Source organism: Sceloporus occidentalis, unplaced genomic scaffold (assembly GCF_023333645.1).
Source record: "Sceloporus occidentalis isolate IW3139 unplaced genomic scaffold, rSceOcc1.0.p SCAF_49, whole genome shotgun sequence".
In the NCBI taxonomy this organism is placed as follows: Eukaryota; Metazoa; Chordata; class Lepidosauria; order Squamata; family Phrynosomatidae; genus Sceloporus; species Sceloporus occidentalis.
In genome coordinates this window covers 5,937,319-6,009,407 of record NW_028317029.1, presented here as the reverse complement: position 1 = coordinate 6,009,407, position 72,089 = coordinate 5,937,319, and the positions used below count along the sequence as shown (strand labels likewise).

Below are 72,089 nucleotides of genomic sequence, written 5' to 3'. Positions count from 1 at the left end.
AGTGTGTTTACTAGTAACACATAGTTTATTATGGTATCAGCATGTGAACATAACGCTAACAAAGCACCTCTGTTAAACATCCATCCACTATCTGAATACCCATAACACACACCAGGCCAAGGTGAATAAAGATCATTGTTTCTTTAGAGTTTCATGAATGGTCTCGCTACTGGCTGCCCAACTCTGAAAAAGGACACGTCCCAATTAATCATTCATCTAACCGAGACACAACCTCCAAGTTCACCATTTGTAGTTGAAAACACACAAAAAACCCCACTAGATCAATTTTTTAATATCAGTGGTGAACTTTTTTAATAATAGTATATAAATGTGTACATAAGAAACCAGCACAGTGTAAGGTACATATGTGTAATATGTAATATGTAATATGTAAAAATATCTCCTTTACGGAACAATGGTAATGCCAGAACTATGCAGGATGTTTGGTGACCGTATATTGGACAGGACTGCATATTTTCTTCCAGGACTGCCCTGCGGAGCCTGGAGCAAGAAGAATTTGTAAGGCCACTTTTTTATTTTTCTTAGGAAGAGGCAAATGGGGGTCCTGCACTCCCTTGTGCTTATGGTCTCTGCATTGCTGAGAAAGCAGAGTGCTGGGATATGATGTCATACCTTAGAGCTCCACTTCACTCAGTGATGCAGAGACCATGAGTGTGTGAGGGAGAGGTGCGGTAGACAGCAGCACTGCGGGTCCTCTTAAGTGCGAGGCCTGGGGCATGAGGTTTTTTACTTATAAAAACGTGAATATTTCTAAAGATCCGAAGTTTTTTTAATGCTTTTGCTGTGTTACCCAGCAGTATGGGTGATGTATAGCTGAGTAACTCCATTTTGAGTGTCTTTTTCAGTGCAGGCAACAGAAACTAAAAGGAGATTTTGATTTATTACACGCTGATCCCAAAGCATAACATTTTCAGATTGAAATCTCCATTTATGTGATAGCCTTGACCTTTCCTATATGAAGGGTAAAAACTTTTAGCAGAAATGGAATTACATCCTCATGTTTGTTTTGTCCAAGTTTTGACCTATAATTGTGCACTTTAATTTAATATTTCGATCAATTAAGAAATGCTAAAGCTCATTTTCTAAAGTAATAGACTTTAAATGTAATTTTGTGTTCTTAAATAATACATTGTAGTTCAAAGAGCCGGAAATGCTTTTATTGAACTGGGACAAAAAGTCTTTCATATCTTGATTAGAGAAACATGCGAGGGGCTTTAGAACCGAAAACATATTTGATGATCAAAGCCTAAACACAAAGGGTTTATACACTGTAGGTCTGTTTTAAGGTTATAGAGTGATTGAAGAGGAATATCAAGCCCCCAACCCCCTGAAAACATCATACTCCAATCCTTAACGTCCCAGGACTGATCTCAGTAGGTATCTAAACATCTGATTCTCAGGTTATTTGAACATCTCAACTGACTGGCTTTGCTATCTGTTATAAAGGGTCAATCTTGCCAACCTTCTCTTGAAAGAACTACTTTGTCGAGTCGGTGAGACAATTTCCCCAAAAATTACCCACACTAAGTACACGCTATGTACTCAGATCCCAGCTCAACTCAGCCCTTCTTGCAAAATAGCCCTTCACTAAACATAGGGAGGTTGGTGAGTTAAAGGCTTCAATTTGCCTTAATCCATCTTCTAGTTTATAACAACAAACAAAAAAAAAACAAGAAAAATAATCTCCTAAGTATAATGTACAAATATAACTAGTACAAATATATGTACAAAATGTCTATCACCATCAGCTTGATCAAAAAATGGTAGGAATTGATGTCTCCTCAGAAACCAGGGTGCATATATGTAGGAAGAAATGTATCTGGTAGAGCAGTGATGTAACATATGCTTTCTTCCTTCCTTCATATGCGCACCCGCATCTCCTCGTTCAGCCATCAAGAATAGGCTGTTGTGCTGAGAGTTGTGGGGCAACCACACCAGGAATTATTTTCAGGACACATGTACATTTCATATGCCGCGGACACTCGTACAGAGATGCAAGGCTACATAGATAAAGACGGCAGGAAAAAACATCTTTGGCCATCTAGTCTTGGCTTTCTAAATAGGTTTTTGGTTATTAATATTTAAGGATAGCTTTCTGTAGTTCTGATTTTATGTACTTAGTAAATAAACCTTAATATCTTCTGTAAGAACAGAATCCCACATTTGCCTGTCTAACCAGCTGCAATGCCACGTGTATCCTGTTAATCACTGTATTAACCCCTAAATAGGTCATGCCTGTCTATATTGTCATAACAAAAGGGGTCATACACACTGTATTCCAGTGCCATCTTCAATGCCCAGCTTGTCACGGTGATAGAGAACATTAAGATGAGTTTAATCTAGAAATAGTTTTACACATTTCAGTGTACATTTACATCTCCTATAATCATCAGATCCTTGCCTGAAGATCCATGCCATGCTTACTATTTTCTTTGTGCATAGAACACTGTTGACAGCAGATCTTGCCCTCTCACCCAGCTATGTATTCTCACATAGACATCTAGGACTAGAGTGCCAGGTCTAGGGGGACAACAGTGCGATCAGGCCCCCTGTTGTGTCTCAAAGGGGCTTAAAGGGGTGGATACATGGCAGATCTTCCCATCTGGTCCATTAACATAATGGAGCAGCCCCCACAGGATACTTTAAAAGGTGCCTTTACAAAGCATTGGGATATGATGTCATATCATGGCACTCCACAATTAGGACTGTGGCCTTGTTGGGGCAGCTGGGGCCTAGGACAGTGCCTAAAGTACAAAGTACGTAATACGCTTTCTTCATTGGTAGGCCTGCATGGAGCACTAGGGTGTCCCTTTAATAAACCCCTGATCCATTCCTCATTTACTTACATTCTATATTTTATAGACATTTATGTGGAGGTTACATGTTATAATTATATATTCAAGCAAAGAAAGTCATAAGGTAAGAAGTACCTTTTTCTTAAATACTTTTTATTCCCTTGAAGCCCGAGGTACTTCCCTTGTCAATTAAGAAGTGAACTAGTTCAACTAGTGAACTAGCTCCAAAGTGATAAGGCCACAGTAGAGACCAGGATCCCAATCCTCTCTCTTCTGGGGCATCGCCTTTAAGCACTTTCTTATTTTTGTTATTTTCAAAGCTCAAGGCACTGGCGCTTCTGATATGAAGAAGCAGGTAATCCACAAGTGCTCAGCAGGAGCCACAATGGGAACCAAACCCATCTTCTGAGGCAGCACTCCCCAAAGGGAAATGTTACCCCTTGCTGCAGGGGTCTGGATCTTCTTAGCCCCCTTCAAGAGTGCTATGAAGGGAAACAACGAAAGTCTTCAAGGAGAGAAACAGCACTGCCGCCTCTCCCACCAAAAAGATCTAGGATCTGACTCCACTGTGGCATTTTCAGGGACAAAAATCACAGATGTTTTTTCTGACATGGTTTTTTTTTGTAAAAAAAAAACCACACACACACAAAAAGAAGTATATACAAAATTAAATTGGCAGACTTCCACAAAACAAAAGGTTTCTTTAATATTTAAATAAGAATCTATTTAGAAGAGGTTGAGGCAATAATATGTCTAATATTGGGCAACTGTTTCATGAAGCCTCCATTATTTTTTCTATGGTATGTTTATTTTGGCTTCTTTCCAACTTTGATTCATGTTGTTGTCACAACTAAGAATAGTTTAATGATGGAATGAGTTGGGGGTCTATACATCTATATATAAGTTTCCAAGGACTGGTTGAAAATACAACCTTGTCAGGCAAGTTCCATGCTAAAACCTAGTCCTTTTTCGGAGACATCATCAGACACCAGCCCAGGTTTCATCAGTGGTCAGTCCAGGCTTCATTGTAACAATATTTTGTGCCAAACAGTAAATCAGTTGGTTAATTTCCTTGGAAAATAGAGATTTCAATTGTTGTGCATTACTTAGCAAGGCTTAATTACATCGCACCTTCGAATCACAATCTGTGAACCAAATGTTAATTATGTCATCCCTTCCAAACTCTATTAATTAAACATGTATTCATATCTCTCCAAATGTTCTGTAATCTAGCTGTGATTCACTAGCGCATCTCTGGCACATTTAGTTTTACACAGACAGCTGCATAATCTGAACCGGAATGGTGGTCTCCTAGTCATCATCTAAACAGTTAGGGGATTTGGGGGAGGGAGAAATCGTAAAAAAAAGAATCAGGATTCCTTGTTAGCGTCACATAGCTCTATGGTTATTAATGTTATGTTTGGACTGTGTTTGTACAAGTTTGCATTCCTTTCACATCCCAATAGACTTTGAACGTCATTACATTAATTTGTTTGAGCCTCCTACATACTCAGTACAAATTAATATAGCAGCCAGGTCCGCATATCTAAAAAACATTAAATCTCTGTAGGCAGCTGTCAGGAGCATGTCTGCCATGTTTTCAGTGTTACAGAGAAAGTGTCGGGACCAGTGACCTACCTGCCTTAGTGGTGGGTGCTATGTACCTGTTGGGCAAGTTGGGTCGGATATTCCGTCATCTGATTCCTGGGCGGTAGCAAGTGGCGAGTCTTTGGCTACTAGTAGCCTGGCTTTTCTGTGCATGTGCAGTTGGAGCCGCTCTTAAAGTCTTTGGACACATTTCCTGCTAGGGATTTAGAGGTGTTGGGGTATGGCTTTAACACATGTGATCGGATATTTAAAAGGAGAAAGTAGACTAGTTAAAGTATAGATTCTGCCCCCCAATGTGAATGCTGCCAGACAGCATGTTAAGATGGCTGATACAATGGTATACATAGACATAAAGCGCTTACTTTACTCTGAAAACATTGGGGTTTTGTTATATCCTATTTAGAAACATAGTATTTGTGACCCATTCGGCTGTCTAGTCTGCCCATTTTCCCAGTTTTAGAGACTTAGACCTCAATCAGTCCTTGGTCTTGATTCGGAATAGCTTTATGCCCATCCCATGCATGTTTAAATTCCCTCCTTGAATTAGCCTCTACCTTTTCTGCTTGTATTGTGTTACTTGTATTGTAGCCACAAATGTGTTGAACACCATGACTGAAGGCCCCTCGATCTCCGGGCCAGGCCCCAATAACCCCCGTTAACCCAATAACGACAGACACTTGGGCCCGACACCTTGTTGCATTAACAGGGCAAAGACTACCAAACGGAACACATAAATATAATAAATAACATCAATAAACATAAATAATTAACAAAAACCATAAAGCTTAGTAGGCAAACTAGGAACCACCACACAGGGAAGGACACACGAAGATGCCCAAACCTGAGACTCCCAGCACCACCTACCGGGAACCTCGCATCAAGGTTTCTGGTATGCTACTGCCCCTGCTGTGACAGCATAAATACCCCAACATAACACAACAAACAGGGAGAGAGGATGGGACAAACAACACAGGGTAAGGTGACTACAAAAAATGTCCCTCAACATTGTGTCATAACCCTTTAAATTACTACCCCCTAAACCCCACCCCCAACTTACCAAAAATTGGCGCCAAAGCCTAGCCCTACTCAGGATCCCAGTCAGGGCCCACGCTGGACCCCACCAGCATCATTACATACTGTTTTACATATTGTATTATTGCCTGTTCTGTTCAGTTGCGCTTCACAACCAAATGATGGTGAAATCCACAGAGATTAGCCTGGTGGATTTGTTACATTTTGTAAAATAAGCTCCATATCCTTCTATCCTACTCGAAGCTTGTAATTTGAGATTTACAGCCTGTGTGCACTAATGGCTTGTCATTACACGTTTAATACATGTTTAATACAGTAACAATATCTGACATCCTTAACGAATGTCAGCTATCAATGTGTATCTTTAAATACTTATTTAATCATCAGCCAAAACAAAAAATTCACAAGCCCAATGGGTTTGCATTGTTCCATTGAATATTATTTATCTGCAGGTCGTCATCGTCAGCAGTCATGTGAAATTTCAGCTATATTCCTGACTCAAACTGAGCTGATGGTCTATGGCTATGCTGATAAAGTCCTGTTTATGACCATAGACCGTAACTTTGCAGAGGATCCATCTGGATAAATAAGACTAAGCCGTTGTATTGCTCACCAGAATTAAGAACTTAGTGTTTTATTATTGGTATTTGTTTTTATAGCACCATCATATTCTGTAGCGGTGTTAAATGGGTAAACAAGACATAACAAGTAGTGTTTAGAATAACATATGGCTAAAGAAAAAGTGCCTGCGCAGGTGTGACATACAATTTATTTTGTAAAAACTAGTTTTGAAAGAGTAAATAACTATATCTAAAATATAGTTGGTATGGTAGGCGGTCCCCTTTATTTTTTTATTTGTTTATTTATTTATTTATATGTATAATTCTTTGGAGGGTCATATAAAAACAGCATTTTTTCAAAGGCCTGGACTGCTCATACATCTCACAGAGTAAATGCTCAGTAGGCAACTGGTCTTGGACCTTTTCTGTATTTGTAGAACGGTATGCTGTGATTCAGCGTGTGGACTTCTATAGCTAAAATGCTTAGTCTGACCTTGGTTTCAATCCTGTAGAAGAATCAACCAGCGATGTGATTACAAACACTTTGCTCATTCCTAGTGATAAAGAATTTCAAATGTCATTGCTAACAGATGCCATTAGTGTCAGTTTCAAACATGCCCTTTGGGCACCAAGAAGCCATGGGGTCCCTTGGCACCTGAACAGTAGACTATATTCCATCTCTACCCTACTTATGTTGTCAGTGGAGGGGTGGTTACAATCACCCTAGCCAGGTAGCGCCGAAATAAAAAGCCGAAAAGACATTTCTCAGATGTCACACTCAGTCCACACTATTCAGTCCTGTCCAAGGCACATTAATCGAAAAGGATCTGCATCGAAAACCCATAAAGGAGCATACTAAGGATCCAGTCAGTGTGCAAATGCTACCTACGGTCCTCATTACTATAGATACTCCAGTGGTTACATGTGGAATTGGAGTAAAACAAACAAAAAGGTTGTGGACCTGGACAAAAAATCTATCAATGAGACCACCCAGGATGCAGATGGCTCCCTACCACTCCCTAGCCAGTTCTCAAAGAAATGAGTGGAGGGAGTGCCATACATTGGTGCTACAAGGGACAAAACCTACCAAATCCATTTAATTGGAGTATAACTAATTCATCAATATGCAACTTAAAGAATAGGGGCTTACTCTATTTAGTATTCTGCCTCTTTTGTCTGTTAAACAGATTATTGGCGATTTGATATGCAATAATGTAGACAATGTCTCTGGAGGTTATTTTTAAACGTAGGCAGCTATGTTTCCCTTGGTTTGTTTCCCTGGCATCCAATTAAGCCATCAACACGTCAACAGTATACAGAGCTGTATCTTAGCTACAGAATGCTGGCACTGCCAATGTGACCACTCATAAGGTCAAAACCCCATGTACTGCGGCACTTCGGAAGCCCTTTGATTGCCTTCATCTCGAAAACCGCATTTTAAAACTCTCATGTTTCTGCCTCTGCATTGGCCAGTATTGTGAAATCAATATTGCAAGTGCTCCTTTCTTACTATTACCCCACACAGCAATGTTATTATATGTTTTATTTGAAAGATTTAAATGTTATTTTAGCATTTAGATGAATGTAGGTGGGAAGAGGGAATGTTCTCCCTGCTTGTGATCCAAATGGACGACAAGCTGTTATTACGTTACATTGTAAAAATGAAAATGGTGAAGCTGTCATAGACAAGTAGCCAGCCGTTTGTGCTGTCAGCATAGATAAGTGTTACAATAATTGGAGATACAGAAAGCCTGTATGGAAATTAGAGCTTAATTAACACTCCATGGAGCCTTAGGCAAGAAATTTGGGGCTCATGGGGCCCTAGGCAAGATATTTGGGGCCGTAGGCAAGTTATTTGGGGTTTTTGCCCCTATCACTTTAAATAGGGGCATTTAATCCCTAGGGTACAATACGCCAGCCTTGTGTGGCATCTGCTTTCCAGCTCTGGTACAAAAAAGCCCCTTTGGGTTTGAAAGCGGCTTAAACCGTATAACAGGTTGGATCCAAAAGCTCCACAAACAAGGGACATGTACTTTAAATGTAGTTTTTTTAACTTTTAATTTTTTTGTATCTTTTCCAATAAAGAAGGACAAAATAACATCTAACTGGGTGTAAAGTACCCATTACACATTAGGGGTTGAAATTAGCCCATTACATATAATCCATCAATAAAATTCTGTTATTACAAAAACTCAAGCTTATAGACCGTTTTATTTATTGCTAGGGGTGAGACAAAAACTGATCCAAAACATACATATGAAAAAAATAAACAAAATTACACAGTTGGCCAGAGTCTAAATAAAAAAAATATCAAAATATTCACTCATATGAAAATGTATTTTAAATTTGATCACATGATTTATTATATAAATGCATGAATAATTCTAAACACTTCAAAACATTTAAACAGCCCCCACACAAGACATTTTTCCTTATCATGCGTACATGCCATGGAAAATTAGAATAGTATTATAACAAGACTTTTTTATCTTGCGTTCTCGATTACAAAAAAAAAAAAATTGGACCAATACCAGGAGTGAATTCAATGAATGGGATAATGTCACTGAAACCAAAGAGATTGTTTTAGATGACTAATATGCTGTTATGGTTTCGAAAGGAGTTGAATTAGTAACTAGTCAGGTAATCTGTTACCATACCGTATTTTCATTCAGTAGAGATTGAAAGTAATATTACTGTTTGAAAATCAGAAAAATCATTGTGAGACAATGTTTTTTGTTAATAAAACTGTATTTCTCTAATCTCTGGAATGTTTTTTTCCCTTTTTTATATTATTTTGCATATTTTTCTTTGATTCTCTTGCCTCTGTTTTCAGGACATTAACCCCTTGACTGCTAACGACGGCATGGTGCCGTCGCTAGCAGTCCCAGTCAGGTGCCAACGACGGCACCATGCCGTCGCTAGCACTATCTTACCTTTATGGAGGTCTGTGGACCCCCATCACCACCTACCCCAGTGATCTGCCCCTCACACTGAAGGGCCACCCGATCCGGCCAGTGACGGCACGCGCAATGACGCGATGACATCACCGCGTAACTTTATTAATAACTGACAATTGTCAGTTAAAGTGGTATGGGGGCATGCTGCTTAGATGCCTGTATATTAAGTAAAAAAAATAAAAATGTACAAAAAAAGTAAAAAAAAATGGTTTGGGGGTCTCTAAAGGCAGATAAATAAAGATCAAAATTGCCTAGAGACCCCCTAATTAAATTATCTAAACATAAACTAGTTTAACGTTAAAAAAAAATAAAAGGTTTAAGTATTCTAGCTAAATAATCACTGTGGTAGCCAATGTTACCACGGTGATCATATAGCTATGAAAAGTCACATTCCCTTTTTAAAAATGGCCGATACTAAATTTTAACCCCATGATCCCTTTGATCATGGGGTTAAATTTAGCCAATGGTAGAGGGAGACAATTTTTGAAATCCTGATGAACTGCAAATATTATTAAAAAAAGCCATTTAGCCTGTGCGGTACGTGAGTAACCATCTCATCCCTGGAGCGCCTTGCATTTTTACTGCAAAACTTATTTTTGCTGTAAAAGTGATTTTTTTTTCTCCCTTTACCATCATTTCTTTAGGATTGTAAGGGGAAAGAATGGTGTGTGCTTCTGTGAGTGAATGTATGGAAAGTATGGTGTGTGCTTCTGCGAGTGAATGGAGATATGAAAGGTGTGTGAATGGTCAGTAATTAGGGTTGAAGCCTTCACGTGGCATTACTGCTCACGTAAGAAGTTAAATTATGGCACAAAAAGTACATATTTTCAAAAACTACACCCCTTGGCGCATCAAATGAGGGGCTGCATGTGTTTCTAGTACAAACCTGGAGTGCGCAAGACACAAATGAACATGTCGCTATGGTTAGAAAAAAACATATTTTCTAGCCAAAGCGACACATTCCATCATTATTTGTGCACTCAACTTTTGTCCTAGAAATACATGTAGCCCCTCATTTGAACCGCCAAGGGGTGTAGTTTCTTGAAATTTTAACTGATTTAACTTCTCAGATGTCTAAACCACTTTAACTTCAGATATGGCAGATTGGAGAATCTTGTCAAAAATTGTCTTAAAACATTTAGGGGTGATGTCTGCAATTAGACAGCTCTAGACAGCTGGAAAGTTAAATTATGGTACATAAAGTATACATTTTAAGAAACTACACCCCTTGGCGCATCAAATGAGGGGCTGCATGTATTTGTAGCACAAGACTGGAGTGCGCAAGACATAAATGAACTTGGCGCTTTTAACTTAATTTTTTTTTTATTTTTATAAGTGTGATATTCATTTATTTGTTGTGCACGTCAGATTTGTGATACAAATACAAATAAGACCTCATTTGCTGCGGCTGGGGGTGTAGTTTCTAAAAATATATAGTTTTGTTGGCATATTTTAACATCCCAGGCAGCTAGAGCTGTTTAATTGACGCCAACCATGCATTAAATGTAAAGATGTCTTTTGTGATAGTCTAATAAATGTAACTTTTAGCAATAAAATATTAGAAAAACACAGTCTACTGTTCTCAATTTCTGTTTATTTTAGACCGGTTACCTACTACAAAGTTTTAGCAGCACAGCTTTTGATATTAGAGTTTAGAAAAATAAAATTACAAACTAGTTTTTATTGAGTCGGAAGTGAAAAATTACACTTTTTTCCCATTTTTGGCTATATTTTTCAAACCTAATGAGACATACACATATAAAAATGGTATATTTGGAATCTGCTGGGTGTGTTGAAAAAAACAATATATGGTTTGTATAGTTTATTCCCAAGAAATGTACTTCTAAATGCGTTTAAACGAGAGATGCACCAAAATGCCAAAAACCAGCTTAGCACCAGGGTGGGAAATGGTTTAGCAGCCAAGGGGTTAAAGTAGTAAAGGCTTGGTGTTTCCTTGGTTACGGTTCTGCTTCACAGATCTGGAGGATTACATCCATATACCCTCCATATATAGGTGTGTACCCACTCTTAATGTTACAAAATGATGGTATGCCTTGAGGGTCAGAACTACATAGGTTCTGCTCAATTGAACAGGTCCATAACCATCACTCTTGTCCGAGGCGGGGGGGACCTGGGCACATTTAAACAATCAAGCCCAAGACTTTTGCATCTCTCCTCTTCTTTCCTTCTAGCTGTACATATTACAATCCTTTAACCTTTCCTGATAATTTCTGTCCTGCAAACCACTTACTATTTGTGTAGCTCTTCTCTGAACTCCCTCCAATATTTCAATATCTTTCTGGAGATGGGGGTCTCCAGAACTGTACGTAATACTCTAGGTGACGCCTGACCTCGCTATACAACTCAGCACCCTGCTTGCTTTTCCGATGCTTTATTGCATTGCCTGCTTACCTTTAAGTCATCAGAAATTATTACTACGTTGCTCTCTTTTGTTGTCACTGACTGTAATCTGTTTTGGGATTTTTACATTCCTCTGTATATATACCATTAACTACAACCTTCTGCCTCCTATCACTGAACCCAACACATTAATAAGGTTTTGGTAGCCGTATAAACTGCTTTGTGTGCCCACTATGTAGGAGGTGAGAGTAGGTTCTCACCCTGTTGAGAGTGTGCCTTGACATGGCGGGTGAGCTTAATTATGCTTTGGCCAATTCATATAACCAAAACCTCTCATTTATATTATGTTTATATATTTGTTGCCAACTTTATTAAGGTGAGAAGCGCAGACAGTTTTTGTTTTTGTATACACTGTACAGCAAATACATTGTATTTGCAGCACGCTCACACTGTTTTGGTAGGCCTCATTTTACGCCGACATTTTTTCTTATCACTCAACCATTGCCTTATCCATTCAACAATTCTGGCATCCATACCCAAAGACTGCAATTCATGTATAAGTGGGGGAGAATGTAAAATGCCATTATTATTATTTATTGATTTATGAAGAACCATCATATTGTGCAGTGCTGTACAGTGGGGTAAACGGGACATAACAATTTGGACTTGGAGAAACAAAATGTTTTACTGTAACTGTTGAAAGATACAACTCATGCCTTTTGATAAATTCATGATGCGTGCCATAGTTTTTTCTGATACCGACGGTCTTACTAAACTCAACTAATTCAATTTCATATGGAGTTGAACGATATGCTGAGTTTGGTGTATGAACATTCACATTAGCTCAGCATTTAGGAATGAGCAAAGGTTATGTAAAAAGAATCTTTTTTTTGTGTGCAAAAGAACCTTTTTTGTTAGACCCGCTCTCTGACATTTAAGGGGTTACAAGCAATACAAATGAATTAAGATGACAAACCTATTCCTGTAAATATTCATCATTACTTGTGTTGGGGGAGATTCCATAGGAACAAAAAGAAAGATTGTTTTCAGTGCTCTTTTCCACTTTACCCAAGCAGCTTAGAAGACCTCCCACTGGACTGCTATATGAGACTTGGGCTTTCCACCGGCAGGGACATTTCCCTACCAGTACACAGGAGATCAGGGTGCCATAAGACGAGAACCCATAATCCCTGTCTCATTGTGGGTTAAGCGCAATGGAGGACGGAATGAGCACCACTTATACTTACAGGAACGGTGTCATGTACCTGACCCCCTCGACTATATAAGTATGCATATTAAAATAAAATACTTACCTGAAGTTAGAGCCATGGTGAAAAATCTTTCTCAATCTGAAATTCCTTGCCATTGTATGGCTGTCAAATAGGAAGACTTTACACATGCGCACTGAGATCTGAACTAACCCTTGTGTATACATCTAGTTTTTTCAGTTGATTTAATTACATTATCATGACATCACTATTCTTAATCTGACTAACGTGAAAGCGAGACCCTCGGATTTTTTGCTTTTAAAAGATAAATATTTACATGAACTATCGGCTGTTTAGGAATTCCTTAGCATATTAGGGTTTACAAATGGGGATTTTATCCAAAGAAATCACAAGATGAGAATCTGGTGTCTTGTGCCTACTTAAAGGAAAAGAAAGCAGATACGCATTAAATGACATGACTTTTTTTGTCCTAAATGCTAACGTTGCTCCAGGCTCCCCATGCTCTAAAGTGCATTTCTGATGGGACATAAGTCTATTTATTAGGCTAATGTGCCAATGGAATGATGGGTTGCAGGAAATTCAGTCCCTAAACTTCAACTGAGGGGAAAATGCATGTCAAGACCATCTGTCTCCAGTAAAGATATCTTTGTGAGCACATGTTCAGTAGACCCAGTGACGTTGCCTGCCAGGAGATGCACATTACCAGTGATGTATTTTGCAATAGGCCAATTGGCTCTAGGCATAACTCTCTAACTCTCTTCTCCAGGTCAGTTGTGGTCTTGTCTGTTCCTTCCACTTTCCTCTAGATCCCTTTCCATGTTCACTAAAGGTTGTCTAGGGCTCAACCCACCCTACAATGTGTGATGAGCCCAACCCCATCCCTAAAACAAAAAGGTAGTCTACCCTGAGAAGTTCCTAGGAAATAGGCCCAGGGCAGCAGCAGCTCCAATGAGGAGCATGTTGAGGCCCACGAACTACTACATCACACAAGTGACCAAGATAGCTTTTTCGTAACTCCTGCATTTTTCTATATTTTTTAAACACAAAGGAGGGCTAGACTGGAATACATCGCCGGAATTGAGCACTTTTAACCATAATGGAGTTAACTTAGAGTATTGAACAATCTTAAGTACAATACTCTGCAAAACATTGACATTTTGGTGAAAAACATGTAGATAGGAATTTACAGGTTTCCAGTGAGATATCGCTGTGTTTCACTGACTGAAATACCAGGAAGTTCTAGGCACAAGGTCTAAGGTCACTCATAAAGTGCACCAGCTGCTATACAATCACTTGGATTGTTTACATCACAGAATGTACATACAGAACTAACATATGCAGAACAGAAAGCCATAAGCCATGTGGAAATCATCAGCTGCACACCTACCATCCACCTGTGAAATAAATGATGAGAATCAACTGTATGTATGTATGTATATAAGGAATTTGATGGCGCTATATAATAATAATAATAAATATATATATATATATATGACTCCCTCTTGATGCACCTCAAGAGTGTGAATTTTTTTGTTTGTCATACCCTGTCGTGGTTTTGTGAATGTGTGAATGTTGTTATACAAAAATATAATGCATTAGTATTACACCAAGTTATTTGACATGTGAAGATGAAGTAAGGCAGCTCTGGTCAGTATTGGGATATAATGTTTAATTATACATAATCACTGTTAACCAGATGATGGCTGTAGGACGATAATTGCCCCCTGGGCTTCTGTGATATATATATTTTTTTTCTTCATCTATTCTTTCACTTAAACTCCAGGTATAATCATTGCCCATTGTTTATACATACCATAAAAGAACTACAAAGTACATTTAGAGTATGTGTTATACAATATAAGCCCAAGATATCCTACGCAACAAGAACATGATCATCATTTCCTCCAAACAAATAGAAAACGAATCTCACAGATCTTCCAGCTATGCTATGATCAGGAGAAGACAGCTCTTCAAACATCTATATGAAACACTTCAGCATTATTTAGAAAAAATAATGACATAATATGCACGATTAAAAAGCCTGGTTGCCTGAGTATCTTTTTAAGAATCGATTGACTCACAGATGTCATTATAAAAGCCAGTGCCGGAGGGTTGGAATTGGTAAACAATGTTGTATAGGTTAATTAAGGATAAGACCCTGAAATACACGTACAGATACAGCCTTTTAATTCTCCGTCTAGCAAACAGATGCTATTTATTTAAGCAGTGAAACAATTTACTGTACAATAAAAACAAATTGGACCTGAAAAGATCACAGGAATGGAGGATTGGACCGAAATGTTGCAGATATAAATTCACTTTGAGAATACTCCATCAAAAGACAAATGCTTATTTTACGTAACAGAGTTAACAAAAATATTAACGTTAGCATTAACAAGTTTTCAAAAATATTGTATTGGTTGCTGGGTAATGTTATCAGAGAGCTGCAGGGCCGGACAGGTGATGACGAGGTGCCCTTGGCCCTTTAAGGCCAATGGCTGGATACACACTGATATGACTGATGAAGTAGGCCAGATATATGTGATATTTGATACAATGGCTGGATACGCACTGATATGACTGATTAATAAGGCCAGATATATGTGATCTCTGATGCAGTGGATGGGTATGGCTGATGATGATGGGACATGCGGCTGGGCATATTCAGCTGCTGGCTACACACTGCAGCACCCGATCTGCCGCTGGAGCAGTAGATTGGGTGAGTGTGTGGTGCTGTTGGCCAGTGGCCCACCAGGCATTTGGCCGATGTGCCAGTTGGCCCATCGGTGCCTGTAAGTGTGCAAATTAGCCATGTGTTCTATCAGTGGAATCTTACTTATCTAGTACCTTTGCTATTTAGGATACTTCCTTGTGGTAAAATGTTTAATTTTAATCTAACCCAACGCTGTGACTAATGAAAGTCTATTAAGGAACGGACTTCATTAGCATTGCCATAAAGAATCCACTAAATGTGGTGATTGTGCAGAGAATGCCACCCAAAATATTACATGACTGACAACAATGGCAGCCTCCAGGCCCCGCAGATAACGCTTTCCTACATTACTGTATACAACACTGTATTTTGTAAATATTTTTGCCTTTGAGTTTATAAGCAATGCACATTCTTCCTGCAGTCATGGTTAAACCCCAAAGCTGCCCTGCATTACGCGCCTATTAAAAGGGTCCTCAGTTAATGGGGTTGCGGCTTTCATGTTAACCTTTAGATCATTCCCTCCTGGAATATATAACAAAACATTTAAACAGAATTGCTGGAATACTTTGTAAGCTTGCAGGTTATTGATTTAGCTCACAGTCACACAGTATGTTCCTCTTTTTTATAAATAGGGCAGTGATCTGTGTTCCAGCTTTGAATCAATTCCACCAATATTTAAAGTGCAAACCAACAGATAAGATTTTAAGATAAATAAAGTTCCAATAAACTACATTCTTCTTGCAGAGAATATGAAAACCCTTCACTTTGGGTTGATGACTATTTTGGTTACATTTTTGTTTCACAAATTGTATAAACTTAAACTTAATTTATTAATCTTTGTTTATATTTTACCAAAACCAGATTAACTTTAACCGGTTATCTGTGGTAGCGGTAAATACTAAAAAATTAAAAGACTTTGTTGCCATAACATCAGGAAATAGGCTTCTCGGAAGTTGCCTGTGTTTTTTTTTTATGTGCTAAAGGTCAAGTTTCACAAAAAGTGAAGAAATTATAAATTATAGCCCATGTGTTATTATGAACATGAGCAAGAATTATCTTTACCAAATTTGCCTTTTTCTCTTTCTATGACTAACATGGTACAATTCTATACCTAGGTCACAAACTCACAAACTTTCCCTGATTTTTTATTAATGATTAATCCACATGAGGATTATTTAAATCCTGCGTGAAAAGTCACCTGGTATAAAGTCATGTAAATTACTCTGTTAGGGTCAGCGGATTCCTGTGTAGCTAGATTTAATCAGCCACTCAAATTTAGATAAAGTTATAGGGACAGTAATGACCAATCATAAAAGTTGAAGGAAGCCTTTTAAAATATCATCAGATATAGAGAGCAGTTACAGAAACTGCTTTTTAAATTTTTCTCCTTAATGCTCCCCTAAAAGTTTACTGAAATAGTACAGTTGCCTAGAAATTGAGTCCTGTCATTCCTCCAAAGGCCTCCCCAGACGCTCTACTGACCCTAATACACAGCGAGTTATGATGTGTGATATGTGTGATATGTGTGATGTATTTTATGTAATGGGAGTGAAATGTGTGAAGGAGTGAGGTGTCTTCTTTGATAGGTGTGATGAGAGTGATGTGTGATCAATGTAGGGTGTAAGAGAGTGAGGTGCCGTTAAACTAGAAGACCTTAAAGGTAACGCCACTTCTGTGGTGTCAGAGATTGGCAGCCAGAGAAGTGCAGACAGGCAGGCAATGTAGTAATTGTAGTAATTTCCTCTACATTGTAAACTCGTTTGAGCAGAACCCTCTACATGCCTGTAAATCGAATTGTTATTTTTTTAATTCTACTTATGTCCTGTTTACCCATTGCACAACCTCTGAGGAATATGATGGTACTATATAAAACAATAAATAATAATCATTGCAGGATACTCACATCACTCTCAGCCAAGTTCATTTTAAAGCCCTAGTAGCACCGTGGAAGTTCTATCTGTGTTTTGGACTACAAACGCTATAAAGGTTTCACACTACGTGAGTAAAAGTCATGTTAGACGTACACGACGTACTGTATGTCATAAGTGATTTTATTTATATTATTAAATCATTTTAGAAGAAGAATAAGCCCAGATAGATTGACTTTGAGAACCTGGATTTATCCTGAGTTTGTAGGAGATATCTTGGGATTAAATGGCATGACCATTGTAAAGACAAATGTGTATATATATATATATATAGTGTTGATAGATAGATAGATAGATAGATAGATAGATAGATAGATAGATAGATAGATAGATAGATAGATAGAAAAAATGAAGCTGCAGCAAAGGAGACAAGGACACGGAAGCGGTTGTCAAAGAAGGAGAAATGTAAGATAGCGTGAGTGACAAGCCCCTAGGTCTAGTCGGCTTGACGGCAGTGCCACTGATTTGAGGTCTGGATAAAAGGCGACCTCGATTATAAGACAAGGGAGCCTTATAATTGAGCAAATACGGTAGCCTGCTTGTATTTTTGTGATTTAGATTATCTGATGGGGTGTACGGTGCATATAAAATTACAGTACAGAAGAATCGTTCATTCAGGGTTTATGGTAGGTCATTCCCTTCCCAGGAATTGGAGCTAGGTGGCCCCATTGCATGCATGAGACAGGCATGGGGTGGGACAGAGAACGTTTGTACTGGACTCCAAGATTTCTGATGTCGGCCCCGATGGTGGTTATACATGGGAATTTCCCTCAACATGAGTGCTGTGAAGTAATGACAATATTCATGTATGGAGCCTTGGGCAAATCTAGCAAATCCCATCGTAAAATGGAGAGTGGGAGTATCAATCCAGTAAAAAATTTTAGAAGATTTGCAGGCCTTCTACGCTAGTCCACCGGCTAGCCGTGCCCCAAGGTGCGCACCTCCACCAGTCTGACATATTGTGTAGAGGGGGAAATTCTGGCTAATTTAGCTTCAGAAGTTCTAAGACAGGCAATCAACTCACAAGGTTAACTTCAAATGGAGTTCAACTAATATATACCTGAATGTTACGCTGCTATTAACGGCTAGAAGGAAAATAGGACATATGTTTGCATACAATAATATGTGCTGGAGTCCCTTCAAAATGCCCTCCAATGTACATGAAAAATGTATAGAGACTGGATACAGTGCTCATAGCAAGCCGGCAGGTGTTTGAGCGCAGTTAGCTCTGTATGTGACTGTAGTATAACACTGTCTGTCTAATGAGACCTACAAACTGGTTCAGTTACTGCTTCTGGCTAATGAGTGCGGTTCAGCCGCTCACAGAGCTTCCAGCTGAGAAGGCTTGGTGTAGCCTGAAAAACCAGTTCAATATACATCCTTGATTTTCTTGTTTGTGCAGCTTTGGGGCTACTCACAATGTACACCTGAGCTGAAGTGTAATCGGGAAACTGTAAATTATACCCTTAATATTAACCCCTTCAGTGGCAGCTGGAGCATACAGTACATTGCACAAACCACCGAAGAGATAAAAAGCCATAGACGGATATAAGACAAAAGCATAGCAAATACAAAATACATTCATCTTAAAAGTTCGGCCGTTGTGGTTTGTGGTCAGTTTTTTGCATATACTATAGTAAAGCGGTTATATATCACTGGGGTTTTGGCACAGTTGCTGGAATAATTATGACCACTGTAAAACTATGCAAATATCATTATTGCTTCGTCTTCTGGAGCTTTACACAGCCTTTATAGGATGATAATTTTCTTAAAATCCTTCTATAATCTTTAAATGCAGCCGTGGATGTTGTAAAATGTAATTGTCATTTTCTTTAGAAGAAAGGTTGTATAATCGTCATATAAGATCTGTTCTCCCTGCTTATCCAACTGATAAAAAGAAAATCAGATATAAAAAATTGCCAGTTTAATTACATTTTATATTACTGGTTTGCAGCAAACAATGGAATGTTTGGGTTTCAATTCCCAACTAAGGGTCTGAATTGAAGATGGTAATTATTTTTAAAACCTAAAAAATTGTCAGCCCCTTCCTGCCCTTTATTTCTAATATTTGTTGTAACTCTGTGGTTAATCTATGTATGATGGACAAATAAATCATTAATTAAATGGCGTTTATGGCTGCAGCTCGGCACATAATGATCAGAAATGGGTGGCATATTCTCAAAAAGGTAAAAAAAAAAAAGGCACCATATAGACATTAAGCTCTCTCCAAGCCAGACGTGGATGTGCAAAAGGACCGGTCTACAGGATGAGGAAAGATGTCTTATCAGCTCTGACTCCTGCTCCTCTTTCAAAAAGCTTGACCACGCTTAGTTATGCTATGACATGAACATGACACTTGGCATTGTACTTTAGTGGCACATAGTGGCATTACAAGATTACAGCCATGGACTAACTTTTACAAGGGACCCTATCTGGCTAGGTAGATTGCAACACTTTGGGTACCCTTGTCATCAATTTAGTTTTGAGCACATAGAAGATGCAAGAGCGGGTTTTTGGTACAGTCTTCCCAAATTCTGCTGCTCACTAACATTAATACAAAGTGCAAACACTCATTAAACAGATCACTAGTGCTGCATGTCCATGTAATAGTGTGACTGGTAAGAGTAGTAAAAGTATTATCCATGTAGAGGTTCCAAAAAGGAGATACCACGTATATAATACACGCAACCAATGTAATCATACTAACAAAATTAGGCCATATATTCTCATTGAGCAAAAAATATTTTCATCTGATTAAATCTTTAGAGGAAATAAAACCAGAATATTTTACTTTACCTTTAATTACCATCCATTAGCAATGAATATCCATTACGGTTTGAGAACTCAACATTTAGACCACATTTTCGAGCCTATTGCATGTGTGCACCTTGGGGTACTTCTGACTAGGAAAGTGGGTACTAATTTCAGTTTTTTTTATTTTAATAGGTTACTTGTATTTGGTAGTAAACTGTTGCTTTTTGTTAAAGAAAACTTAAAAGAAAGACCCACAATTCATAGAGTGTCTCCTTTTTTGGTGAAACTCCGGATATATTCACAAAACCTTCAATACCATGACATTGTTTACAGAAAACCTGAATTTTTGCTCAGTCCTTTAAAGAGCTACATGATGTAGTATCGGTAACCTGACTTAAAATATTTGTTCTCCATTATTGGATTTGTACAGTACTTCTAACTGGATTCCTAGGTCGATAACTACCAGTTTCTTTTAAGGAGTGGTGTCAGACCAGGTTAGAAGTTAATGCCTTTTGGCTATGACAACAAAAGAATAATTCAACAGGGTGATGGATGACCTAGAAAATGTACTTGTGTGTATGATTATAAGTTCATTTTCTATTGTCTTTTCTATTTTCTAAAAAAAAATCTAAATGATTTCAGAATAACTAGCTTTTACTTGATGTCATATCGTATGGTCCACAATTCCAGCTACCAAATGACAAAAAAACAATCATGCCCACAGTTTTAGAACTGCTTCCTGCTTTGTCTTCTCCTGCATCATTGACTGGAGAAGTGACACTAAAATATATTGGTAAAAATTATTATTAATTGAGGAACATTTAATAAACATGTAACATGATATTTTACCCAAAGAATCCAGTCCATAGATCAAAGGGGTGGTATGTTTGGGAGAAACTGAATTCCCAAGAAAACCGTGGAAAAAAACTGGCAGAGGTTTTCTTAAAACTGTGATTTTTCCACTTCCTATGGAGATATGTTACTATTTTCACACGTGTAAATTAACCAGCTGTCATGGTGGAATGGGATGGGAGGTGTCAGTATTTACTGAATACTATGAGGGAAAATGTCACCTACCCCTGCTATAACCAGAAATGCAAATTTAATATTTATAGTGAAAACTTAATTTCTTGGAGGCATTTATCTCATTATGTAATGCATTGCTCCACCATTTTGGTTTGAATGGTTTGAATTTCTTTCAAGGTATCAATTTTGAAATCACCATGTGTCTATATGTTGTCTTTCAAATTTCTTAAGTGGCTTTTTATAAAGAACGGTTCTGGTATGTAGTTAAACGCCAACCATGGCATACCAAAACCACACGGTTTCTTCAGAAGTGCTGCCGCACGGCTGAGCGTTACTTCAGAAAATCCAAATCCAGCGAAGACTTTAATCACTATAAATTCATGCTCCACACCTACAACTCTGCCCTCTCTCTCACCAAACAGCTCTACTTCTCCACTCTCATATCCTCTCTTTCTTCCAACCCACGACGCCTTTTTTCTACTTTCAACTCCCTTCTCTGTCCCTCCACACCCACACCACAAACCTCTCTCACTGCCCAAGATCTTGCTACCCACTTCAAAGAGAAGATCGAGACTATTAGAAAGGACCTCTCTTCCTTACAACTCCCTCCTACACCACTCAACACCACTCTCTCCACTCCTACTATACTAACTGCCTTTTCCCCTACAACCGAAGAAGAGATAGCCACTCTTCTTTCTTCCTCTCACCCAACAACCTGTCCCCTCGACCCCATCCCTTCACACCTCACAAAGTCTCTATATCCATCCCTTGGTCCATCACTTACCCACCTATTTAATCTTTCTCTATCATCTGGAACTGTACCATCTGCCTTCAAGCATGCGCTAATCACACCAATTCTAAAGAATCCTTCCTCAGATCCCTTCTGTTTGACTAACTACCGCCCTATCTCTCTGCTTCCTTTTATCTCTAAGCTGCTTGAACGGATTGTGTACAACCGCCTCATTAACTTCCTCTCCTCTAATTCCCTCCTTGACCCTCTACAGTCTGGTTTCAAACCCCTTCACTCTACTGAAACAGCTCTAACAAAAGTCTCCAATGACTTGCTCTCTGCCAAAGCAAAAGGTCACTTCTCTATTCTAATTCTACTGGATCTCTCTGCTGCTTTCGATACTGTTGATCACCACCTTCTTCTACACTCACTTGCTTCTATAGGCATTCGAGATACAGCTCTCTCCTGGATCTCCTCATATCTGTCTAACCGTTCCTTCTCTGTCAACTTCTCTGGCAAGACATCATCACCCCTTCCACTTTCGGTTGGTGTCCCCCAAGGTTCAGTCCTTGGCCCTCTGCTGTTCTCTCTTTATACTTCCTCTCTTGGCAAACTAATCAACTCATTTGGCCTCCAGTATCACCTATATGCAGATGATACCCAAATCTACCTGTCTTCTCCTGATCTCTCTCCATCTCTCCTGTCCCGTATTACCAATTGCTTGTCTGCTATTTCTTCATGGATGTCACAACACTACCTGAAACTTAATCTTTCTAAAACTGAACTCATTATCTTCCCTCCCTCCATCTCCACTCCACTACCTGAATTCTCTATCACCATTAACAACACGACTATCTCTCCCACTAACCAGGCCCGATGCCTTGGGGTCATCCTTGACTCAAACCTCTCCTTCATCCCTCACATTCAGTCCCTCGCCAAATCCTGCCGCTTGCACCTAAAAAACATCTCTCGTATCCGCCCATTCCTCACCCAAGAATCCACAAAAACCCTTGTTCATTCCCTTATCATTTCCCGTCTTGACTACTGCAACACTCTTCTGGTTGGCACTCCACTGTCTCGACTCTCTCCTTTACAGTCTATCCTAAATGCCGCTGCTAGGCTCATCTTCCTTGCACGTCGCTCCTCTTCTGCTTCCCCCCTCTGTGAAACCCTCCACTGGCTCCCAATTACCTTTAGAATTAAATTTAAGATCCTGGTACTGACATATAAGGCCATCCATAATACTGCTCCTCCGTACATTTCTGACCTCATTAGCAAATACTCTCCTACTCGATCCCTACGTTCCTCCCATGGGCTAAGGCTCTCCTCCTCACTCATCACCTCTTCCTTTTCCCGTCTACAAGATTTCACTCGAGCTGCCCCATATCTCTGGAATCTACTCCCAAGGAACCTTCAGCATTCTCCCTCCCTCCCAACTTTCAAGAAACATCTAAAAACCCACTTCTTCAGAGAAGCATACCATCTTAGCTGCTAGAACTTCCTTGTCATCGATACAACCCCCACAATACCTCTCACCCTTTCTCTATGCCTTATGTTTGTCACCCCATTTCCCTCTAGATTGTAAGCTTGCGAGCAGGGCTCTCTCCACCAAATGTATCGGTTTGTCTTAGTCTGTCAATTCTTGTCTTGTCATATCCCTTGAATTTATGTATTGTATTAAGCGTAAACTGTTGGCGCTATATAAATAAAGGATAATAATAATAATAATAATAGTTGTAAATGTGTTATCTCAATAGCAACAAGTAGAATGAGTCTGCCGATTAATTCATTTATATGGTAATAAAAACACTGTTGCCCCAACAACTATATGTATTGTATATGTGTTTATAACGTAACACTTATTTTCTGTTTTGGAACCAAGTGGTGGGATTATCCATTTTCTCACATATAGCTCATGTGAATCAGTATTGGGGCTTCTTGTATACAAACTGGATTAGGAGTAGCCAAACCATTTGAATTAAATCTATCCATAATATAAATTTTAAATGCTTGAAGCACTGGATTCCACCAATCCACCAAAATTTCATGTTTGAAATTTATTTAAAGCAGTCAAAAATCCTCAATGTTGTCAGTATTGTTAAAATGGTTCAGCAACTTTTTGGCTTCACGTTTTGGCATCCTATTTTTTTCTTGGCACCTCCAATGGCATTTGGGATTTGCCCACACCAAGAACTGTAGTTGGATTGCTATTTCATGTACCTCCAAACACTACTGGGACCCACCATATTCTAAAACAAAAATGCTTTGTTGGTGGAGGTTAGGTTGTGAACGAGCAGAGCATGAGTAAAAATGGAGAGGGTAAAGGCAGAAGTGAGTGTGGTTAACAATATGCCCCCTTTCCTCCTACTGGACCCATTTAGACACTTTAGACACATGAAGAATCTGGATTTGTTTACGGTTACCATATTGGCTCAAATGTAGGACGTTTTCCCACTGTCAGGAACTAATTTTTCGCTGCCTGAACCATGGCTTTTTTAATACCTGTGGTGTTTACATCTGCAACCACTAGTGGCCACTCTCGACCCTCTGGAGCACTCAGAACTCAGGTGTGCCTTGTTACCTGGGTTGAGCCCTAGTCTACATCCAGCTGGGCCTTGTTACCTGGATTACCCTGCCTTTATGAACCTGCCCTGCCCTTCAGTCAGGGCCTTTGTATTGAAGTCTATGGACCTTCCTGCTGTGGCTCGGCACCTGTACTGTTCCTGGTTCCCTGCTTTGTGTCCTGATCAAGTGGACTCCCTGCTTTGTGTCCTTCCAAGTGGACTCCCTGCTTTGTGTCCTTCCAAGTGGACTCCCTGCTTTGTGCCCTTCCAAGCGGGCTGTGTGCCTTTCGTGCCCTTCCAAGCGGGCTGTGTGCCTTTCGTGCCCTTCCAAGCGGGCTCTCTGTCTGTCGTGCCCTTCCAAGCGGGCTCTCTGTCTGTCGTGCCCTTCCAAGCGGGCTCCCTGCCAAAAGACTTATTACCTGTATTTTATTTTGCCATACGTCCGGTTACTTGCTTAGACTATATTGCCCTTATTTGCTGGTCCTGTTATATACATGAAATACACTGCATTACCTGGATTTCTGTTTGTGGTGTCTTTGTTTGCATAATCATGCACCGTGGGTTACATACTGAACCCCAAGTATCCCCTGCGCATGGGCTCCTACCCGACCTGATCACCCGAGTCCTGACAGAATACAAAGGCCATTACAAGGAGTCTGCGGGGTTACTTTCAGTCATCAAAGTGATAGGAGAATGCTTGCTTGAACTGTGCAAATCATTAATGCAAATCTGGGACTCCAACTCCAATCACTCTCATGAAGACCATTCACCTACACCTGCTACATCACCTGAGAAATCCAACAAGCCTGTTACCAGTATTAAAAAGGAATCTTCTAGGAAACGTGAACCCCTTACCACAACCGAATTACAACAAAGGCGTGATGATGAGTCTTGCTTTTACTGTGGCAAAAAGGGACACTGGATCACCCAATGTCCTCTGAAACCTCCTAAACCCTCTGTACCGATTGAGCAGTCTACGTCACAACCACAGAGCTCTGCTAAAAGGGGAAGTAGCTTTATTCCCCAGGATAGTGAACCCATGGAGTATATACCAACCCTGGTGATTCCTGGTGCTTCTCAAACTCCGGTGGATGTCCAGCTGAAGCCTGATGATTGTTCTGTGATGGAATGCAGCGTCTGTGATCCTACAGTCTGTGGCAGTGTGGGTTGCTCCCTTATGGATGAACTTCCTATTGCTTTCTGTTCAGCCGTGATTGCAACTCCTATCACTGCTACCTCAGCAAAGTGTGATACACCAGACACTACCATAGCCCCTAGTATCACCTCTGGACTGATAGCAAAGATACATGACCCTATTCCATCTCTGAGGAAGAAGGGGCCTTCCATCAGTGCTTCACATACCAAGCCTGCTTCTCCCGTTTTGAACCAGTGCAGTTCTGGTACTACCCCCCTGCTCCCAGTAGCTCCCTGGGTACAGGGCAGCTATGTGACCCCTGGTACATGGAAAGAGAAAGCACTGAATCATACCTTCTCATCAACTTCTTCAGCATCCAGTCCTAATTTGACCTACGATTGCACCACAGATAACCTTTCCTTTGATTGTGTTATTACCTCTAATGGCAATATAATCAGAAAGGAAGACCTGGAGATCTGCGAACAAGCTTTACCGAAAAAGAAGAAGAAGAAGAAGAAGAAAATCACGTTAAGTACACCCTTCTGCTCAGTTTATTAAAGGTGTACAGATTTTGTTCAGTCTGTTCGCGTTCAGTGACCGCTCCTTGGGGAGGGGGTACTGTCAGGAACTAATTTTTCGCTGCCTGAACCATGGCTTTTTTAATACCTGTGGTGTTTACATCTGCAACCACTAGTGGCCACTCTCGACCCTCTGGAGCACTCAGAACTCAGGTGTGCCTTGTTACCTGGGCTGAGCCCTAGTCTACATCCAGCTGGGCCTTGTTACCTGGATTACCCTGCCTTTATGAACCTGCCCTGCCCTTCAGTGAGGGCCTTTGTATTGAAGTCTATGGACCTTCCTGCTGTGGCTCGGCACCTGTACTGTTCCTGGTTCCCTGCTTTGTGTCCTTCCAAGTGGACTCCCTGCTTTGTGTCCTTCCAAGTGGACTCCCTGCTTTGTGTCCTTCCAAGTGGACTCCCTGCTTTGTGTCCTTCCAAGTGGACTCCCTGCTTTGTGTCCTTCCAAGTGGGCTGTGTGCCTTTCGTGCCCTTCCAAGCGGGCTGTGTGCCTTTCGTGCCCTTCCAAGCGGGCTCTCTGTCTGTCGTGCCCTTCCAAGCGGGCTCTCTGTCTGTCGTGCCCTTCCAAGCGGGCTCCCTGCCAAAAGACTTATTACCTGTATTTTATTTTGCCATACGTCCGGTTACTTGCTTAGACTATATTGCCCTTATTTGCTGGTCCTGTTATATACATGAAATACACTGCATTACCTGGATTTCCGTTTGTGGTGTCTTTGTTTGCATAATCATGCACCGTGGGTTACATACTGAACCCCAAGTATCCCCTGCGCATGGGCTCCTACCCGACCTGATCACCCGAGTCCTGACACCCACACAGAGCTGGTCAAGCTGACTTGGTTGGATTCATCAGGACAGGACGAACCAGACCTATAGCCAAAACCATCCTCTCCTTACAGACACATTCGGAGAGCCTCTGTATCCAATAGGCTAGTTATAGAAGAACAAGTCAGACGCAGATGCCTGACTTGGCCCTGGTTTGGCTTGTGTAGACCTATGAACACCTCAACCACATCCCCAAATCACCCATTTTATGAAGGAATCCCCGATTTCTATTATTGCTTGAAATTCCAAAATGCTAAACTTAAACCAAAAGAAATCTTCTGTTTCTGTTGTTTCTTCTTTATTATTATTTGTTTATATAAGGCCAACAATTTACACAGCTCTATGTAGTACACACATTCAAAAGGTCTGACAGAACTAGAACTGACAGACCAAGACAAACCGATAAAGAGACGGTAAAGAAGGCCCGGCTCACAAACTTACAAAGGCTCTGTTTCCCTGAGCCTCTGGGGCAAACTTGGGGTGATCCCAGGCATGGTAGAATGTGGTCCATTATAATATATTACATCCTGCCAAAATTCAGTGTCTACAAGAACATCCCATTCCCTGTCTTTGTGACAGCGCACCTTTTTAATCTACTAATTGTTTATGTGGCACACCTAAAAAGACACGCGTTAATAAGGTTAGTGTCCAAAACCAGAAGCCGGTAGACAGAAGTCCATTGTCACTTACTGCCTTGCAGGTCAGGCAAGGTTATTTCATAATCTGTATGGTTTTACAATATAAATACACACCTTTACCTCATATAATAATACCGCCAATGGAAGCGGAACTACCAGTAAAATGCCTGTGCTTTGAGTGTTTCAAACTGTTGATGTGGTTAACTTTGATGTGCAAGATCCATATATTGTCTATGATAATTTATCTAACGAATATATATGTAAATACAATAAAAAGGTTCTCATGTGAGTCACGGCACACAGTGTTTTTTTTTTTAAATAAGTAATATTGCTTGCTTTTGTTAGGGATATTAATGAGACAAAATAGGCAAAATACACCTACTCTTACTTTGTGACATATAAAGTCTCAGGCTTGAATTGTGAGGACCATTACCTGAATTTCATATAATGTGGATTACATATCCTATGATGTCATATTAGTTAATGGTGTGGCTGTCATAGGAGCTCTAATTCACAGAAGCATGCGTGCAGAATGCTGCCTAACCCTACTCTGTTATCTTTTCATACATGGTGTAGTTGGTAGAAAGCAAACACACTTGGCTAATAAAGCTTCCCAATAAACACACTATACAGCAGAGTTTCATACCACCCCTAACACTGTATTTTTTTCTATTTCTAGTACCTGGAGAACAGCTGTCTTTTTTTATTAACATGGGTCTAAAAAAGGGTCATTGTTAATCCACCTGTGTTTTTACAGAGATTGGGGCAAATTGGGACATCATGGTTGGAGCAGAGTTAGAGGTGGACCAGGATCATGGACTTACCTAAGTACTTTACATTAAGGAAGAATGTCAGGATGTGGTGTTATACCCCAGTACATAGCTTTAATACACCATGTGTGGGTCACGCAAGAGCTGTGAGTGGGGTCTGTGCTGCACAAACCTAAATCAGTTTTATGGCTCGGTGGTCCAGTCACAGAGGATCCTCTGATCTCCCTAAACAGTCCATGATCACTGCTGCCTGTAATAGTGGTAATAGTAATAGGACAGCTGAACATGACCCCGAAAATCTTGACCGTCTTGTGGAAATTGAAACGGTTGTGAGTTACGCTTGAAAATGACATGACAATGGCCTGTTTTACTGTGGGTTTTATAAGTAAGTGGTTTGTAAAAATAACCTGTGCATTTATGTAATACAGTTCACTACATTTCTGAAAACATATTTAAAAAACGTTCAGGATGAATGGAAAACAGCAGAGTTTAGTTATCTAAAGTTTTTAATCAAATATATGTATATATTTATACTAGTAGCATGCCTTTACCAAGCATTTAGTGGTCATCTGTAGAGCATTGGTTACTGTAAGTTAAGTTGTAAATCTATCTCCAATCCATTCAGAACTTTTTTCCTTCTCACATAAATACTTATCATAAGTGACTCAGCCTCTAGATAATTTTACCCCATTACAGTTGAAACTTCCTTTCTTCTAATCTCAAGGGCACTCTGGTGTTATCAGTAATGCGATGTGATGTAAAATAACCTCTCTACTTCTTCTCACTTGGATCTAGCTTCGTCTTTTTAGTTACACTCATCCTGGATCTTATATTGAACATAAGATGTAGACCTCCTGGTCTGTATGTCTGCCTGTGTTTTTTAAAATGTATTAACTCATCAGTAGGGAGATCAGGCTGTCTGATGCCAACATCCCGTTTGATTGTAGAGAACTGTAAGTCAGTGGCCTGGAGATCACAACGGTTGGGCTTCCAATTTCAGTATATTGTTCTGAGTGGTGGAACTCTAAGGTATGAGAATAATCAGGATGGAACCATGGGGGAAACCGAGATGAAATAAGTAAATGAAAGAGAGCACCTAGGGATGCTAAACAGTGATGATGATGAAAACTCCAACATACCATTTATGCCCTTGGTGTGGCTGATCCAATGGTTTAATACATGGCCGCCTGATGAATACAATCAGCCATACACTGCAAAAGTTTAATAGTGTAGCATCTAGCAGGCGGCCACACACATCATTTATCGGTCGCAGGCCTTAATGTGACAGGGCATTCCTGAACATTGCCGCAAGTATGTACAATTTATTGGGACACATGCCAGGTGACCGCATTAGTTGATTGCATACAGGCAGCTCATGGTTCACACCTAGCCACTTAACAACTGCAAACAAAAAAGTTAGAAAGCTGGAGTACTAGACAGAAGGGCAGCAAACATTAACCCACGCAGAAAAGAAACAAAACAACCATAAAGAGAAATTGTGAAATAAGGAGGTTCAGAAGACGATCTGGGTAGCAAAATGGAGAGATTTTCCCAGGCATTAGTACATATGGCACTCGTGCTGATATAAACCAGAGATTTATTCAGGAGGTACACTGCATTGGCCAGCTAACACATACCCTGGTGACACAAGGCTAGTCTGTGTGAAATAATTCTGTGGTTGTAGGGCTTCAACGAGGCTGCCAATTGCCATGTGTCAGATGAATACAGTTTCTGGACACCAATATTAAACTAGAGGAGGCCTAACGGGCTTACTTGGGACACTGTTCAAAGGATCCCTTTATGATATAGCCAATGACACGTTTCACCCTCAGCTAATGTTTGGCTGAGAATAACTGAATCTAAGATTCAGATCTGCTGGAGTGTTGAAGGTCAAATATTTCAACTTAGGACCCAAACAAAGTCCCTTCTAATGATGTCGTAGTAACTTGCTACTTAACATACTAACATGAAATAGGGCGGTGAATTAAGTTAAACACCTAGTAGGTTTCAGGGTTGCCGTGGAAACATCCACAGCATACACACTATAACTAATGATTTACAGCACCTCGCACACCATGGCAGTGAAGTCAGACTGTGAAAACAATTGTGACAACAAACACGGAATACTCAATTAATTCTTATTGTGGAAGTGTGTGAGTAGGAGTAAGGGAAATGGGACCAGTTTAATTATTAACGCAGCTAAGAACAAAGCGTTACCTTCGAAATTGGTTGTGTTGCACTAAGCTGTAAAAGTTGAATGGCATTCAGATGCTGAAATGGGTTACCTTTTCACTTAACGTTAAATTGGATCACCTGTGATAAGCGTTCTACCGTAATTGAGAGAAATGAAATGTTTGAGATTAAATAAATATAATGAAAAATGTCATATGATTGACACTGAATCCAGTCTTCAGTGGGCTAAATTATTTTTTAAAGAATGTTTCTTTTTCTTATTTAATTTAAATAATAAATAACTTTAGATGCATATTTGCCAATTTGGTCAAGACCATCTCACTTAGTTCTTAGACAGTGCCAGTCTATTGGGGAAATAGGTATTGTGTATTGGGTACTGGGTAAATGGGTAATCGGCAGAGCAAAGAACTGTTCATAAGTTCAAAAGTCTCCATCATACGTATTGGCAAATATGATGAAACTGGATTGATCATGGTACAGAGCTAGAGAAGGGTCGGTCTAAAATGTATTTAAAATATAAAAAAAAAACTCCAACAACAATAAAGTGGTGTTTTTTTTACATATTGGAATGTACCTGTTAACAATGCAACAAACGAAATGAACCACCATCTTGACAATAATGGTTCGTAGTCTACAGGTGTTTGCCAGAAAGCCAAGAATTCAGTAAGCGAAACATTTACCAACGTATGTCTCTGCTTCCTTGATGGCAATCCTAAAGCACACAAAGAAAACACAATTAAGATGATGATATAGGCTTAAATAAGACATAATCCTGTAACTGTATCTCAGGGCTCTGCGTTTCACTCACTACGGTACAGGAGCCCGCAGAGATATCATCTGTCACCCCGGTTCAGTTACACTCATTATTGTTTCAGCGACCTTAACCTGTTATACTGAAAACAGGGGCGTAGCATAGAGACCAAGCTATGTGTAGAACGCTTATTAAAAGTGAAATTGTATTTTTCACAATGATTGTGAAACTCAACTACGACGTGAAACTGAATTTATTTTATAGATTTCCACGCAAGTGTTGGTCCCAAGATTTGCATGAGCATGTATTAGTATATATGGTATAAAGCACATACATCGGTGTCTCTTTTCGCAGATTCATCACAGTGGAGTGATGAGCTGCGAGACAGCACAAGCTTTGTGATGCCGGCTTCGAGACTCTGCAATGCCAGTGATATTCCACGACCAGTGACAGTGGGCACCTGAAACTCACCTATGGTTGTCCTCACGTCTATGGGAATATTACTGTGCAAATAAAACCAAGTGGTTTAATAAGATCCATAACACCTTCAGTGTATACTATCAAGAGCGCAGAGTAAAAAAAATGCTACCTTCTACCTACGTGACACTCAAAAACACTATGAAAAAAAAAACTTTATAGCAGTGGCTCAATTCCAATTTGCCATAAAAACTATAATCATATATATGTTTACATTTAATAAAAGAGGTCCAGGACCCTCTCCTGCAGATTTTATAAACCGGATGGGAATATATGAATATTCTGGATGAATATTTGACATAATTAGAAAGGGTTTAGAGGGTGGTAGATGAGAGGATCACCCTCTCAGCAGAAGTGGAGTGGGTTAATAAAGTAAAGTAACTCAAACACGGATGGAATGCCATTAAATTCTACGTTTCTTAGAGTTCATGCTCATTTGAAAAAAGTGAGTTACAAATTACATGTGACTTCCGCTAAAGAGATGTATAGGTAGACAAAAACAAGCTAAAGCCCCTCACCCCTTGGAATTGTGCCCATGCATCAACATCAATACCACACAAGGACATCTAAAGTATAGGGAAAGCAGTAAGGGCCAACTGAATGCAAGCTGAATGAAGGGAATGAGATGAAGGATCGGATGGAAGTGGCCAAACAAAAGACTTATTGCTTTAATTTGGCTTTGCCCATCTTGGGAAAACCTTTGCCGATATATTTGAGGACTAACCAAACATAAATTATAACATCTGACAAAGGCTTAATACCTTGAGCCTCGAGGGCAAGGGTTTCAAAACAAGCAAGATCGTAAAGCCCAGGTAATGATCCACACGTATATGTTATGTTATAAAGTGAATTATTACTGTGAACCAGACAGTGTCAACCTAGGATCAAGAATTAGCAGGGGTAGTTAGCTGGCTTACCTTTCCGTGGATGAAAATAGTTTCTTATTCTGTTCTGTGATAACCAGAGTAATATCAGTATAACACTGCCACCTTCACAGATGTTACTGGGGTGGCTAAGGTTGGGCAGGGTGAAGTGCGTATTCTGATTGTGGATGATCAAGAATATGGAAGAACATCGTTCAACATTCCATTCCAAAACCATGGACAATAATATGGATTTGGCTCCACCTTTGTGGCTATAACTAGATTTTTTATTCCACAAATATTTGCCCGTTCCCGTTCAGAACAGTTATCTCAGACTCAAACAACCGCTCTGAGCAACTTGACCTAGGTGGAACGGGGACTTTAGTCCCCCTGGCAAAGAGCAGGCCAAGGTACACCTCGGAAGCAACTTGGCCAGGGGAGACCAATGGCTTTGGCACCAGGATTTTAAAGGTCTGTAAGAGTGACTTTATTGGTCGCCGGCAGGGGGCTCCTCCGGCATCAACCAATGAAGGGCAGCTCCTACGGATTCCTGTTAACCCCTGCTATACTACAAAGACTTAAGAAATGCTAGAGGCAGTGACTTGTATGGGAGAAGGGACCACAGAGATTAGCTAGGAAGTATTTATGAAGAGGAAGAAATGAAGCATCTTCATTTTCGTGTGCATTTATCTGCCGCCATATTACCGTATTTGCTCCATTATAAGACGACCCCCAAACATTTTAATATTAATTTAGGAAAAAAAGAAAAAGCCTGAATATAAGACTACCCTATAGGAGAAATGTTTTACTATTAAATACCAGCCTACGAACTCGGACTGCTTCTTGATACTGAACCTTCTCTGCCAGCCCTGGTTTGATTGACCACACTGCCTTCTATTGCCCTTGACCTCGGATCAACCATTGACCCTTCTCTCCGTGGAGCCTTCTGTGTCCCAGCGGTTGCTCAAACTCAGGGGCTCAACCCCTTGGTGAAGACCAATTGCCTGATCTGCTCTGTCGGGTCCACCTCTTCTACTCCACACCGTGACAGCCGGCAGCAGCAGCAATTAGGAATGCACAAGTCTAGCTATAACTCTTCAGAGAAGGCTTTCCACAAGATTTCTGAGTGTGTCTGTTTGAATTTGTGCCCATTTAGCCAAAAGAGCATTTGCGAGGTTGAGCACTGCCGTTGGATGAGAAGGCCTGGGTTGCAAACAGCGAGTCCCTTTATCCCAAAGGTGTTCAATGAGGTTGAGGCTTTATGAGGGCCACGCGAGTTCCTCGACACAAAACTTGTGAAACCATGTCTGGTGCCACACACTGAAGCATTCAGTTGCCTACAATGTTTTTGTATGCTTTGACTTTAACATCACACTTCACTGGAACTAATGGGTCCAAACGCTGAAAAACAGCCCCCGACCATTATCCCTCCTCCACTAAACTTTACAGCAGGCACTATGCATTCCGGTGGGTAACGTTCTCCTGGCATCCGCCAAACAATATTCATCCATCAGACTTCCAGATGAAGCGTAACTCATTACTCCAGAGAAAAGGTTTCTGCTGCTCCAGAGTCCAGTAGCGATGTGCTTTACACCACTCCAGCCGACGTGTGATATTTCGCACAGTGATCTTTGGCTTGTGTGCAGCTGCTCAGCTGTGGAAACCCATTTCATGAAGCTCCGGACACAGAGATTGTGCTGATTTCTCTTCAAGAGGCAGTTTATAACTGTGTAGTGAGTGATGCTTCAGAGAACATGTTACGCTCTTCAGCACTTCGCAGCCCTGCTCTGTGAGTGTGTGTGATCTACCCCTTCATGGCCGAGCTGTTTTATTCCTAGATGGTTCCACTTCACAATAATATCACTTACAGTGAACCAGGACAGCTCAAGCAGGGCATTGTGGCAAAGGTGGCATCCTATGGCAGCCCCATGTTTAAAGTCACTGAGCTCTTCAGTACGACCCATTCCACTGCCAATGTTTGTGTACGGAGAGGGCTGCCTATGTGCTTCATTTTATACACCTGTCAGCAATTAGTGTGGCTGAAACACTTAGACTCAATAATTAAAAGGGGTGTCTACAATTTTTTGGTCATGTACATATACGGTATATACATACACATACATACATTACTGCGCAAAAGCTTTAGGCAGGTGTGAACAAAATGCTGTTAAGTGAGAATGCTTTCAAAAATATACATGTTAATAGTTTTATTTTTAATTAAGTGAGTGAAAAGAAGGGGAAAAAAATGAAATAAATAAATAAATCCGTTGCTCATATAGTCAAACAGCCTCTGATGGGAAAACATACTCTGTAGTTAGTAAGCCACATGTGTGTTCACCCACTAACGAGCACTAATTATTATTATTTATTGTTTTATATAGCGCCATCAGATTACGCTGCGCTATGCTATATATATATATATATATATATAAAAAGTAATCGCAAGGACTTTGGTCCACAGAATCTACCCAACCATTCACGGCAGTGATTGTCACTTATAAGGGAAAGATGCATTTTAAAACCGGCTCTACAGCAGATTAGGCTTTTCTGTACCAAGGGCTGCCTTGGGCAAGTTGAACACTAAATTTGATAGCCATGTGAGAAGAACATGTTGTTTGGTGCAATGTCAGTAATTAATATTTAGAATAATCGAGAAATAACCTGTTTGGACATGGTGGACATGGTGGAAATTCATTCTTCTTTGTCTACTTTTTTAAATTGGGTAAGAGGCAACTTACAATTATTACTCTAGAACTGTTTTATTCTAGTTATTGAGTGTGTATGTTCAAATTGCGGTAATATTGAAATAGACCAACATACATGGCACAATTACCTTACAGCGAGCATAAGTCAGTCGCTTCCAGTACATTGTGATCGATTCCAAAAGCATGCAAGAATTATTATTTTTTATTTATATAGCGCCAACAAAAATTTTGCTGCGCTTAATACAATACATAAATTCAAGGGGTATGACAAGCATGGGCGTAAGAACCGGGGGGGACAGATCCCCCCCAGTAACTCATGCGGGGGGGACCGATAATGAAGAAATCCCCCCCCAGGGCTGTAGGACCCCCCCCAATAGAAACGCCACAAATGCGGCCTGCGAGACCTCGAGTTGCGGCCCGCATAAGATCGGCAGCCAGGGCAACCAATCTCACGCGGCCCGCACCTCGAGCCCTGCTACAAAGGGAGCCCTGCTACTTACCTGTGGGAGGGTCTTCTGTACTGCACAGAGGAAGCGGAACCCAGCAGAGTTCACGTGACATCACATCACATCCTGCTTCCTCTGTGCAGTACCAGAGAACGCAGAGGGAGGCCGCCCCCCTGCTGAAGTCTGTGAGCGGCATCGAGGAGCTGCAGTGCAGGTAAGGGGGTGGGGAGGGTCTTTGAATCAGTATGTGTGATTGAGGGAATGAATCTGTGAATGAATGAGTATATGAATGAATGAGTGTGTGTGTGTGATAGCATGGATGTGTAAGTGCTGGAACCTAAGCATGATGGGACTGTGATTGCTGTTAGCAATCACACTCCTATCATGCCAAGTCAGCCAGTACATGCTGAAACCTAGCTAGCTGCCCCCCTTGTCTATTGATGCTGCCAGCAGTATGGGGTCTGCACATCACTTACAGCAACCCTGTACCAGCATGTACTGGCTGACTTGGCATGATAGGAGTGTGATTGCTAACAGCAATCACAGTCCCATCATGCCTAGGTTCCAGCATTTACTGGTTGGATGTGTAAGTGCTGGAACCTAGGCATGATGGGCCTGTGATTGCTGTTAGCAATCACACTCCTATCATGCCAAGTCAGCCAGTACATGCTGAAACCTTGCTAGCTGCCCCCTTGTGCATTGATGCTGCCAGCAATATGGAGTCTGCACATCAGCATGTACTGGCTGTCTGGGTATGATAGGAGTGTGATTGCTGTTAGCAATCACATTCCTATCATGCCAAGTCATATTGCTATTTTTTTTGTCCAATTGTGGTGTGTTACCTACTTTTAAATGTGAGTTTTTATTATTATTTTTAAAGGTGGGGGGGTCATTTCTGGTTTTGGCTAAGTGACCCGTGAATGTTTTGGTCCAGAAGTTTCATTTTGGTGCATCCCTAGAATAAATAGTCCTGAATTTGTAGTCACAAAACTTTCTAGGCCCAGAAATCAGTGAGAGGAAAAGTAAAGGTTTTGTGTCATTTACTTTATTTTAATCTGCATATTTTATTAAAGGCCCGCGCATGTATACAATTCTGATGAAGTGGGCCACTGCAGAAAAACCTTGGACACCCCTGGGGTAGACAGTGAGAAGGGGAGGTAGGGAGAGGGTAGCTGGTGAGAAGGGGGGGTAGAGAGAGGGTAGCTAGTGAGAAGGGGGCGATAGGGAGAGGTTAGCTAGTGAGAAGGGGGCGATAGGGAGAGGGTAGCTAGTGAGAAGGGGGGTAGGGAGAGGGTAGATAGTGTGAGAAGGGAGGGTAGGGGTAGATAGTAAGAAAGTGTGAGAGGGGGAGAGGGGTAATTAGTGTGAGAGATGGGGAGAAAGTGGGGATCTGATGGGGGAAAATGCTGTCCCACCCAGATTTTTAGGGGTTCCTACGCCCATGATGACAAGACTAGAATTGACAGACTAAGAATTCATGATAGCAGTAAAACAGAGAAATAAAGAAAAAGTGAAAATAATGTGAGTGAAGATAGTGTCCCTGTACATAGTAGGGTCCCACCAATGCAGTCATTCCTCTGCCACCCCCAAAGAATCACTGCCATGTATCTAAACAGTGCGGGTCCGGCTTCACCAGTGAAATATACCGCAATTTATTCTCTCCGTGTAACATATGTTCATACATTCTGAATTACGAAATTGTATTTGTGGGATCCAGAGGAATTTGTTCTGTATCATTTACCCCTAATCATGTAGATAAGACCCTCCTTACTTGTGATGAACGCCACCTTTTTGACTCATTTACTGTAAAAGTTTAACTTGCTGTATTCTTACTATACTTGAGGGTCACATTTAAATTAACATCCCTTGCAAATGCATGGAGGGACCCTGGTCGGCCGAGGCGTGCAAAATCGTGGCGGCAGATACCACCTTGGGCAATCCAGCCCCCCAGTGTCCCTCTGGTTAATGGGCTGGTGACAGGGGAGATCTTTGTAAGGTGCTGTGCCTTTTAAGAACATGGCGGCTGCGATGGGGTCGGCTGGGGGAGCTGCCTTAGGTCCGGCCTAGAGCAGCACAAAAGATAAATAGGGTCATTTTATGACCTTCATATAAAATGTGGCCATCACAAGGAACCGTGCAGTGTTTCAGTATAAAGAACATGTGAAAGGATCCCCTCAGTACTCTGTCTGCACGTGGGGGTTCCTTGAAGGCCATGTATGAGAAGTTTGAGCAAAATTAAAATGCTCTGGCTACCTGTCTATTTTATCACCTTTACTTCAATGTCAGGTCTAATTGACACTAATGCTGTTGCTAGGCAACTGATGCGGTGAAGCAGCGGAGGTGACAAAACAAACGCCACATTCTGTACCTCCAACATAGAACCTCCCATTGTTTAGCTTTCAAACCTAATGTCCTAATTATTCCTTACCCGGGTCACTTTTATTTTAGAAATTAACCCGTACAATAAACAAGCACATTTACGGACCCCAGTCATGATGGGGTGGTTTACAGTGTACCGTGTTTTTCTCATAAGACTCCTAGATTGTAAGCTCTTTAAGCCAGGCACTCCTCACTTTTTGTTCCCCTATGTCCAAATAGTTATGTCCTGTTTACCCACCCACAGTACAGGACCACCGAGTACGTTGGCGCTATATAAATGAATAAATAATAACACAATGCACACTTCGTGGCAGTACTGGATCTATCTCTGGAGCAGGGGGTTTGTAATCCTAATAGAGTGTAAGCTCATAAGATCAGGCCCTTCTCCCTCTGTACAGTTATGTTTGTTCGTGTTGTATGTTGTCATTTTAATGTTATTGTTGATCCTCGCTCTCTCCTATTGTAATAGAGCTACATACCTGGAAATACAATGGCATTAACCCCTTGCGTTACCACACCCATGCGATTAAAATTAAATCCAATTACAGATATGTCTTACCTGTGCTAAAGGGAGACAAAGCATTTGATCTTTGTTTAGTAATTCAAGTAAACAAAGAGATTCGCAGATGGATCAATTTCCTGCAGATAAGTGAGTTCATCTATGGCATAATGATCTAATTAAAACTACACTGAATCAATCTGAGGGCAGCCTTTGTTGGTAATGAGTGTAGTACAATACCAGCAGTGCCCAGCAGCAGGTCTGACATTCTCTACCTCTGTACACAGTCACTTCCCACTCATTTACAAGTGATGGGAGGCACAGCCTGGTGGGCTTTAATCCCCCATCTTCCCATGCACTGAATGCAGCACATGTCCCTGCTGTGATTGAGTGTTGTTAATAAGGGCTGAGTCTCCCCCCACACTGCAAGGTGATCTGTCTCTCTGGGGAAGACGGTCTCTCTGGGAAAGCAGGTTCTGTCTCTGGTGGGGAGACAGTCTCAGCTGGAAGTCAGCTTTCCTCCTCCCACGGCTCCTCCTGCCTGCCGGCCCTTCCCACAGCCGCCGGGGCCAGTCCGCTGATCAGAGCCGCTCTTCTCCTGCTTTCCTGGGGATCCGTCTCGTGTTTGTGGATTACAGCCCTTGGCATCTCCTGAATGCATCTCCTTCTGGAGAGTCCTGGACTCCGGATGACCTGCCTCCTGCAGCCTGCGATGGGAGCGGCTGCGCTGCGTGTTGGGAGTTGGCATTCGCTGTAAGCAGGTATGGAGACCCGGGCAGGCATTGAACGGCGCCCTAGTCATCTACCAGTAGCCAGATCGCCTGATTATGGCGAATTAAGAAAGTAGTGGGGAAGTTCTACTTGTAACTGAATTTATCAGCCTGATTGCCAGTGTCTTCTAGGCTTAATCGCTGAACAATAGTATTAAATGCGCTTTATTTGCTGTAAGTATTATTGCTTCTGATGGACTGAATCGGCTATGATGATATGCATTAATGGGCATGTTTAACTGTGGATTTGGGTTGCTGTTTGATCACACTCCCATTAAGCTCTGCCTGTGCGTGTTGGGAGTTGTAGATGCATTGTCCGATATACCCAGCCTTCTAGACCGTGTGAATGATGTGTAAAGGAGGATGATGCGAATTAAAGCCCTAATCCGGTGGGGTGCCGATGTCTGGCTGACCTTGGGGAAAGTGAATTGGTTTTGGAAGCAGCCTGCACCTGCTACTGGCCGAGCTGGGAGTACTGGGGATGAGCTGGTGTGCTGAGCCGAGTACACCTGCTATGGTTGATCAGGGCGCCCCTTACTGGTTGTTAGATACAATGTGTCTGGTTCTCCTGATCATTATAACAGAATGTTTGTGAAACAGCCATGGAAACCAAAATATTTTCTAATTTGCTTGATATTCCATAAATAAATCGTTACTGGCACCGGTGAGGTCCTTGGAGCCCGTGGGTGCTAAGGGGCTTCACTTCCGCTGTGACCTGCCTAATCCCAGCAAGTTCTCCTGATTAGCCTGGAAACCACATAGAAAGCGAATAGAAAGCTCAGCCTGAAAAGCCCACCCAGCGGAGACTATCATCTTATTCGCGTGTTACTGGTTGCTTTCTGAATCTCAAAGATGCAAACAATGCCTTTTGAGACGAGTAGCTCCCCTCTCTCCCTCTCGCCCTGTAACCACCAACAGGAGGTCCGCCCAACTCAAACCGGCGGCTTCGGTATAATGACACCAAGGGGGGCAAAGAATCAGAAAGTGTCGTCATCTTGCAACTGTGACAAGTAACAAAGCTTTTGGGGATAGGTTTTTCTGGAATGTTTTAGCGCCACCCGATACATGGCTCATATTAGGCGAAATGTCCAGGTTTTTGCACTGAAGTTACTGTCATATCCTAAGTGATGTTATTGCATCAATATGTATAAAGGTTCATTATTTTACATTGGAAGCTCGATTTTAGGTCTCGTGCTTTTTATCTCCGTTACGTATAAGCCCCTTGGTCTCGCTTTTCCCACTTTTTAATCGGTTTATGTTGAACGGTGTCTGGTGCAAACATGCTAGATGTTGCATTTTAAAGCTTCATGTTCCTCGTGTGTCCTTTTTATTCAGGTTTCTAGGAATATAAATATTCTTATAAAAAAAACTACAAATGATGTAACATTGAATGCGTATTTAGCATAAAATGAACTCTTCTTTTTAAATATCAGTAAATTCCACTGCAATCATTGCCGCCAGAATTAAGGATTAACCCTTTTTGTTTTATAAATCAGAGCATATATTGCACCATCTGTCTCTCTAACCTTCTCTAATGTGTTTGTATGCAAATTATACTAATTTATTTAGTTGGTTAGCCATCCCATGTGATTGCTCGGCATAACAACATTAGTCGGTTTCAAGCCAGCAGCAGTTAAATCAGGATTAGGTACACTATCCGGCAAGAGTCTTTAATGAATAACTCCCCTTGGCTTGTAAATAAGTAGTGTACACTTTGCTCGGCCCCCCTCCGGTGTCATTGTACTTGAGCCTAGTTTATTCTGGCACGCTTTTTGCCCTTCCAACAGCAAAAACAAATATCTGCACATTTTTCATCTGTGTGAGATACAGAGGCCAGTCTTGTGTTTTGGTGTACGTAATATTAGTTTTACAAGTTCAGCGGCGGTTTCCTACTGAACTGAAAGGACACCATTTATTTCATTTAAAAAACATTCCTTAAGACTCAGTTTCTCCCAGTTTCCATGTTAACTCAACCGTTTAAATCGCCCCTATCCAGAATATATGCATATATTATATAGTGTGCGTGTTTTATACATTTGGTATTCATGAACCCACATTGCTGTTTGACACTAGATGTACTTTCTGTCCTATTTAGAAGTTTAATTCCATCTTGTTGGTATTTTCCATTATTAGCTTTGAAATCCAAATCTGGCTGTAGATTTGTCAGCAATGTCTTCATTATTTAATTTTTGTGAGGGTTCCCAACAAAATGTCAAGATGTTGCTTAAAATAAAAGGCAGATTCCATCTTCCTAGCCATGATTAGGTTAGAGAGAAGGCGACAGACTTTTCTCTTGGTCTCATGCGACTCGGCTTTCTGAGATTAATGGTGCTTCTCAAGTTTTAATCAAAAACCTTTCACCTCCTCCAGGACAGGATTGTATGGAGAGGGACACAAAAAAAGACTTACTAAATGCTGGCTTTGTTTTGCAGGGGCAAGCAGAGGACTGCGCTGGGGAGCTTCATGCATACAAAAGACACAAAAGGCATCAACAGATGACAGTCTGGTTCTTGAAACTACGCATTAAAGCAGCACTGTGGTTCTGAACCATAGGCAGTGTTATCCGAATGCTTATATGGTTGAGAGTATGACGTCTCCTGTCAATGCCTGTGGGAACAACACTATAGTTACCTCTCACGCTGTAGATAAGTGTGTCTCAAGAACTTTATCTGATGGGAACTGTCACAATGGGGCAAGTGGCAGTGCCGGCAAGAAAGGCGAAACGGAGGAAGAAAAGCTGGCCGCTTCTAAAACCCCTCACCGCTATACCGCCCCAAAACAACGAGCAAGCCCTGGTAACGAAAGGCCGCGTTCTATGATAACTGCAGGGAATTCCTCCACGTGGAATGCTTTGTCATCTTTGAGAAAGATGGGCTCCTTCAAAAAACTAAAGTCTTCTGTCCTGCAGGGTATACAGGCAAAGGAAAATGCTAATATTTTAAACACTCAAGAGTCCGGTGGGGATGTTCAGAAGTGCTCACCCACTGATGGAATTGTAAGTTATCAATCCCCATGCAGGCTTCTAAAGTCAAGGCCCATGCAGGAATGTTACAATATGATGGATGGACTTCAATCAGATGGATCAGATGCTGAGGAAACGGATAACTCCTTTTTGAGAAGTACCCATAGATCTAGGAGCATCAGGCGTGCCTATGGCGCTGGACGTATAAATTTATTAGATGATGATAAAACTCGTGCTTGTCGTAGTCCCCTTGCATTGTCCCCGGCTAGGCAAGAACCAAGCATCTGTGAGATTATAGTAAAAGATTCCGAAAGTAACCGTGTCATTTATAGAAGGAGCAAGAGCACAGACAATCTAAATTTCCTCAAAAAGAGTTCATTCAAGAGGAAGTCTACCTCCAACCTGGCAGATGTAAAATCCCACAGCGAAAGGGAGATTGTACAAACGACTATGCTAAGCATATCCGCCGATTCAGGGAGAATGGGTGGGACGCCTGAGAGAAGTTCAAAGCGTTGGAGAAGTCCAATTAGAGCAAAAGATTTTGATAGGGTATTAAAAATCATGAGCAATGTGACGGACGGCAGTCGGAAGAGAGAGGGTAATAAGTGCGCCTCTCCAACTAATGAGGAATCCCACAGGAGCAGACCAAACAGTCGCTTGCACGATGATTACTCAAGGAGAGTTTCAAGCAGTACAGAAAGTGACAGAAGGAGATGTATATATAACCCACATTCTCCATTATCGGATTCTAAATGTTTTCTCAATTCCACGCAGTCACCTGCTGCTGCTCTTGATTTTGAAATGAGTGTTCTGCATACTGACCCTAAAATATCATCAGACTGCAGTGTGTCCCCTACGTGTAGAAGCTTAACCCCATTGGCCAATGAGGTCTTTTATTCTGACTCTGAGGAACCAAAGCACATGACCCATTCTGTATCGGAATACGGACCTTTTGGTACTCCTGTGAGGCCAACAGCCCCAAAACCTCAAAGCCCCAGTACGGAATTGTACAAGTCTAGTATTTCCATCCATTCCCCAAACCATCACAGCACTTTGTCACTGAGCTCAATGGAAAGCGATGAAAGATCCGAGGTGGTCATGCAAAAGGCTGATAGGAGCCCCCTCTCTTTTAAGGACCGTGTAAAGCCATTGTATTCTGATGATGGGAATGAGGATAGCGGGGTCAGCAGCCACTCTCAATTGAGTCTCAATGTAGTCAATGAAGAAAAGCAAGATGAGGTAAGAATTATTCCACGCGTTGTTGTAGGGGATAGGGGCTTGGATATGATTCTAGGTTTGAAATGTTAAATTTACTATATTGTTCTGAGTTCTTCAGCCTCCCCAAATGTATGCAAAAACTAAAATCTGGCGGATAATTGTACTGTTTACCAAACTTACAATAGAAATTATTTTGAAAAGTAACAAAAATAATTGCTATTGCTGGGACTTTTGTCGGGACTGAACCATAGCACAGACCAGGACTTGGACATTTCCTTAGTCACCTGTGATTAAAGATAGAAAGCTTTCTAATTCTGGTTTGTCACAAGCTTAGGCTTAATTTGAGTGCTTTTACAGAAATAATCACACTGCATACTGTGTTGGACTACGTTTCTTACAATCCCTTTCTGAAAGGAGTGGGATGTTTGCCAATAAGAGTAGTGCCCAACATGGCAGTAATAAACACCAAAGGACGGTTAGATCTGGCTATATCCATTGTAACCATTGTAACAACACAATACATGCTTTTTAAATGCTGTTTTTTGGTTACTTTTAATATTTACCCTTCTGTTTGGTCCTGTTTTATTAGTCCAATTGCCCCAGGCGGCACTTCAGAAGGGGCGGCACTTTGCCGCCCCAAGCGGTTTTTTTGTTTGTTTTTTTTGAAGCGGAGGAGAGAGAGGGGCACCGAGTGCTTTTCGCTTACCCGCTCAGCGCCCCTCTCTCTCTCCTCTGCGGCGAGTTTCCTTGTTCGGTCTCTGTGCCGGCTTGTAATGCAGAGCGCCGGAAGTGACGCGAATTTCCGGCGCGCAGCATTACAAGCCGGCACCGTGGCAGCACAGGGAGACTCGCCGCAGGACTGTTTAAGGGCAAGTACCGGTGGGGGGCGGGTAGATAATGCGTCGGCGGGGGGCGGCATTTTAAACTTCGCTCCAGGCGGCGTTAAGTCTTCGGCCGGCCCTGTCTGTGAGGTGCCATAGCTGGTGCCATGGCACAAACCTGGGAGCTCTAGTAGTGACATTTCAGTGTTGCATTCGTTTCACACAGCAATCCCTGCAGCGCTTCTGCCCTCTAGTGGCTAAAAGAGAAAATTTAGTTGTGAGTGAAACCTTGCCCCCTGCTTTGCTTTGCAGTTTCCTCAATTTCACTTTTGGTTCATGTAAAGCATGTAAAGCTCTGAGTTCAGGTTAAGCTTACAACCAATTTGAGAAAGGGTGTATAATAGAGTTATAATTATATATATATATATATATATATATATATATATAAATAAATAACGGATACATTATGGAGGGCAGGAGTGATACTGTGCTTTTGTCCATTGCTGTGATTATATCGTTGGATTTCCTTATTATACAGGTGTAACATAGTTCATAAGGTTGAAAAAAGACCAAAGTCCATCAAGTTCAACCTATATACATATTGTGTCCCTACTGTGTTGATCCAGAGGAAGGCAAAAAACCCTTATGAAGCAGATGCCAATTGCCCCATACCAGGGGGAAAATTCCTTCCCGACTCCAAATATGGCAATCAGAATAAATCCCTGGATCAACGTTCTGTCCCTATTAATCTAATATCCATAACTTGTAATATTATTGCTTTCAAGAAACACGTCCAGGCTCCTTTTGAACTCTTTTATTGAGTTTACCATTACCGCTTCCTCTGGCAGAGAGTTCCATAATCTCACCGCTCTTACTGTAAAGAACCCCCGTCTGTGCTGGTGTAGAAACCTTCTTTCCTCCAGCCGTAGAGGATGTCCCCTTGTTATAGATACAGTCCTGGGTATAAATAGGTCCTGGGAGTGATCTCTGTACTGCCCCTTTATATATTTATACATAGTTATTAAGTCCCCTCTAAACCGTCTTTTTTCCAAACTAAATAACCCTAATTCTGATAATCTTTCTGGGTACTGTAGTCCTCCCATTCCCCTTATTACTCTGGTTGCCCGTCTTTGAACCCTCTCCAGCTCCACTATATCTTTCTTGTACACTGGTGCCCAGTACTGTACACAGTATTCCATGTGTGGTCTGACTAGTGACTTGTACAGTGGTAGAATTATTTCCTTGTCGTGGGCATCTATGCCCCTTTTGATGCACCCCATGATTTTATTTGGCTTAGTAGCAGCTGCCTGACACTGGTCGCTACAGGTTTACTGTTAACTAAAACTCCTAAGTCCTTTTCCATGTCAGTCGTCCCCAGTGTTTTCCCATTTAATACATATTCCCTGCCTGGATTTTTCTTCCCCATGTGCATAACCTTACATTTATCTGTGTAGAACCTCATCTGCCACATCCCAGCCCTAGCCTCCAACCTATGCAGATCCATTTGTAATTGTGCACTGTCCTCTATTGTGTTAACCACGTTACAGAGCTTAGTATCGTCTGCAAAGATTGATACTTTACTATATAACCCCTATATTAATAAATATATTAAAAAGAATAGGACCCAAAACTGACCCCTGTGGTACCCCACTAGTAACAGTCACCCACTCAGAGTATGTGCCATTAATAACCACCCTCTGTTTCCTATCACTGAGCCAGTTACTTACCCACATACACACATTCTCCCCCAGCCCAAGCATTCTCATTTTATGTACCAGCCTTTTATGTGGCACCGTATCAAATGCTTTGGAAAAATCAAGATATACGACATCCAGCGATTCACCCCGATCCAGTCTTGAGCTCACCTCCTCATAAAAGCTGATCAGGTTAGTTTGACAGGACTGATCCCTTGTAAACCCATGCTGATATGAAGGCATACATTTATATGAATATTGGCACAACATTTGCTATGCGCCAGTCCTGGGGAACAGACCCTGTCACTATAGAGTACTTGAATATTAGAAATAGGGGTCTGTCTATTACATTACTTAACTCCCTTAGAACGCGGGGGTGAATGCCATCTGGACCTGGTGATTTGTCTGTTTTGATTTTTTTTTTAGGCGGCACTGCACTTCTTGTAGAATATCGAATTGAAACAGTTTACTTTTATATGTGCTGATGATGGCTGCTGCTGATGTTTTACTAGAACCTCTCTGGTTGTGGTGTGATCCCACAGAGGGTTTCTCAATCAGGACGGAGTCTGGCGACATCCACCTACCAAAGGGAAGTGCTTTATGTCATTGGTTGTAGAGCGAGATGTGGCTCAGCTATGTGTCTGAGTAGGAAGGAAGTCATACTACGCTTTCACAGAGTAATTTCAAAACAGTCTATTCCGAGAAACCATTTGGCATTTCTGCTTGCCGAAAGAGGATCTTCTTAATCGCGGGTTCTTTTTTTTTTAATGTGGGGGGTAACACATTCTAAATGTTCTTAATGTCGGATTTGATGGGGATCTACTAGAGGATAAGATGTCTGCTCTAACCATGGATCGGCCTCTCAAAAAAAGGGCACATCCTAAACATTTGGTGAGTAGCACCATGTATTTGGCATCCAAGCTGGCCTTAGACATCCTTCAGACACTTCTGGTTTTTGGTGACATTTATTTGTACGTGTTCGTACCTTGTTAGTAATTTCCATTGAAGTAGTCATTGACATACCTGAAGACTCTCTGGGTTTGTGTTGTTCCACTTCGACTAAAGAGTAAAACATTCTCTAGTATGTTAAGCAGTTCTTGCCCCAGGAACCATTTAGAAGACTGCAGAGAAACATTTACAATAATCTCTTTCTGTTCCTATGGCAACAACATATCAACACATGCTTTTGTGTTCCCAACAGACTCTACGAATGAGGCAATATTATGCAGCGGCCCCTCTTGTCCCACATAAATGAATCGGGAATGACCTCTCTGATTCTGCATTTAGGTATAAAAGGGTTAAATTCAGCATAGTAGGAGAAAAAGCACATCTAAAAAGTTCAAGTAATCGCATCTGGGTACCAGTATATGAACTCCAAATGCGGGTAATGGTGTCTGGCTCTTGATACCCTACCCTACTCTCCACCTCCATGCTCAGCTAGCCCCCCCCCCCAGTCGAGAGCAGCGTGGGGCAGCGTGTGTATACGTATGCTGGATTAACTCTTTTATTATGCGGTGGTCTTGTATGTGTGTTATGCGTAAACGGTGAATCAAAATTTAAAACTTGAAGTTACCACCATAGCAGGAAATTTAATCTTTCTGCTAACAACATTTCCATTGGTTGCTATGGTGACAAGATCACAATACTGTTCCACGACAGGATGGTGTAAATGTGTGAATATAAATCTCTGACGGCAAGTATCACTCTCTGTTTAAAATAGCAATGTTGGGGCCCATAACATCTCACTTTAGATCTAGCAGTCAGTTTATGTCCAATAGCACCCAATCAATTCCCTTACGTCACACTGGCCCAGGAAGCTCTTCCTCTTCCAGATGGCGCGAACTGCCCCTTTTATTGGTGTTGAGATTGTATGATGTCATATGACCCAGGGGTGCCCACTAGGAGATACCCTAGGCACCAGGAAGTATTTAATAGTTGCCATGGTGACCCGGCATCTGGGATATGTCAAGCCCTGGCCTCTGTAATGGCATTAACGGTTCAAATAAGTTACTGGTATAGATTTATAACAAAGCCCACATTCAATTGATTCTCTCTTTAGAGGGTTAAGATTAGAAGAAAGGAGTGCAATTTAGGACAAAGACTCATCTGCCCTAAACTCCAGTTAAAATATCACCTTAATCCTAAATCTTCTCTTCCTGTTTGCACGTTTTAGAGCGCTAGTTCTATATGGTTCTGTATAAATCAATAATGAATTGTAATAGTGATGTTAAGTAACAGGACAACCTGTGTCTAGAAGTAGTCTGTATGTTGATTTAAGAATCATTAGAAGTACATGGCAAGTCACCGCTCTCCCGTTACTGCCCCGGGTAGTAATCGTCCCTGATAACTAGACTGTTGGATTTTGAACGATACCCACGGCCTTTCTACATAGCATAATCTTAGATAGCTAAATGTCTGTGGACATTTCATGGACCGCGTCATGGAGTATCACGCTCGGGTCACGGCGGTTCATGTGTGCGCGTCACACTCTGTGCTCTGTGTATTTGCTATTAAATAAAATTGTTACACCTCTGCCTTTTATTTTTTCATATCTGTGCTAATAATTTAAAGCTGCCTGGGATTGCATTGTAGAAATCCTGTTGTCCATCCTTTTGGAAAGCCATAGATTATCTGGCCATTATTTCTATTTAGCATTCCAGCATTTTGACAATAATTTGATTACCAAATTAAAATTGGTAACATTGTAGTAAATTCAGAATCTTTGTTTCATTTATTGTTAAGTTAATGGTTATATTGCTAACCAAGGAGCTGAATCAGTGGGACTGCATTTTAACCCAAATGAGACTCTTAAGCAATTTAAAGCCTTCTCTGGACACCATTATTGAGGCACCTGTGTGGCAGGAGGTAAGCAATAGAGCCATGACAATTTAGATTGGACTCGCCAAAATTTGGGTACTTTGACGTAGTGGCCGGCTAAGCAATATACGCCCATCAAGTGTGACGGAATCTCCAATATTTATGTGTTTGCTTTTTTTTTAATGGTATGTGCTGAATTCTTGCTTTATATAGAGTGTGTGTGTGTATATATATATATGTATATATATATAATGACCCATAATCCACTTTCCTATCTCAATGCTGGCTGCGAAAGGTAGGAGTTGGAGTCCTCTTGACAGCTGTAGTGTTGCAGATGTATTCCACATGGAAGCCCAGTTTCCTCAATGGATAACTTAACTTTTTACTGCATAATATCCTAGCATTACATTTAAATGGCAAACCGTGGTGGGCAAATGAATGGCTTTAATGATGGATTTCGCAGGCTTCATGTTACTTGGACAGCACTTCCTATCGACAGTAACCGGTTAACTTTCCCAACATTGGTCAGCTGTTCGTGACCGGTACAAGGTCCACCCGCAAACACAGTGAGCAAATACACAGAGTACACGCTCAGTGGGAAAATCACAGCCTGCGTTAGTCTTTTCCATGTGCGTTTAAAGCTCCGAGTTCACCATGCCGTCGCTTGGCTGCCTGTTGTTTCAGTGTGTTTGTGGGGCGCCGATACCGGTCACAAACAAAAAGGTAAGAGCAGGTAATGGTGACCGGGAAAGGGTTATTTGCCCCCACAGAGTTTGCATTTAGGGTTGGGGGTAGGGTTAGGACTTTAAACCCATACCCTGGATTGATTGATCATATGTGTGTTAGATCAGGTTTTAGAGCATTATAGGGCAAAAAGGCCAGAAACAAAAGCATTGATTTTATTTTGGTTTTTATTTATTACTTGACTGTTCTCTGTTTTTGTTTATTGCACTTGCAAGTATTTGAGACTATGTACTAGTTTTTGTATTTATACCGGCTCCCTGTCATCCCAGTCCATATTTTAAATGCTCTTCTCTATAGAGAAATATTTGAATCAAGGTATGAAAATCAAGATTTTGATTGCTTTGTTGTATCTGTTGTTTTAGCGAGCTGTCATAATAATCATAATAAATCAAAATGTGGCATAAATGTTCTTTTAAATGCATCTCTCTGTATATAAGTTGTAACTAGAGGGTCAGCGGTTTAGATGTAATATAAGGAAGTTTTACTTTACTAAGTGGGTGGTATATGAGTGGAACCGTCTCCCAGCAGAAGTGGTAGAGGCCAATACAGTGAGTTAATGTAAACATGCACAGGCCAGTCATAAAGATATCCTGAACTGGTGAGACTAGGGACTGAGTTTTTATATTAGAAAAAGTGGGGAGAAAAGGTGGTTCTTATCCACTTCTATGTAACCATTTTTTTCCTGAAAATGTAGTATGTGGGGGTTTTTGATGTTTATTAAATACATACTTTATTTTAAAGCACTCTGTGGCCAGGAGGGACTTCTCTTCAGTGGCGCCGGGTCATTGAATTTGAAGCACTCTTCCTGTATTCTGTAAAATACTTTTCATTTTCTCTTGATTTCGAACTTGTGCTCAGGCTGGTATGGAAGTTCCTCTTCTTCTTTTTTTTTTTTTTTTTGTCAGACAGCTACTCAGCTTTAGAACACCAAGACTGAACTATACTCATACCTGGGAACTTCTGGGCTACCCGGAGCCTTCCCTTGTGGGACGCGGCCAGGACTGCCCACTGACATCAGTGGGAGGTCCGGCAGCGGGAAACACCCCCATTTAAAGGGGAAATGGGCGAGGAGCGGGGCGTATCAAGACCCCGCTTTCACGACCCGTAGAACCAGAGAAGCAGTGCTCACCTGGCGATCTCCGGGACTATACTATGTCCGAACTGTTTCTGTGAACGCTTTAAGACGATGTGTTCCCATAAGCCGCAATTGAATTTATGAATAAAGCTTTTTTTTTTTTTTTATCTTTAAACATACATTGTTTGGGTGAAATATTAAGTCCAGCAATTTTCGCTCTGGAAAGCGTCATCTCTTCCTGCTGCTGGCTGTGTATTGGGATGGTCCCAGTTTTGAGAAGATGGACAGAACTTTGCACAAATGTGGTTGGTCAGGAATGTCACCAATCGGTGTGTGGCTTTTACTGAGTTTACAAAGTCCCCTTTAGGGGGCTAATGCAGTTTAATGCTGCAGAAACACTGGTTGTCAATGGCATTTACCTATTTAGGGCCTCTTTTTTTTAAAGCTGTTTTTTTTTTTGTTTTTTTTTAACCATTATTGTGTTAAATATATACTATAGTGGGTTTTAATTGGAGAATTAGCCGTCTTTTATAAAGCAATTTATGCATATGTGTAAATAAGCTTCATGGTATGGTAACGGAAGTATAGTATTGTTTTTTTAACTTTTTTTGAGAAAAATATATGTAAGCAGAATTGTAGGACAGTGTTTAAGATGCTTTAAATTGTAGGACGTTATTGCATGATGGATATTGTGGAGGAAGTGTGCTTAGTGTTTCACGTTTGGGTCAGCAGCAGCACAATATTTTGATGCAAAGCCTAAATTATGCAGTGCTTTTTGTCCGTCTACCTAAAATACACTGTTCACCTTTCAAAAAAGGTTCCCACTGAAGAGTCCTGGACAAAACCCCCATCACATGATGAAGAAAAAACTGACCTTCAAAAAGTGTCACCTCGGAAAGGGGCCTCTGGAAAAAGCAGGTCTCGGCCGAGGCCGCTTTCAGATTATGGTCAGATGGCTATCCGTAGTTTTTCCATCCCAGAAGACTCTGTCCCAATGGACTCGCATGAACCCAATAGCGGGAATCCTAAGTTTCCCTTGCGATCGTTTAGTGAAGAGGCAAAGTTTCGAAAACATAGCACTGAGTACCAAGGGGATTGTAGAAGGAGACCCATTTCAGTGATTGGAGGTGTCAGCTTTTACGGAACAAGAGAAGACGAAGATACCGGGGGCATGCTGCAACAAGTAAGAACGCAGAAAGCATGACACCGCAACCAAATGAAATCTCTTTCAACTCTCCTCCAAATCTTAACAAAAATTATATTTTCTAACCCGATTGACCCTGTAATCTTTGGTACTTTTCACTTGGATGAAATAATAAACCATGCATGTCATCAGACTAACTTCTAACTCTCTTGACTTTCCAACTTTTTTATTCACCAGAATGCACTTCAGTATTTTATCTAATTCTCTCGCTGCTGTAAATCATTCCCTTTTGCTTGGTGGGGCTAAAATTTCTTGGTTAAGATTTCTTTTAACCTTGTTTTTATGTCATAATAAATGAAAACATTTTCTCAAAGATGTCTAATAGAGCTCGAAGAATATTTGTGTGTGTTGAGTATGTATATAGCGTATCAATATATTCAAAAAACATTTGAATGTTTTTTTTCTAGATATGAAATTCATACAGGGTTATCACAAATCAAAATAAAGTAATGTTAAACCAGAGTCCAACTGCCCTGGAGTCGAAAACCAACCAATATGGGTTTGAGGAATGGTTGAACTTGATGGACTGGATGTTTTTTTGTTTTTTTTTTTGTTTGTTTGTTTTGTTTTTTCCTTCCTTTATAAAACTATGACCACCCACCTAATAGAGGCATATAGAAATATGATTAACAACCGTAGCTTTTGTTATTTAACTTCTTAAAACAATGAGTCCTGGGTGGGTACTGTAGATCTCCAGAGTTGGAGGGATGTTGTCCTTCAGCTTCCGAGATTTAAAACTGTGAAAATTTGTTATCACCAGTAGATAAGGGCATTTAGATTTACAAGCCTGTCAGGCCTCCCTTCGCAATCAAACAGCTTTTTCTCAAACCTAAAGTTTAGATTTTTATTTTTTTTTATTAATATTCGATATTTAATATGATGTTTTTGTCAGAATGTTCTACTCGTGTCAGCAGTAGTATGCAGCAAATCTGGTGGTAGAATTTCACAAGTTCCCTTTTAAAGACTTAAAACATGAAGGGGAACATAGCAGGGCGTACCAAAGGAATAAAGAGACAGTCTGTTATCACAAAATCATGTTAGTATGTACTTTTTAATATGTATATACCCCCCCCCCCAAAAAAAAGCTGCTCTTTTGCTCCCCGAGATCCTTTTTGTATATGATGCCTGGTGGCCATGTGTTTGTTTGTTTTTAAGAGAACATGAAGATTATGTTCCTTTTAACATAATCTTGTTTTAGGAGACCCATTTCTGTAATGATTAATTGTTAACATATCTTTTAATGCATTGTTTTGTCTTATAGCCTGTACCTCGTCCTCCAGTTCCAGCGCACAAAGTACCACCATACAAAGCTGTTTCAGCCCGTTTGCGCCCCTATGCCTTCTCGCAGAGCACACCTATTGGACTGGATCGAGTCGGGTGTCAGAGGCAAACCAGGATCTCTAACAGTAAGTCCTGCTTTTCTTTTTGTTTGGTCCATTATAGGCAAAACATGGAGGGTATATGTGGCACATGGAACATATTGTTTGAGTTTTATGATCAGGTGGTTTTTACGTTCCTTCCTTCCTTCCTCATAGAATCTTGCTTAACCAACATAAAATACTGTTAGAAAGGATCAAGGGGGCACAGGGCCTATAACCTGTGCTTGTAAATATACATCACACAGCCTCTCATTCTTTCAAGGTTACAAGGGTCATAATGCATAGTTCCATGGTTGAAATCTCTTGCCTTACCTCAATTCACTTTAATGACCTGTGATATTTAAAATAAAAAATAATGAATTTTGGAAGTGATGAAGTCGGGGGAAAAATATTTTCAGGCTATTCATGGTATAGCGTGTACATGCAAGGGAGTTAATTGTAATGCTAACAAGATGTCTTCAAATCAATTACACTGATTGGAAGATAAAAAATCTTTGAAGGTGGTGGTTCCCCTTTAAGTCCTCCATGGTATGTTTGAGTGGAACATGACGTTAGTTCTTCATATAAATGTGTAAGATATTTTGCATTTTAAGTGCTTTATGTGTTAATTGTGATTTGACAGTATTTCCTGTAGAGCATACAAGTTTCTGATACTTGCGTGTTTCTCTTGCTGAGTAATAGCTGCCCTAATCTGTGTTTGCTTTGTGGTTAAACCCATTGTTGTCAGTTTCAAGGAGACATGAAAGAAATTCTATGGTGGAACCTAGTAGTTTAGAACGGTTTCCAAAAAGATGTTTTTCTCACACAGAGTTGCGATTTAATGGCGCCGCACCTTTAAGCTTAATTGGGTTCATTAAAGCTAAATTATGGTTTTGTACTTCCCGTACCTTTTTTGGAAATGTGTCTAAAAGGGACTGTTTTGCCATAGATCTCAGCTTCACTGTGCTCGGTTATTTGACTTTCTATCCTGAAGTCCTACTAGTTTCTCCATCAAAGGGAGGAATATTCATGCGCATCCTGAGATGTTAAGATGGTTGCTCCCAGTGTTATACACATAAGCAGGTCCAGACTGGGCATCTGACAAACTGGGCAAATGTCATGTGCCAGGAATTCACTAAACTGGTGCCAGTTGGAGAACGTGGAATGCCTTTTACTCAGCTTGTGGGCAACTAGTGCCTTGCTTTTGTAACCTCAACTTTAGTCTGCAGTTCTGGTTGATGGGTGCTATTATTATGTTTTTAGTGACTGCTGTGAGTCACTTTAACTAGAGTGTTTTGGCAAAGCTTGGACCTTGGTTTACGGTTAGTTTGACTTATTAGAACTGACTTGTTTAAACTGTTTTTTACTTTTTGGGTTTATCAGAGCCAACAAAGGATAGTTGCCTCAGGTGAGTGGTTATCTCCGGCTCCATGCAGTTTTTTACTGTAGGTACTCTCTGGAGCAGTCTCTGAAGGGGGTGGGGGTGCAGGGGCATTGTTGTCAGGTGGCTCAAACCTGCACCTGACCCTGCACTATGCTAAGAAATATCACAAGGGCTTTTAACAGATTAGATAGCTTGATGTGTACTATGGGGGCTTCTTGTGCCTGGTCATAGATTAGACCAGGGGTGGGCAATTAATTTTCCCATGGGGCCACATGAGAAATTGGAATGGTTTTAGAGGGCCAGACCTCTACAAACTACAAACTCCGAAGCCTTGTCCATTTTGTTAACTTATGTGCTGTTTAATAAAGTTATTCAAGCCTACGTCATTGGTAGAGGTGCTTGAATAAGTAAGGCCTGAATAACTATTAGCACAGCACAGAAGTGAACAAAATGAACAAGGCTTCGGAGTGCATACCGTATTTTTCGCTCTATAAGACGCACCTGCTGATAAGACGCACCTAGATTTTAGAGGAGAAAAAAAAGGAAAAAATATTTTGAGCTAAAAAATGGGCTAAAATATTTATTACAATAACTGAATAAGCTATGAACACAGTAAGACACACGCAGTAAGACACACACACACGCAGTAAGACACACACAGACACAGTAAGACACACACAGACACAGTAAGACACACACAGACACAGTGAGACACACACAGACACAGTGAGACACACACAGACACAGTAAGACACACACAGACACAGTAAGACACACACAGACACAGTGAGACAGACACAGTAAGACACACACAGACACAGTAAGACACACACAGACACAGTAAGACACACACAGACACAGTGAGACACACACAGACACAGTAAGACACACACAGACACAGTGAGACACACACAGACACAGTGAGACACACACAGACACAGTAAGACACACACAGACACAGTGAGACACACACAGACACAGTAAGATACACACACACACAGTAAGACACACACACACAAACACAGTAAGACACACACACACAGTAAGACCTCCCTCCCTAACCCCCCTTCTCAGTATCTCCCCTCTAACTCCCTAACCCCCCCTTCTCAGTATCTCCCCTCTAACTCCCTAACCCCCCCTTCTCAGGATCTCCCCCCCCCGCCCCGGTCACTTACCTTAAACTCCTGTGTTGGAAGCGTGAGGCGTTTGTCTCGGGTGCCGGCGCTTCACTGCTGATCGCCGGCGTCTGACGTCATATGCCGGCGCCCAGCGTAAAGCGCCGGCACCCGAGACAAACGCTTCCAACACAGGAGTTTAAGGTAAGTGACCGGGGCGGGGGGGGACACCGGACTCATTGGTGAGTCACCAGGACACTCTTTGCGGGCCGGTCCGAGCTATTCAGCGGGCCGGATGTGGCCCGCGGGCCGTGCTTTGCCCAGGTCTGGATTAGACACATTTTGTAAAGAGTAAAGCTGTTCATGTGTCCAGAGGCCACATATAAAAGAATTTGTATTACTGGCTCATTGTGTACCATGTTACAGTAAATTAAATTGGGTTTGGTCAGCTATTCTAAAAGTCTTAGTAGAACCCAGCAGCTCATCTAGCCATCCTCCATAGCTGGGTGCTCTGTGGAACTAAACATTTCCATGACCTAACTAAGCCTAATGAAGTGACAAGAATGCTTTGGCAGCTACAGGCTCTGTGGTGGACATTTCCATAAATGCCCCTTTTCGTTGACACCCAGTAGCCTTGTCACAGACGCTTTGTGTACATCTAGTGCCAGCCCGTGTAAGTTCACCTACGAGTTGGAAATGTTCCCCACTGCTCACCGTTCAATAAATGAATCCCAGTTACATTCATGGTTAAGAGAGGTGATGTTTTTGGTTTTTTTGTAACTTCCTTCAATAACTTCCTCTAGATCATAGCACACACGTGTTCCGTAGTCTTATAGAACACGTGTACTTACTGTATGGCCTGAGCTGTTCTAGGAATAGTTACGGACTTGAACCTTTGACAGATAAGGAGGAACTTCAGCCAGAAATGATTTTACAAGGTTTAGCTGAAAACCCAGATCCCTGTTGAAAAACATTGGGAATCGGTTTGGTCGAACTTTCTAATCAGCCCCAAATTGTAGCTTTTTTTAAAATTATTATTTATATCTAGAAGGCGTTGTGGATTCTAAGGGGGAATTGGATCAAGGGCAGTTGTTTTCGGTTTTATTTATAAATTCAAAATTTATGCTTTTGTGGCTTTATTTAATGACCATAAGTGAAAGTTCTAGTCGTGGCAGGATGTGTTTGCTATAAGCTGCCATTCGGCAGATTGCGTTCATATCGACACATTTTTTCAGTGCTTTCTCCCTGAGGGTCCCCAGTGGTGTCGTCACACAAAGCTACTAGTTTCGCAGCGGCGCGTAGTGCTGAACTGTCACTTCCCTCCCGGTGTTCGGACTGATACCCGGCACTGAGGATGGAAGCCATGAATAAGCTCTTTCTGCAGCCTGTTCGGAGGCAGCCGCTCTGTCTGTTGAACCAGCATCTTTTTTTTTATTATTTATTTATTTTAGCTGTTATGTGTCTGGCTTTCGAAAGCCAAGCCTCTTTCTGATGCTTATTTTTGGGGGCATAAGAGCATGGTAGCCGGGGGCAAAATGGCACGATTTTGGAGTCTCGAGAGCCTTCACATGGGTATGTGTGAAAGTGTTAACGTGTATCATTTTGGCATTTTGTTAAAAGTACGTTGTCTTATATTTTTGTTGAGGAAGCTGTTATTGGATGAAGGCTCACTGCAGTCATCAAGCTGTAGTCTGAGAAAGGCGATCGGCTTCTGTATTGTATATCCAGCTTTAATACATGAGGACGGGGGGAGCGTTCAAAATCCATTCCGGAATTCTCATGGAGTTGAATTAACCCTTGCACTGTTTAGCTGCTAATGCACTCAGAGGGTTAAGTTCATGCTGTTAACCCTTTAAACCCAGGTGGTGTGTGCATTAGAGGCGAATGGGTTCAGTTTATAAAGGCGTTTGATGACTATAAATGCACCGTGCAATTACGGGTTTTTAAAGAGGCTTGGGATTTCTTAAAACATTTAATGTCCTTTGCACATGTTCTGCTGTCTAGTTCTGTGATGATCCGTCTGTAGATTTAATTTCTTTATTTTAAACAAATAGAAGTAAAATGACACCGTGTCAGACCCGCTGTATGTTTCATATGTTCCATTGGGTGTTTACTTACAGAGTCGTATGTGTTTTGCGTGGATACTTTCTTAGACTGAAGTTTGCAGCGGGGACAGGGAACGGTATAGGAAATTTTCTATACAGTCTCTGTAGATGGTAGTCTATCACGTTAACGGGTCTGAGGGGTTTCAGAGCCCTTACGAAAAAAATACTGCAGTTTTTCTTAAGTAAGACTGCAGTTTTTTGGACATGAAAAAACTGCAATATTACTGCACATTTACTGCATTTGTACTTCACTGTACTGCAGTTTTACTGCAGTTATTTTTGTACGGAAGTACAAATGCAATAAAGCTGCAGTACATTGAAGTACAGCTGTAGGTTTGCAATATAAAAAAAAAAGTGCAGTAAAAGTGCAGTACAAATGCAGTAATACTGCAGTAAAAGTGCAGTATTGCAGTTTTTTCATGTCCAAAAACTGCAGTATTTTTTTGTAAGGGAGCCCCTTTTACCAAATTGTACATATCAAGAATATGTTAACCATTTCAACCTCAATCACCTTCCATGCGCAGTGTGACAAGCTATAAGTGAGTACTTGTGATGTGTTAATTCCGTGTTGGATGGAGAGCTTGTTGAGATTGTTCACAGGGTGAGCGGACGTTTCCTTAATGCAGGGAAAATTTGACTCACGAAGCCTTTCCACTGCTTAATTAACGCTAGTGTCTATGCGAAAAGGTAATTGGTGCCAAGGCGATGGGAAATGTCCAGCAGACTCTTTTCTTACAGAAGCCTTTTTGTTCTGTCGTCTTCCCGGTTAATATGGAATGTTCTGCAGTCTGTTACTCAGAGATGGAGTCTCCGCTGCATGGCTGCGGAGGAGCTCCGAGGGCAGTGGCACAGGCCACGTTACAGATGAGCAACGAGAACATTTAACAATCTGAAGTCCAGTGCATATGTGCCTTTGTTAAAGCATTATATGATGCCACACCTGCTGCAAAGCATTGAATTGATCGTTCAAACATCTGTCTGTGTTGCTTCCGGTTATAGACCATTCTGTGCCCCGGTGCACCTGAATTCGCAGACCTTGCAGATGGTAAAATGAGTGAAAACTGAGCATATTTCTTGGGTTTCTTTAATTCATTTCTGCAGGGATTGCCAATATTCAGCTCTGCTCATCTTCTTGTATACATGTGATAGGGAGGGTGCTTCTGCATAGATTATGGGGCACAGCTGACATATGAATTCAGTGTTGTAAGGATTAAGCATCTTGGTGTTTTGAGTCTGCAGCCTGTCTGCTTTCCAGAACGGTTAACCCATTTTGCATACATCGTGATCCCTGCGAGATGCATGCAGGACTTGCTTAAAGGGACACTCAGCCATCATATGCCCTCCAGCCAGCAGATCATATGGTCTTTCAAGACGTGCTGGAGACGAACACGTATCCTGCTATGTGATATCCTCTGCACTGGCTTGGCAAATATTGCAAGGGTGGGGGTCGAATGATACCCCAGGTCCACCAATGAGCAGAAAGCCACTGATTGGTTGGATTGACAGGGGAGATGTGGCGCTTCAGCTCTGTGTGTGTTTTTTGTTTTTTGTCTTTTTTTTTTTTTTTTTTTTTTTTTTACACAAAGTACTTACAAGGTGTTCATGAGACATTAAACTGTCCCTTTAACTCTTTTACTATCATTGTGTATACGAGCCATAGTAGACACACTGTGTCAAAAAAGAATTACTATGTGTCTGACCTCTTAGTCCTATAAACAACTGTGTCTTGTGTTTATTCATATGTTTTGCAGATTTATACGACATGCTGGACCTGTATAACATATAATTTTAACTCAATTGTTCAGTTTCTACAGATGGAGGTGCGGAGTCTCCTGCTTTAGGCGATGATAATGGTAGTGAGGATGATTATAACTATGATGACATCTGTCAAGCCAATCCAAGGTATCTGCAGCCAGGAGGAGAACAGCTGGCTATTAACGAGGTATAAAGTCACCTATAGATTCATTTGCACTTTTATCCTGTATGAATGTTGTCAAACAGACAATCGGTTGCTTGGGTAAAACCCTCAAGGAATTCTTTTTCCGGTCTCCATCCTTAGAAACTCCTAGGCTCTCTTTTGTTTATACTTAATTGATCGAAAGTCCTGGGTTCCTGATTGGTTTGTGTCCTTCCGTAGTAGAATGTTGAACAACATTGTTGTTGATCAACTTGATCATAGCTCTGTCTGTCTCGTTCTGTTCCTCGTTAAAACAGTTATCTATTTTGTTACTTATGGCTTTTTAAAAGCCTATTGATCCTACATGGGAGAAATTAAAATTCTACCCTTAATCCAGCCCTCTATTTGTAACATGTGGGTAAAGATAGAATCATGTGCTATACTAGGGGTGGGTCTTTTTTATTTAAAGGATGCTTTATTTGTCAGATTTATTTATACAAACAAAGATTATAATCTTTTTATAACATTCAGAAAATACCAATCTTTTTGTTAAAATCAATTTAAAAGTGAAAAGCTGTTTAATGTTGTAATGAAATATTAAATATGTTTTCCATTATCATCTCATCTGTCCACCTGATTTTGTTTCTTTCCTGAAGCACAATAAACAGTTAAGCTTCCCCCTGTGTGTTGCAGAGAACACCATAGTCTCATTCATTCATCCTAATTCAACTCGTCTATGCTTAATAATCTTTTTTAGTATGAATCCGCTGTACATTTTGCAATAGATAAAGCTCTCACCTTTGAATGCTTGTGTAATTTCAGTTAATAAGTGATGGCAGCGTGGTGTATGCAGAAGCCTTGTGGGACCACGTGACCATGGATGATCAAGAGCTGGCCTTCAAAGCAGGAGAAGTCATAAGAGTTCTGGAAGCCTCAAACAAAGACTGGTGGTGGGGAAGAATTGGAGACCACGAGGCCTGGTTTCCTGCTAGTTTTGTCAGGGTAAGTTAGTAATTTGTGTTTCTTGTATAACATTTGTTATATTTCATTAATGCCTCATAATATCTGAGAGACCACCTTGCATGTGTCTGTGGAAAGGCTTGTCTGCCTCAATGGTAGCAACTGTCTACCCCTGTCCACTTTGACAGTGAGGTAGATGGTAGCACTGGCTAGACTGACTTTGCACCTCATGTTCTTCTAGTTCCAGTTAAAGACAGAATCTTGTAGAAAAATTATTGAAAATACATTGTTTGTGATAAATTTTTCCACTTTTTCTCTTGAAATAGGCTAGAAAAAGGCTTTTGTTTATGTCTTGAAAAAGTAATTACTCTTTTGGTCTTTTTGTATTCTCAGCTACGTGTCAATCAGGAGGATGTGTCAGAACATTCTGGGAGTTTCCAGGATGAAGAACAAGATGTTGATGTTAGGAAAGTACGCCACAAGAACACAGAAAACAAAGATCAAATGAGGACCAATGTAATTCGTGAAATAATGAACACTGAACGTGTCTACATCAAGCATCTGAAAGACATCTGTGAGGTACAAGCATGGAACTCTACTACATGTGTTACATTCCAGATGGATAGATGTACCTGTACGCCACCATGAGATTCACCATAATGGCCTAAAAAATGAACCATTTATTATAGCTTTAATTATACAACATTTCCCTTCTATGTTAATTATGATCTTTGTTGGCCTTACGTAACATAAAACTGTGTAATTCCAGTGTGGAAAAAAGTGGTTTTCTCCCCATTTATGTGAGTTTTGTTAACTATTATTACATGATTGGTTATATCATCATTGCATATCCATCATTGAGGCTGTTACAAGTAAAATTATTAAAACAAAATCAAAATAATGCAGCCTAAAATATGTTCCTTTAAATTATTTAACCAGTATCGGGGTGTAATTGGCCAGCCCAAGCTCCTGGGAATAACTTTAACTTCAAGTCACCAGCCTTCCAAACCTAGGGCTACAACATATTATTTTGTTTTTGTAAAGGGCTATATAAAGCAGTGCCGAAAACATACAAGCATGTTCACCGAGGCACAGCTGAAGACCATTTTTGGAAACATTGAAGACATCTATAAGTTTCAGAAGACGTTCTTGAAGGATCTCGAAAGGCAGTACAATAAGGAAGAGTCTCACCTGAGTGAGATTGGGGGCTGTTTCCTAGAAAATGTAAGTCTTCTGTTTATATGTAAGCAGCTCATCCCGGTGGATGTATGTGGCCATAAACACCAGCCCATATTGACAAAGCAATTCGGTGCTACACGTGGAGCAATCTGCAGGAATGTTCTGCTGGTTTCCATGCTGTTCTACATGGGGTTGTACCTGCGTTTTATGAATATGGTGTGGTGGAGCTTCTGCATGGTGTTTTCTAAACAAGTTTCTTTATGACATTTATTATTTATGAAGGATATTTTGATTTCATTGTAGTTATTTATATACATTGATTTTACACATATATATATATATATATATATAATTTTTTTATTTTTATTTTTTTTCCTTTGTTTCAGTAAAAAAGCAGCCCATTCTGAATTAAAATGCATGTATATTTTTAGTTTTGAATGTGTGTGTGTGTGTGTGTTTAAATGCTAAATATATGGCTTCACATTCCCTTGTAGCATGTTGGTTTCTCAATCTACTCTGAATATTGCAACAACCATCCAAATGCTTGTTTGGAGCTATCAAACTTGATGAAGCACGGAAGGTACCGGCACTTTTTTGAGGCTTGCCGGCTTCTCCAGCAAATGATAGACATTGCAATTGATGGTTTCCTCCTGACTCCTGTACAGAAGATCTGCAAATACCCCCTACAGCTGGCTGAGCTACTCAAATATACCACTCAAGAGCACAGGTGAGTGCATCTATCCAGCAGTGCTTTTAGGAGATGTGCTGCCTGGACATCATACCCCTTATCACTCTGTACTTTGTGTTCTTTGTTCTCTTCGCTTTGCCCTTCCCTGACCTCTCTCCCCAAACCCTGTGTATTTTTTCTTTTCCTATATAGTCTATAATATATATGGAGAAGAAAGTTTCTGGGTTTCTAATATACACCTTCTTGGCACTTGTTTTGGTGAAAGGTTTCTGTGAGAACTATGCAGGTCTCTGCGTTGTTCCAAGTAATCCCTAGGCCTGGCAGTCGGGGAAATAAGTCCACAAAAATATTTTGACGCTTCTAGCAATAAATATGGAGTTATTGACGATAGCTTGGAGGTGGTGTCTGGGACATGTTGCGTTTTGAGTTTTCAGATGCTTATTACAGCACACAGGGTGGTTTGCACAGGTTTGGGGTATCAAGGTAGTGTGTCTTAAACCATGAGGGGAGACCATTTGGGACGATTGAGATAGGTCACTAGATTTATTCACTAAAATGTTAGTTGGGTAAGTGTTCATAATTCATATTTAATGCATTTTCTCTCTCATAAAGAAAAGGAGAGGGATAACAAACCTGAGAACCACCACTTAATATAACACAGCGTATGCTATAGGTTGCTTTATCTAGTTGTAGAACTTGCAAAAACAAATTTTACAAGACTAGAAACTTGTGCATGAATAATGTAGGGAAAATGTATCAAACACTTCCTATGTTGTTTTTCATGCACAGAACACTCTAGAAAACATTTCTCAGCCGCAAGTACAAACTTCCAGTGTTCACCCTTCAAGTGGGGCATTCATCCTTCTTGGCTACCAGCGTTATTTTGATGTCTTTCGTGCTTATTGTTTCCTTGCCTCTGAAACATACTTCTAATTTCTATTCCCCTTATCAGTCTGTGGCTTAGTGTATCGTGTGACCACGGACTCCCCTCAATCCAACTTAAAGGATTTTCCTACCAGATGCACAATGAGAGCTCTGTTGAGATGTATTTTGGGCTCAGCAGGGGGACAGCCTAAAAAGAAGTCATGTGTGACAGTTAGAAAATAGGGTATTCTTTCAGAGCAGGATGAGGGTTGGATTTTCCTGACCCTTGAATTCAAGAACTCTATTATGGGAATTCAAAATAAAATACATGAATGCATTTCATATTCAGATGGAACGGAATGTGATCTGGTCACAGTAATGGAATTACAATGTTATTTGCATAGAACAAAATCAAAAGTATACATGATTGGTGGCCATGTGTAATAACACATTCAGCAAAACACCATATAAACGGATGAAGTGTATCTATTGCTGCTACAGCACGTTACTTTTATAACTAAGTACTAATGTAAAAAAATATCCTCGCTGGATTTTGATTGCCTTTGCGTGTGTGTGTTTGATAGAGAAACTAATTAGGGCAGCTAGAGTCATGACCAGGGGTGTCGAGGGTTTTTCTTATAATTAAATACATAGTCAATTAGTATTGTGTTGCTGAACAAAGACTGTAATTGTTGTGTATTTAACATTGGACCATTTTGTACAGTGGTACATGTGATTTGTAATAAAAGCGTTGCCTAACTGTTTTGGGACCCAAAGTAGGATCACGTTTGCTCGTTACGCTGTGTTTGCGCATGTGCTAGCATATCTTGAGTCTGTGACCCACGGGGTTGGGGAGTAGAGATGAAAATGCTTGTCTTAAGCACACTGATGAGGTTGCAGAGGCCTTAGTGACTACATGTATCTTCTCCAGCTTCTGGCTCCATAGCAATTTCTACACCATATGGTCTAAGTTATCGGGGGGGCCTTTGAAAGCCATTCAATTAAAAAAGACCCTCTCACTATTATAAGCTATTTAAAAAAATCTCCCTATTAAGCATTGGGGTATAGGGACCATTGTCAAGAGGGCTTTTTGACCACAGTTTGAGAATCATTAGAGTGTAAAAAGTTCTACACTCTTAGATAAATGCATGGAATTTCAAGAGGTTACAGGCGATTAAAGCATGCTTGTTTTTGTGTCATTTTTGCAGTGATTACAACAAAATAAAGGAAGCGTATGAAGCCATGAAAAATGTTGCTTGCTTAATTAACGAGCGGAAGAGGCGCCTGGAGAGTATAGACAAAATCGCCTGCTGGCAGGTGTCTATAGTAGGTTGGGAGGTAAGCAGCACGCCGAGCTGAAGAATTACAATAAATAATAATAGGTTGTTCTGGGAAACTGTCAGATTATGTGTAAAGGTGTATTAAAGCATAAGCTATGGTAATGCTTAATGGTTTTAATTAAATGTATTTACCTGCTCCAGTTGACTGTACCAGTTGTTATGGGATCCTAAAATATGAGTTTTCTCAGTTCAGGTGCCTCAATTTTTTTTTACTGCACTTGTAGGTGATTGTATATCCTGGGGTGACTGGTGACCCCCAATCAAGACCATGCCTTTCTAGGAGAATACAAGGGCCATTTTTAAAATGCTCTTAACATTGTAGCCCAATTTCTTTATGCCTCTACTAGAAATATTGTTTAGAAAAGTCCCCCCTTCTCATGGTTGCACTGTAACCTGTCTAAATTCACGCCTATTACGCTTGGAATATATCAGGAGGGTTTTTAAATTTTTTTTTTTTTTTTTTCCTTGGGACCGTTGTTAAGGTATGATATGCCTAAATTGCTACTAAAACAAGTATTTCTTATTTTAGGGACAAGATATTTTAGCCAGAAGTTCTGAACTTATCCACTCAGGGGAATTGACCAAAATCTTCAAACAAGGGAAGACCCAACAAAGGACCTTCTTTTTATTTGACCACCAACTGGTGTTCTGCAAGAAGGATCTACTGCGGAGGGACATTTTATATTACAAGGGTCGAATTGACATGGACGAGATGGATTTTATGGACGTCGAAGATGGAAAAGATAGAGACTTCAACTTAAACATTAAGAATGCGTTTAAAATTGTAAATAAAGAGACAGATGAAGTCCATTTGTTTTGCGCAAAGAAACCAGAGGACAAGCAGAGATGGCTCAAGGCTTTTGTGGATGAACGGAAAAGAGTTCAGGAGGACAAAGAGATGGGTATGTGCATTTCAACTTATTTCTGTGTGGTGCATGTTTGTATGAATTGAAATTAAATAGAAAAAAAAAAAAAAAAAAATAGAGGTGGTGTAGAACACCGGTGGCCGGTTATATCCACGATGAGTATTATTGTTCATCTGTTACAAGTCACTGCTTATTTTGGTGTGTTTAAGAGCTACTCCATGGCATCCACACAACGTGGACATTTGCTGTTGACTGTGAACATAAGTTCAATTGCGAAACTAGATTGTTAAACAAATGGTCACACCCCAAGCAGGGGTAAAAAAAAATACTGTAATGACCTTTTATGGGGACTATAATTCCACAAAATAAATGCTTTGCTATTTTGAGCGTTTATGGAAAAAGATATAGTCCACACAAGTTTTAGGCAATGCCGTGGTGTCTCCGTTAAATGACTTGGACCATTCGTTTTTTGACAATTATTTGGTAATCTGTGTTTTATCCAGGACGATTTTCACTTTTGTTTATTGCCGCATCTGTTGTGTGTTTCATGATATGGTTGTGCCGTGTTGCGATACATGAAAGACTAATGATACTTCTTGTGATGCTTATCGATACAAGATAATCCCTGTCTTGATCTGGGTTTTTCCAGTCTCATAAAGCTGGGTGAATAGTATAAATCTTATATGGGGTGATTTGTAATTGCAGATCAGAAGTGACATTTATGAATAGATTTCATCAAGCCACATATGAGACAAAGGGCCATTTATGTGTGTTGCATGGCATGGATGTTCTCAATCAATGTTCACTTGGTTTCTGTGGCAATTGTGGCACATTTACTAATTTGCATTGAGTCATATGACATCATACCATGACTTTATCACATCATACACATTTCCAGTGTTTTGTAAATGTCCCTATTTAAATCCGTTGTCATCTTCAAGACTCATACAAGATGTGTGTTTCTGTTGTTGCCCATATAAATTGTATGGGGTTTAAAAAATGCAGACTTGTGTTTAGAATTATGCTGGTCTCCAAACTCTTAGGAAGACAAATTAAGAACTAAGAACATAACTGGGAACCAGTTAAATAAAATAAAAAGCGGTGCTCTGGTATTTTTTTGGTAGATAGAAAATGAAAATACATGGAATGGAAGGATATATGGCGGTCAGAGGGGATATTAATGTGGGGGCTTTAATAGTCCACTTTATTCTAGACTTGGATCCAGTAGTGTCAATTGTTTTGATCAGTCAGTCCCCAAATAATTGGGGATTACTCTAGCCTTGGTGTAGCGCTAATCTAAATTTTATTAAAGACAGGAGGCGAATATTTGCATAACTTCTTTACTACAAAACCTCCAGCAGCAAAGAAACAGTTAAAAAAAACACAGAACAAAGGACCAATCAGAACCAACATAGAGTCCATAAATAACAGTTCAGAACCTCCAACTTCCTCTTCTTTGATGTGCTGAAACGGGTAGCACCATATAACATCTCCGGGAACCAATTCAGAGAAAGAAACGAACCACCGAAGGCATAGATCATGAACGCCAGTCGGACAGCATCCCCAACGGAATCAAGCTGTAAATGAAACAAAAACATTGTGAAAGTACACAGCAGGCACAGTATACGTAAAACAAACAGACAAGTACGACCAAAAAAACAAGGCCATAGTAACATAACATAAACAATATGACTATGAAACCCACCGTAAGAAAAACAACAAAACCAGGGAGGGGAACACAGGGTGGGAAATATTCGCCTCCTGTCTTTAGTAAAATTTAGATTAGCTCTACACCAAGGCTAGAGTAACCCCCAATTTTATGGCAAGCCAGGAGGCTTCATATTTGCAATTTTTAAGCGTCCCTACAACTGCAAGAGACGGGTGAGCACGGGGACGGTAATAAAAGGTACAAAAGGTAGACTCCCTAGACCAATCTGCCGCAGAAAGGATGTCAGACAAAGAGCCCTGGCCTAAGAGACGCCGTGGAAGACAGATAAACGCGAACACACCTAGCCACACACAGCCTGGGGCGATCAGGAAAATAAGGGTTAGACACAGAGGAAGAGAAACAGAAACAGAAACACCGTCCGGGGTAAAAGAAAAAGAGTCAGTATTGAACGCCCGAATATCTGAGACTCTCCGGAAAGATACCAAACAGAGGAGGAGGGCCAATTTCGCCGAAAGCTGACGCAATGACAGGGCTTCATTATCCGGCCACGCTTCCAGGAACCGCAGAGCGATGGAGACATCCCAAAAGGCGATATACCTGGAAGGAGGGGGTCTAGCAAGACGAATCCCCCGAAGGAGATGACAAACAGTCGGATCCTTCCCGAGACTAACCCCAGCAACAGGAATGTGAGCGGCCGAAATGGCTGACCGGACCAAATTGATGGTCCGATAAGACTTCCCCGTGGCGAACAGATGAGCCAGGAAGTTCAAGACTAGCACCACAGGTGCCTTAAAGGGATCTGCCTGTTGTTCCACACACCAGCTATACCAGGATCCCCACGCCTGTAGATGGGATCGTCTGGTGCCCGGCGCCCAGGAATCCCAGAGGAGATCTCTAGCTTCGTCTGATAAGCCTGCCGTATTCCAGGATCCCCTGAAATCATCCAGGCCACCAATGACAACTGGTCGAGAAGCACCAGCGGGTGAGGATTGCCCCCCTGGTCCAGAAGGAGATCCTGAGATGTAGGGAGGAGCATGGGGTCGTCGCATGACAATTCCACCAGCAGGGGAAACCAGGGTTGCGTCTTCCAGTATGGGGCGATCAGCAGGATCGTGACCCGTTGCCTGTTCACCAGATGGAGCGTCCGGAGGATCATTGAGAAGGGCGGAAAGGCATACGCCCCCGGGGCCTGTCCGAATATGGCATGGCCATTCCAGGCTTCCATGTGACGAAGCCACCAGTGAACCTCTACGCGCACCTCGTCGGTCAGTCGGATGGGTTGAGCGTAAGAAGTGGACCGTCGTAGGTAGGATGTCTTGAGACGTTGCATGGCTCGGTAGTGCAGCGGGCCCGGAAACACCGCTAACACATAGCAAATGTATATGAGGACAAAATATTTGCAAAATAGAGAATAATGTCAAATAAAACAATGGAGTCTGTGTAGCACACTAGTATGGAGGGTGCTCACCTGGAGGCCAGCAGTAAAGAAGAGGAAGTTGGAGGTTCTGAACTGTTATTTATGGACTCTATGTTGGTTCTGATTGGTCCTTTGTTCTGTTTTTTTTTTTAACTGTTTCTTTGCTGCTGGAGGTTTTGTAGTAAAGAAGTTGCCTGCAGGTTACAATGCTGGCGGATTCAATACTGAACCGGTCCGCAAGCAGAAAAAGTACCTGGAGAGTGTCAATGTTAATGCATGCGCCGAAACCTGCCTATTCTGGCAGGAAAAGCAGCTTGGTAATTGAGCAAGGTTTCCCAATGGAGCGAGGCGATGGAGATGGCAAGGACAGTGACATAAACACATGTGACTCTGCAGGGTAGCGGGTTTTGATACATTTGAATGCATACATTTTAATCATGTGCTGTAATGCACCAGGGTAACTCTTGCCACACACATTACTGATTCTAGTTATATTTTATATCTGTGAAACATATACTGATACCTACACTTAATTGCAGGAATGGAGATTTCAGAAGACCAAAAGAAACAAGCCATGCACAACGCAAAGAAGTCGAGGCAAGGGAAGTTAAAAAGTGAGTGTCACACTCTTGTTGAAATACTTTATTGACTTTATGCTGTGATACACTTGGCTTATGTAATGTAACGTGTAAGCTATATTCATGTCTTCCAACCATGTTTAATAAACGGAGAATTAAAAAATAAAAGTGAGTGCCAAAATATGCAGCGAGGGCAAAGTCTGTGGTCGCCGTTAGCATACCTGGGAACTTCTGGGCTCCGGAGCCTACCCTTCCGGGACTCTGCCAGGACTGCCCGCTGATGTCGACAGGTGGTCTCGCTGACATCGCTGGGAGCACCCCTGTTTAAAGGAGAAATACAGGCCAGTGGGGCCTGTCCAGAAGAAACATAGAATCTGAAGGCCTGCCAATTTTTCTGATGTAGCTACTCGGACCATAATCAGTCTTTGGGTCATGTCTTACGTCCAGGAGCCATATACTTGTCCCATGCGTGTCTAAAATTCCCTCACTGTATGAACCTCTACCTCCTCTTCTAGGAGGCCTTTCCATTTATCTCAGTAAAGTAAAGCTTCTTTCATTACATCTAAACCTCTATTTTTAGGGATAGATCCTGAAATTTTAATTAACAGATATGACTTTAAGTCAATTAAGTCAAACAACCCAGACAGTAGATGAGTTTGGCTGGGCCTACCGTAAATTCATTGTTGTCTGAATAGTGTGCACACAGTCTACTGATCAATAACCAGATGCAATTCCACAAATTAATCATGTTCCTGCACAAATCAATAACTATGTGGAAAACGCTCACGCTGTGCCGTATTACGTTGGGAATCTGTCACGGCTATTCCTAAAAATAAGCAGTACAACTAACCCCCCAGGCAGGCTGTAACCCTGGCCCATAACGGTCAATGCCGCGCTTATAGTGAGGCTAATACAGAGCTCATTAATTATCAGACTGAGCTTGGTCACAAAGAGACCGCCACCATGTGTAACACGTACACATGATTTAACTCCTTAAGAACAGATTTTTTTTGTATTTGTATTTTCTCAAACTATGTATCTTCTTTAGGATCAGTTTCCTTTGGAATCCTTGCTTGTAAAATAAAAAAAAACAAAAAAAACATTGGGGGGGTTATACATTTGAGATGCTGGTGAGATCTGCACAGAAAATATGCTCTTTTCTGTGCCACACTGCTTATTCATTCACATATACATTTTTGTTCAATTATGGTATTGTTTTAATTGCAGCATTCGCTTCAGTATTATCAGTTTTCCGTTATGATGTTAAGTTTGGGTATTTTATTGACTTAATCTTGTTCTCTTTGATGTAGGTGTTGCCTACAGTGGCTTCCCTGCTATCCCTCCTCATCAGAACCTGCATCCAATCCACCAGCGCCATCTAAACATGCCTACCAGCATTCCTCAGCAGCAGGTGTTTGCGCTGGCAGAACCCAAACGAAAGACTTCTCCTTTCTGGAACACAATCACCAAACTTACGCCTTTCAAGAAATGAGGAGTCTGACAATTCCAAAGGACTTTGAATGCTTCTACCCTGGAGAATGACACATTTAAGAACAAACCCCGAGTACTTTGGAGACACTTTTTATTATTGTTATACTTGGAGACTAAAACAACATTTAATGAAGGGAAAAATATGAAGAAAAAGGAAATGTGAAAACACGTTTGGTTTTTTTTTGGGGGGGGGGGGGTCTTTCTTTGTTGGAGGGCAGGATTTATTGTCCAGCATCTACATTCATAATGTTGCCAAACAAAATGTTCACAATTTTAATTGTATTTATTTTATTTTAAAAGAATTTGTATGGCTATTTTTTAAATATGTAAATATATTTTTTTCTTTTTTTGTTAGATTTTGGCACAATGTTTAAGATGTCTTGTAGGTATTCTGAATGCTCCGTTCATATTTTCAGCCTTTTTGATAAATCTTGTGGAAAACTAAAATTCTTATTGAAATTGTGAAACCTGTGAGTCACTTGTCAATATTTAGGAACACACTCAAAATGTGCGGCCTGCCATCTTTACCTAAATTAATACATACAGACGGCTGACTACCATCGAAAGAGGTTGTCACGCAGCTAAATGCTTGAACAATGCAGGACATGTATATTTAATATTTTTTTTCTTTCTTTTAATCTGGAGTGTGTATCATAATACAGGATTCTATTCATAGAAATCCGTATGTTGGCAAATAAGGGATGCAGGCGAAACAGGTATTTACTAGCCAAAGCCAGAAAAGGGCTGCACATGCTCTGGGTTTTGCTTGAATTCTACTGAGCTTCAGAGTAGGTTGAATTTAAAATTTAATGCATGCTCGGTTTACTGCAGATGGTCTTCAAAATTACATGTTCTATTCTTATAATGCCCAACATTTTGCTAAAAAGATTGAAATGCGGTTACCTTTTTATTGCAATCTAATGTGTATATATAAAAAAATGAATGTTTTAGTTGGCCATTGTGTTTCTTAGTGAACATTTACAACATTGCAGCCTTGGTTGGATTTCTGCTGTCGTAAATCGTCTGGTACCCTCTTGAAATTGCTATATAAATTTGCATATTCCATTTCAAGCAACTGTATCTGCTGTAATTAGACATGTTATTTATTTTGTGCTCCATAAATGTTCTGTTGTATTTTTCATAATGAAAAAAAATATGTATTATCTAATTGTATGATAAGGATGGTATAACCCTTCAAGTGCCAGTAGGGCCGGCACGCATTGGTACTAAAAGGGCGATGACCGCAAACGACATGTTTAATTAGTTAGGGGATCCATAGGAGTGTTAACGCTGAAATTTATTTTTTTCAAGTCAGTGTTAATATGAACCCGTGAACCTT

General features: G+C 40.9%; 1 protein-coding gene across 6 annotated transcripts; it reads left to right on the top strand.

Annotated features, from left to right (window-relative positions):
• The first annotated feature begins 42,029 nt into the window (after nt 1-42,029).
• LOC149288959 (spermatogenesis-associated protein 13-like) lies at nt 42,030-70,751 on the top strand. 6 transcript variants are annotated; one of them, XM_089491137.1, is made up of 12 exons: nt 42,030-43,505; nt 51,453-51,818; nt 53,101-53,245; nt 59,607-59,743; nt 60,521-60,700; nt 61,052-61,237; nt 61,703-61,882; nt 62,332-62,564; nt 64,598-64,727; nt 65,259-65,631; nt 69,221-69,295; nt 70,570-70,751. In XM_089491137.1, the coding sequence occupies exons 1-12, from the start codon at nt 42,120-42,122 to the stop codon at nt 70,749-70,751; spliced, it is 3,573 nt and encodes a 1,190-aa protein (XP_089347263.1). In that variant the 5' UTR covers nt 42,030-42,119. The 6 variants fall into 6 exon arrangements, with proteins under 6 accessions (XP_089347263.1, XP_089347264.1, XP_089347265.1 ...); XM_089491138.1 differs by having other exon boundaries at nt 42,111-43,526; nt 51,468-51,818; XM_089491139.1 differs by lacking the exons at nt 42,030-43,505; nt 51,453-51,818; nt 53,101-53,245 and adding an exon at nt 57,214-57,268.
• Nucleotides 70,752-72,089: the final 1,338 nt, after the last annotated feature.

Bases quoted from the DNA above. Each gene is read 5' to 3' on its own strand.
- LOC149288959 (XM_089491138.1), top strand. From the start codon at position 42,120: ATGATAACTGCAGGGAATTCCTCCACGTGGAATGCTTTGTCATCTTTG. The intron at 61,883-62,331 runs GTAAGTCTTCTG...ATTCCCTTGTAG, and splicing joins GGGGCTGTTTCCTAGAAAAT to CATGTTGGTTTCTCAATCTA. The intron at 62,565-64,597 runs GTGAGTGCATCT...TCATTTTTGCAG, and splicing joins TATACCACTCAAGAGCACAG to TGATTACAACAAAATAAAGG.